The following is a 60,948-nucleotide window of genomic DNA, read 5'->3' on the forward strand; positions in this document are numbered from 1 at the left end:
CAGCTATGAAAATGTCCAGGAAACTGATTCCTTTTTCAAACTGCTTGAAGTTCATTGAAACCATTACAATAGAATATGTATAGCTGACAATCTAAAAATCTAAAAACATCTTGAATTTATATTCTCAGAACAATACTAAATACCGTCGATATAGATCTTGTGAGTGAAGGTTTTCTCATAAGATGGAACCTTTATGTTGACAGTTGTTCAACATCTATTGCTTCAGGTCTCTGTCATCCTAATACGGAAGAATCAACTTACTTTTCTTAACTCTGACTTTTATAACATTTTCTTGTATTTCCCCTGATTTAGAATATATTCATCATATAACTTACACACAAACACCGTTTTACCACCATACCTTTGACATTCACTTGACTCCCTATTGCCCCTAATACTGTATGACTCTTTTCATAAAGAGGAAGTTTGTTCAAATGATTACAGCAGTGAAATGGAAGTAATGTTCAAGATATGTCACTGATACACTCTTTCCAAAGTTCTCTACAGAGAGCCAGCATTTACTTTCAGGTGCTGTGAGTGTGGAAACAGCCACAGGGGCGGTGGGGTAGCCTAGTGGTTAAAGCATTCGCTAGTCACGCTGATTACCTGGGTTTGATACCCCACATGGGCACAATGTGTGAAGCCCATTTCTGGTGTCCCCCACCATGATATTGCTGGAATGTTGTTAAAAGTAGCATAAAACCATACTCACTCACTCACTCACTCATTCACTGAAACCACCACAATGATAGGATGGCAATCATATGAAGCTTTGTTGCAAGTTCTAGTCTACACTTATACTGTTTGAATCATATTTTTATAAAGTGTAAGTTAGTTCAAATCATTACAATGATAAAATCTATGTCATGATCAAGATCTGTCATGGATAAGCTCTTCCCTTACAGAGAGTCATTTTTACTTTCAGGTGCCATGACTGTTAAATATCACAATGATATGATGCCAATTATATCAAGCTTTGTTACAAATCTATAACTTTCACATCAAGTAACGGCCCCTGAAGATATAACACTTCCTTTTCTCTGCATGATGTACAACCCTGTCCACACTTCGTCATTCATGGTGTGGCACAGACACTATCACTTTCTGTCATTCGTTTCATCTGGATACCCTTGATGGTCAAAGACCCTTCTTTGTTGGTGCCACTCAAGACTGTTGGCTCACTGATCATTATTCGGACATAATTTGAAAATAATTTCATTGAAAGAGGTGTCGTAAATCAAGTTATTTACACTAGACGTAAATGCTGATGTGTTGCCATTGATGACCACTTTGGTTATGTGGATTTACAGCCCTTTGCTTCAGCAACACAGAGCCTGCTGCCATCTTTATGACTAATATGAACTTTTTGAGGCCACTCTTAAAAGCAGAGGTTTGGACACCAAAATGTACAGCCACAAATCAGTCGCCTGATCATGACTTGTTTTATGCAAGGCACACATTTTGATCATGGTTTTGCAGTTCTGATTCCATATATCAATTTGACCATATTTCTTTAGCATCCATAAACCATCCATGTCTGATCTGACTTGAATCAAAGACCTTCTTCAGATGTCAGTGAACAGTCTATCTTGACTCTAGTGAGTGAGGGATTGAGTTATGCCACATTCCAGCTATATCTTCCTTGGTCCCTTCACACAAAGCTATCTTAGCAGTAAGCTCCCATGCTCTAACATAGGCCTCAGACCGTAGAGGCACTAAGATGCGCCTGCTCAATGATGTTTTACCGTATATGACCGTCTATAAGCCGAATTTTGAGGACCAAAAAAAGCAGTCTGTAGAAGGGGGTCGTCTTATCCATGGGTTACGCTTCCGTCAAACTTTTTTCCAGGGGTAAGAAAACAACATCGTATCACTTCGCGTGAACAAACAACAGAAGATGACTTTGTCAGTAGAGACGTAATTTTATGTTGGAGCATGCAAGTTATGATCGTTGCAGTGCAAAGATCACTTTGTGCAAGTGGACCTTGTCCAGACTTCCATTGTGATTACCCAACCCATTTGGGAATGGAATGATCATCGAGAACTCGTCCTTAATGAAAATATTCATGAATAAAATAATAATCATAGGCATATGATGCACTTCCAAACTTGGTTCAAACAACATTTCTGACCATAATACATTTGGGGATGGTCAAGTGACACATTTTAGAATGGATTCCTTGTGTAATAGATATTTAGAATGCCTTTTTGAATTTTGCAGTCAATAGAATCACCAAAATACATCATAACCACCAAACTAATTACATTATTTCAAGTTCTGAAAAAGCTATATTTCCTGTGATTTTTACGTATGTAGCAGTAACCCGATGCACTTCAACACCAATGTGGAAAACCCTCACAGTGTGATATACTGGAGTGAACAGTCATCATGAAAACTGGGAAAATGGACAAAGGTTCAAAAACAAGTCCACATGCATATAATGAAACTGGCAAAATGGAAAATATTTTACCTATTTCTGGTGATTCATCTGGTAAATTCTGATGCAAAAATGTGAAAAAGACTGTTTTGACTCCTTGTTGTCTGGAGATATGAAAGATAAAATGTATATATTGTCAACAAAGATGGACTCTTGCTGTTTGGGTTTAATGCCAGAAACAACTATCCACTGTTGATTGCAGTAACCTGCCAAAAATAAAATCCTGCCAAATGATAACAGAAATACTTTGAAATAACTGAAACATGATCCAAGAAAGTCAAATCAAATTCACCTGCATCATTATATTCCATTCATGCATTTAGTCTGAATATGTGCCCACAGTCATGTCACCTAGTGTTGTTGAATAGCTCAATATATACCACTCAGCCTCTCCCACTCTCTAAACTGTCACTACAGACTCTGAAAGAGAAAATATTCCTTATTTCATGCACACGAATAGAATTCATCCATCATTATTGTAGTGATTGTATTTAACACAGAGTTCAAGAAGCAACAAAGCTGTCATACATTATCACATGTTCTACCCAATATCAGCAGGTCGAATTTGGCAAATTTATTGCTACTTAGCCTTAATTGAAAGGGTACTGTTTATCACCGAGACCAAAAAGATTTACTGCTTTGGACTGAAGTGTTGTTATTTTGAATGCTGCTTGAGTTTTCACACTTTGTTCCCTTGTCTTTGACTTGGATACCCTTAGAACGTGTTCACTCTTCACTTTTAAAACTGGTCATGGCTATGCTTTGTACCCTGGCCCTTGTTAGTGTTTAGTGGTAATATATCTTCTTCCTCCTCCTCCTCCTCTTCTTCTTTTTCTTCTTCTATCCCAACTATTAGCCCTGGTATTGAGAATGGTTAGTGTACTCACTTGGGAGTTTCTTGGACTCAAGTTTCACATTCTGCTGGCTGAGACAAAAGAAAGTTTATGGTTTGATTGTAGTCTTGGTTTGATTTGTTGACATTTCTCTTGACCATGAACATGTCTTGCTTATTTTGATCTCCAGACTTTGTGTTTGGTGTTGGTTTAGAAATCGTAGAGCCTGTGTGCCTCTTTACTGATGTTCCCCATCTGTCAGATTAGAAGCAGACTTGCTGGTGGGGCAGGTTTCAGTCTTTGTGTAATGTGTTTTATTATTTTATTATTCGGCCAGTTCACTTTGGTTTATTGTTTCACAGATTTTCTTGACCATATGCCAAAACCAAGGAGGTGTGATGGAAAGTAATACAATCTTTTGTCAGGGTTAATTTGGGGTTAATTTCCCAAAAGATACTCTTGATATAAACCAGTGTAGGAAAGATAGCCCGTCCCAACGTCCGAGGCGGGTGAATTTTGTGGAGGACGGGTTAAAAAAATATCTAGTCCGTCCTCATGTCGGGTCAATTTTAGCAAACCAATGACATATATATAATGATTATAACCTTTTTAAATATTTATTGCCGAAGGTGTTTTATTTATATTTGGAGGACAGGCTAGATTTTGGCAGGACTGGTAAAAAATTTGACCTGCCAGTCCTGTGGACAGGCTAGATTTTCTACATCTTTCCTACACTGTATAAACACAGAAACATTAAGATGTCAAATAACAAATTCTTCAAATAATCACACATTTCTTATTTTTGTGTGCAAAATATAAAGTTGAATTTCAGAAAAGAAAATTAATTATGGGTAGTCAAATCTTATTGTATAGTTTTTGTTCACTGGATGAATATGATTATACTGGACCTAGCTGATTTCAATTCCCATCAACATGTGTGATAACAGTTAAACACTTTGACAAGATGCCATTTCTTTTGTTCACTGGATAGATATGATTATACAGGACCTGACTGATTGCAATTCCCATCAACATATATGATAACAGTTAAACACTTTGACAAGATGCCATTTCTTTTGTTCACTGAATAAATATGATTATACAGGACCTAGCTGATTTCAATTCTCATCAACATATATGATAACAGTTAAACACTTTGACTAGATCTAACTGAAATATTTTTTAAGAATACAAGAAACATTTCCTATCAAACTGATAAAAGTTTACTCTTAAGTTATGTTTTCTACAGAGTGAACCCCCAGCAGCAGCATTAAAATAAAAAGAAATACAATTTGTTCTCAGGCACTAACATTATAAAACACAGTTGTGAGCAGGTGTACGTTTCTAAAAAGTGTGAAATAGTTTTTCAGTTTCACAGTGTAAAAGTCTCACTTTCTTGTGTTGAGAAGTCTTGCTGGTGTTGTGGTGGCAGAAGCTGAAGAATATTTCTGTCAGCACTATACTAAGCAAAGTTTCAATCATTAATAATCCTGACTTTCGACAGTTTTTACTCAAAAATAATATCGTCAAACAAAGTTACAAATCAGTTTTGTTTACAAAAAACACCAGACGATTTATCTAATAAAACGCCATTGTTTGTTAGTCTGGTGCAAGATACCAAGATCGCAATTAGCACTATAGCACCATCTCATCTTTCTGATCACCTCCAGGTACTAAAATACAAGATCTAATTTTATTTGGAGCCTTGAATTTCATCCAACAAATCCACAGGTTTCTATCTTGCATGACACCAAGATCCAATTGTATTTACAAGCCTGCAGTCATCACCAACACATCTGGATCCCACAGCTTTCTCACCAAGTGATGGGCACCATCTTGCCTCTAATAGACATATTTTATCTCATAAAGTGTTCCTCTGACAGACATGTCCTCAATTACAACTGTCACTTAAGAAGGAGAATGTGTCAAAATCAGAGCTGAAAAGTCTTCATTAGGCTTCAAGCAATAAGATTTGTCACATTCAATTTGGATCAGAAACAAAAACTGCAGAGTGAGTATTTGTTAAGATGTTTGAAAAAGTGGTGTGTTTTTTTAATATCCACTTTGGAAATTTAAAAATATTTGAAAGTGGGTTTAAAGATTTTTTTACATTTTTTTATACCAACCCAGATGCCAATGGAGAATCAGGTTGTATCATGTCATAACTGAATGTAAGATACTTATGGAAATAAGAGAAAAAACATGGCATTTCTGTCCTGTATCTTAGTGAGAAAGATCCATATCAAAATGATGCTATTTAGTACTAATTATGTTTGTTCGTATCATGTTCTGCTGGACCAATATAAATATTTGTTAGAATTTCATAATTCCAATATGTAGGAGGCAAAAAAGAAATGATTTCAAATGTTTTCAAGGTTGATTTTAGGTTATTCTCTCAAAAAACCCATTCCAAAACTATGCTCGTATATAGAACAGTCTAATGTGGAAAGCAAGAAACAGAATAATCTAGCCAAATTAGTTTAATTTATCAGTGTTAATGATACCATTTCATAATGGTAGCATATTATCAAAGGTCAACATCACATAACAACTAGTATTGAGTGTCTGCTGAATAAGTTTGTATAATGTGTAAGGCAAACTAGCAGCGAAAATGATGTCTTTCGGTGACTGAAACTCAGTGATGGCTCAAGATATTCAAAAAATGGTAAGTAAGTATATCCTTCCCTACTGGTAGCACCTGTAACTCACACAATCTGAAAAAACACACGGTAATTGTCAGTTGCCTGAAGGCATAGGGTAGTACCATATATTGGTAGCCTGTAAACTATCAAGTCTTTACCAAACAATAAAAGAACATGATGTGCACATATTTATTTATGGAAACTAAAAGTGATGTTAAGTTTGATTTACATCTGCTGTGTACAAGTGCAGAGATTCTGCCACTTATAAAGTAAAGAGAAAGATTTAAGAAACATTATCACTTTGCAATGTAGTTTCCAAAAAGATTCTGCAAAAAGCAGATTCCATTCTGCAGCTCATTATGATCATGTGTTTTTAATCACTCTCAACTAGTGATTATACCAGGTGTCATTTGGTAATTGTTTTTTTTAGTTTCTGTATATCCAAATGAGTTTGTCACTATGTACTATGAACGTCAGAACACTAGTACAGATACAGGACATGGTGTATAATATGATAAAGACTGTAAGTGGTGCTTCACTTTTTTCCAGGTGTATAGATGATCTATAGGTTATGTTATTCAGCATACTATGCATTAGTGGTGGTCAGATTAATGGAAATAATCGAAGATTGGTCGCAGTGACTAAACGACCAAGCAATCCATCATGTTTTCTCATAATAGAACACAAACAATTCTGGAACACTTGTTTTCATAAGGTTGGTTTTGTCTGTTACATTTCATAAGCACTACAAGCTCGTTCCAAGTCTAGTTCATATGAATAAACTCGTATTCCAGCCAATGCCTACATCGAGCACACCTTGGTATAGTGCTAAGTCGTCTAGTTATATGCTGGACTAGTTCCAAGTCATGATTGAATATATCTTAAAGACTCTAAGAAATTTATGTTCCTTACATACTTTAAAGAAATGAAATTTTGCACACAAAAACAAAAAGAACTACATGGTTGTGTTCCTTATTTGAGCATTAACAAAAATAACCAGGAACATTTCATAAATGACAATAACCAATTTTTTCGATGATTGATTGGTTGTAATGAACCAATCATCAATTATGAGATTTTAACCAATTCCCAACACTACTATGCATTCCATTTTGTCTGCATTCGATCCTATGAGTCCTGTTTAACACATATGTCTGATGAGGTCTGGTGAATGTCAATATCATGATATATTGCAAACCGTCTATCATCTTCAACCCTCAAGGCAAGATAAGTCTCTCTTGTCAATTTCAATAAATATCCGTAGCTGAATATATGAAATGATTAAAAATTGATTTCAGTGAGAAAAGTTGTAGTTCTGGTAAACAAATACTGGTAAAAGAAAATACCATGTCTTAGTACAGGGTTGTAATAGGAGGTCACAGGTCTAGATTACAAGAGCGTCAATATCAGCTGACACACTGCCTCATAAACCATATGCAACCCTCAGGCTGTGCGAATCAGATATGTCAATTTCAATTTCCTTTGATAGACTTGACCCACAAATCTATGACAACTGAAGACAATACTGGTTGCATCATCCACTTGTTATCAATTAATTCGCAAGAGTAAATTTCAATCATTTGAAATAGAAAATTGTCTGATATAGATTTGACAAATCATTTCCTTTCACACATTTTCATCATCGATATGCTATGGGTGTAGACTAACATTAGAAATATGATTCATATTCGAAAAATATAAATCTGCAAAATACCAAATAAAATCTGTATGTAGACCAGAACATTCCTGAGCAGGGGTCGGTGGGGTAGCCTAGTGGTTAAAGCATTTGCTTGTCACACCAAAGGCCAGGGTTCAATTCCGTACATGTGTACAAAGTGTGAAACCCATTTCTGGTGTCCATCGGCATGATATTGCTGGAATATTGCTAACTAAAGTGGCATAAAACTAAACTCACTCACTCACTCAATGTGAGTATGTGTTTGAACTGTGTTTGCCACAACTTTTAACAGTATTCCTTTTCAAATAATATATGAAATGTTGTTATTACTGATTTGATTTTGTCTGGTAACTTCTTCGAAGAAAAGTTGAAACAAAGGTATTGGTGTTCAAAATACCTTTTCAACATACACAACATTTTAAATTTTAAAAAGTTATTGCAGTGTCAATAAAACAGAACAAATTTGTCAGTCCTTTATAAGAAATATGAATATACAAATTAGTCTAAAGACTTTAACTTCTTTTGTTGCAGGACTGAATACTATGGCTTTTGAGATTTATTTGACTCTTGATGATTCTGTTTTAATTTAACACTGTATCTTTTTGTTTGATCTTATTACTCATGGAAGCATCTATTACTGTGTTGCATGTTTTTAGTAGACTGCATTTGTCTTTCTTAATAAGGCTGCAGACTCACCTTTGCAAAAACAGTTGCTTGGCAATCTGTTATCCATACAAAATGTGAACGTTGATGACCACAAAGTAATATTTGACTGAACAAAGACTGTCAAGCATATATGGCTTAATTGCTATTGAATAGGATGAAGTTTAAAAATATTTGTTATCAGTAGATTTCTTTTCCTTCTTTGACTCCCACTCTAGGTACTAACTGGAAAGTCAGTTTTATCACCAGTAGAAGAAAATGATATGAATGATATACAACTCATGGTTGATAGTTTTTTGCTTCATGCTCCAATGATAAAAAAATACCAGCATTTGGTGCCAGGATTGTTCTTGAGATTTCTTTGTGGCCAATTTAGTAGCTGACATTTCCAACTGTTTTTTGGGGCTGGATGACATTCTTGAACATAACTTCTTGTTAAGTCAGTATTTCAACTTTAAAGAATTTGTTGCCTGTGGTTTACGACATACGTTTCCAGTTCTCTTTATTGTAGGCTGAGCTGCTGAAGTCTTGGAATGCTGTTTGTTGATAGTCTTATGTGCTGATTGTGTAATTGTATGTGTTAATGTGTGCGGAATGTGTACATGTTCAGTGTGGTGTGAAGATGATATAGCTGTTTGTTTTTTGGGGGGCAAGACATTCACTTGTCTGATTGTTGGCTGTTTTTCATGCAGCCAAAAAGAAGCAAAATGGATTTTGGTATATAGGCTGCACTGTGCTGGGTTTTTTTGAATGAGGAAATGCAAATGAAAGCGACATGTGCTTTAGGAACACAATGAGGAATTGTGTCCCTTTGCTGTTTTAGGTTCTCCTGTTCAATGGTTTAAATTCCAGAGTTGCCCTGGTTATGATTCTCGGTCTCAGTACTATACTCTGTTCAGCTGTCTTGAAATACCTTTTAATATCATAAACATTTCACTTGACTCATTCATAACAAACCCCTCCGTTTTGGCATGTTTGGTCAACAACAGAATCCACTTAAAATAATTTCCAAGTTTAATCAAATTGAAATTTTGCTATGATATTCAAAGAGATAAATCTAATGGAATGAGAGAATCTGTCTTCATCAAAATTTCATCTTATGATTGAAATTTCAAAGTTTGCACATGAAAGTTCATCCTAACACCTGACAACATGGAAACCTGTCTTAAGCCATATCCGGCCCAGAGGACTATGTATTTCTAATGACAAATCCGATTTTTTCAATACTGAGCAATAAATTGTGTGAATGTGGCTTAAGGGTATTCCAAATTAAAGATAAAACCCTATTTACGTAAGGACAGCATAAAACAGTTTATCTCTGCACCACAATACATTATGAGCCTTCAAGCTCCTTACTTGACAAATCTAGCCAATAAATTTTATAATGTGGAACATTTCAGTGTTTTCTTGCCGTGGGCATATGATGGATTTGTGGGGATGGAGTTGTTTCATTCTGGCAGCCAGTAAATGAGTTTGACTCCACTGGGTAACCGAGGGTGACACAAAACCCACGGGGTAATCATGGAATGTGAAATTGACTTGTAAAGAACGTCATCTTATTATTTGATGAGCTGCAAAGTGTGATTACAGAGTGTACATGTTTTACTTGTTGGTAATTTGAAATAATAAATTTCTTATATATAATGTTTCAAGTTGGACACACCTTTCAACAAACACTGGTGATTGTGGTCAAACATTTTTTCTTATAGTAATTGTATTTGTTTATTGTATATGTAGTTTAGGATATTGGATTGTCATCGTATAGAGGTAAATCAACCATTACACATAAGCATTACATTACAATATTGTCATTAGTGGTAAGTATACAACTAGCTATTGTAACTTGGGGATCATTGTACAATACAATATTGTCACTGTGGGACAACTGTACAACACAATATTGTCATGGTGGGAAAACTGTACAACACAATATTGTCATGTTGGGATAACTGTACAACAAATTAATGTGACTGTGGGATAATGGCACTTCACATTATTGCCAAAATAGGATAATTGTACAACACGATATTGTGACTGTGGGATAACTGCACTTCACACTATTGCCACAATAGGATCACTGCACAACACAATATTGTGACTGTGGGATAACTGCACTTCACACAATTGCCACAATAGGATAACTGTACAACACAATATTGTGACTGTGGGATAGTGGCACTTCACACAATTGCCACAATAGGATAATTGTACAACACAATATTGTGACTGTGGGATAACTGCACTTCACACTATTGCCACAATAGGATAACTGTACAACACAATATTGTGACTGTGGGATAACTGCACTTCACACTATTGCCACAATAGGATAACTGTACAACACCAAATGTCATTGCAGGATAATTGTATAATGCAATACTGTCTTTGTAGGATAACGGTGCCACACAATATTTATGCTTATTAACTTTATTTACTATAAAGCAATAAATAATTCTCAGCATATTATGTTCCTTCAGCATAAGCATGTCATGAGCATAACAGTAAGTTATGAACGTACACTGGGCCTATGTTACCAAGTGGCTAACACATGCCTCTCTATGCAGACTTGCCTCCCTTACCCAAACCAGGATTTGTTGATCGTTGGTTTGAATCTCTGAGTTATTCCTAAGTCTGACAGCATAATACACCTGTTCATGAATTTCACCGAAGTCTGCACTTCACATGTGCAGTCGAAGCTCATTATGCTGACATGCATGATGTAATTGAAATACTTTAAAAATGGCATTAAACCAAACCAATCCATTTTATTTATATCCCCTTTGACACGGTCTAGTAACTGGTGAAGACGATGAGGGAGTTCATCAGGGACATATATTATATGTTTTGGTTGTCGGAGCCAACACGAGCTTGAAGATATAATGTCACCAAGGTGCCAGGTTCACCAGCTTCCTTCACTTAAATCATGTCACCAGCATCCAAATCTGATGTTTCAAAAACGGATTAAGATGTGGAAGCTCATCTTAGTACATCCTGTCCATGTGTATAAGGAATAAATATGATATGAACCTGCATTAACGTCTCCCCCGCAGGCTGCAGATCCTTGTCCCCGGAGACAGGAAGTCATCATGGTCATCGCAGGAAGTAGTTTTTCGCAAAATGTATCTCTTAATAAAGGATAAGATCATCTGCTGTCTGGCCAGGAATGATTGTCTGGTTGCTGGGTGTCACAGTGTATCTTTATGCTATGAGTTCACTTAGACGACATAAGTACGCTTCCACTGTGTACAGCTCCATGGGAGTGGGTATTGCTTCCATGTACCAAAATAGTTCCAGATTTCCCTGCTCCGATATTTGAATGAAATAAGGCCACATGGTGATGACTTAATATGAATGATGATAATAATTACCACTGTTGTCAGCGAATATTGTCACTTGATGCATAATTTGTGACGTGTGTACGTTCTTGTGCTGACGTCCCATAGTGAATCAGAATATAAGATGACAATATTGTCTGGATTTTGACACAAATTGGTTACACGATTGTAAAATTGTTACACGTTAAAGAAAACTATGACAATATAAAATGTCAGCACCAGGGAGTAACCAGTCTGGGTTTCAGACTGTCCGTTGTCTCTACTGAAAAGTTTATGAATGAATCGCAGAAAATCATGACCACAAGGCGTTTGCTGAAGAGTAAGCATGACCTGGTCTACCAATAGCATCCGCCCCTTACACTATCTGCATAAAGAAGTCATTCTTGTTGCCAGATCCAGACAGTTACATCTTATATGTAGATTTAAAACGTCTTACATGTAGACATTTGGTATGGAAATGGACATATTTTTTACAATCCACTTTGTATCTGGTTTACAGAATGATATTTTCAGAACTAGCACATGGCCCAATACTACACAGAGGAGATTTGAGTAATGGCAGTTATAGAACTGGTTCATGTCATCATTTCAGCAATGGATTTGATAGGGAGAATTATCTTATAAAACATGATCAAAACCTATGGATAGTCTAAAGAAGTTGGGTTGGTGTGGTAGCCTAGTGGTTAAACCATTCGCTCATCATGCTGAAGACCCAGGTTTGATTCCCCACATGGATACAATGTGTGAAGCCCATTTCTGGTGTCCCCCGCCGTGATATTGCTGGAGTATTGCTAAAAGCGATGTAAAACCCAATTCACTCACTCATTCACTCACCCACACACCCAAGAAACCCACCCACTCTCTCTCACTCACTCACTCACTCACTCACTCACTCACTCACTCACAAATATAGTGTTGCACAATATCAAATGTTGAGGAAATAGGAAGAGTCAAAATCTATTCTTACTAAAGATATGAACAATGAACAGAAACTCAGAAACATTTGTACTCAGTTTGGACAAAGCAATTCGTTTGCATGTACCTCTGTATAATGACATTTATTCCTTGAAAAAAGCGTATCTTTGTAAAAAATATAAAACAATATTACTATGTACAAAACAAATCCAAATGGAGCTGAGAACAAACCTTAGTCCTACTTTGAATTGAGGAAATCTAGACTTGCCATCATTCTAGACTTGAGTAGGACTCCTATTCCAGTGTCTTGGATACAGACAGGTACTTCTGTAATGAGACAGACGTTGAGTATGGTTGCAAACACGTCTATTCTCTCAGTTGATGTTAATTGTCTACATTGGCAATGTATCACATATGAAGCTGGAAATATAGCACTGGGATGATCATGACGGATTTGATTTAACATTGTCTGACCCTGTTGCCTCGTTTCCTCATCACACAGATGACAGATCATTAAACAGTATGTAGAGCTCCTGACTTTCTGATGACCACTTAAATATCAGTGGTTTCTTGGATAGTCTGCCTACAGAGCTTAGGATTGATGGTTCGATTCTCTTGCCATGTCATACAAAAGACATTAAAAGATGGTACTTATTGTTACCCTGACTTCTTGGCTTCTTGGATAAGTGAGTGAGTGAGTATGGTTTTACGCCGCTTTTTTATCAATATTCCAGCAATATCACGGCGGGGGACACCAGAAATGGGCTTCACACATTGTACCCATGTGGGGAATCGAACCCGGGTCTTCGGCGTGACGAGCGAGCGCTTTAACCACTAGGCTACCCCACCGCCCCCTTCTTGGATAAGGGGGAAGTGGGTAGTTTAGTTGTTAAAGTGTCTACTTGTCATGCCAAAGATTGGGTTCATTCTCTCCTGACGTGATATCTCAGGAATATTGCTCACTCACTCACTCTCTTACCCACCCACTCACTCACTCACCCACTCACCCACCTGCACACTCACACACTCACTCTCCCACCCACCCACCCACTCACTCACTCACCCACTCACCCACCTGCACACTCACACACTCACTCTCCCACCACCCACCCACCCACTCACTCACTCACTCACCCACTCACCCTCTCACCCACCAACCCACTCACTAGCAGTATGGTTTCCAATATATGTCAACTTATGAAGATGACAAATGATGATATTAAATTAACCCTATGCTATCTGTCATGCTGCCATGATAAGAAGGTCACATGACATCTATGGATGGATTGCAGTAATCAGACGTCAGACAGTCACGATGATGAGAAACATATCAATCACAAATACCCAATCAGTTGTTTCCTGGTTTGATTTAACACCTCGCCAGCTGCCTTAATTATTTACTTTGGATTGTAGTGGATTAATAACAAATTAGGCCTGATGAAGAAAAGCAAAATATATTGAGAATAGGATTGAAAATAGATTTTATGAAATGGTATTATTGATATATACAAATATAGAGAATGTCAAACAGGAATAAACTACTACTACTACTACTACTACTACTACTACTACTACTGCTGCAACTACTGCTGCAACTACTTCTGCTACTACTACTACTACTGCTACTACTGCTGCTACTACTACTGCTACTGCTGCTACTGCTACTACTGCTGCTACTGCTACTACTGCTACTACTGCTACTACTACTACTGCTACTTCTACTACTACTACTACTGCTGCTGCTGCTGCTACTACTACTGCTACTGCTGCTGCTACTGCTGCTACTGCTACTGCTACTGCTGCTACTACTGCTGCTGCTGCTACTGCTACTACTGTTACTGCTACTACTACTGCTGCTGCTACTGCTGCTACTACTACTACTGCTACTGCTACTGCTACTACTACTACTGCTACTACTGCTGCTGCTTACTACTGCTACTGCTACTGCTACTGCTGCTGCTGCTACTACTACTACTACTACTGCTGCTGCTGCTGCTACTACTACTGCTGCTACTGCTGCTACTGCTGCTGCTGCTACTGCTGCTGCTGCTGCTGCTACTGCTACTACTACTGCTACTACTGCTACTACTGCTGCTGCTGCTACTGCTACTGCTACTGCTGCTGCTGCTGCTGCTGCTGCTACTGCTGCTGCTACTGCTGCTGCTGCTGCTGCTGCTACTACTGCTACTGCTACTGCTACTGCTACTACTGCTACTGCTACTGCTGCTACTGCTACTGCTACTGCTGCTGCTACTGCTGCTACTACTGCTACTGCTACTACTACTGCTGCTGCTACTGCTGCTACTACTACTACTGCTGCTACTGCTGCTACTGCTGCTACTACTACTGCTACTACTACTACTACTACTACTACTACTACTACTACTACTACTGCTACTGCTACTACTGCTACTGCTGCTGCTGCTGCTGCTACTACTACTGCTACTACTACTACTGCTACTACTACTGCTTCTGCTACTACTACTACTACTGCTACTACTACTACTGCTACTGTAGCAGTATATACTTGTCACAATTGTCCCGAATAATGGGATGGGAGGTCACACATGCCCGCTTGGTTGACAAATGTCATCAAATCCCATCTATATACATCGTAACTTTGTTGTTTACTCTTTTGTCTGGTTCATCTACTGACCACAGTCATATGGCTGGAATATTGCTGATTGCTGAGGTTACTGCATTTAGGAACAAATAAACAAAAAAAACTTCTACTAGTGCTACTACTACAGGTGCCACAGCTACAACTACAACAACAACTACAACTACAACTACAGCTGCTGCTACTGCTACTGCTACTACTGATGGTACTACCACTATTAATCGCATAAGCAAAAATGCCTTTTCTACAACTTGTACCATTTCACTATTACTATTACTATAACATCATCAGCATCATCATCATCATCATCATCATCATCATCATCATCATCATCATCACCATCACTACTACCACCACCACTTCCAGTTGAACTTTATTTCCTTTCTGCCATGCCTACACCTTCCTCACCAACCATGCACTTCATATAATGAACAACATCAGGATTTTTATATCATAAGCAGAATATAGAAAGGCTTTTAAGTGATTTTTCAGCCAACTTTCTTATCTGACAACCTTTAGTGATGAAACCGTTAACACTATTTCCTTGCCCAAAGGGAAGAGTTAAAAGCTGCACTAAAATCATTTTAAAGATCATGTGACCAAATAGACATCAACCCTGTGCTTTCAGACATGCTAGCCCGGGTTAAGATGGTAAAACGTCAATTTGGACACACTGATTGAATACAAGCAGGTTATAATGGCTTCCAGGAAGCGGGCACTGATTTTCTCGGTGACACTATGGAATTTGGTGGGACTGAGAAATCGCAGATATACAATATTGATTTCGTTCCTGAAGAGCCAAGAAGCACTGACGTTGTCACCGTCTTCGTATTCTGACATAAAACATTGCTATCAACGATGCTGGCTAAAGTACTTTGCTGTTGAAAAAATCATTCACAGATGATTAGTGAAGATTTTTGGCCAAGGCAATTTTTATCAGGCGAAACGTTTGGTCTCAGGTGGACTTTGAAATTATTGCAAAGGTTTTGCATTGCTTTCATCAAGAACAGCTTTATGGGTAAACTGTGCCAGTTTTTGCCAGTTTTTCAGGTACAAAAGAGGATTTGTTCTCATGAAAAAGGTTCTGATGATAAGAGTGTGAAAGCCTAATTCCTCTGATCGCATTTTTCTTGATGGCTGCAGAGACGGAGTGAAATGAGATTAACATTTGTTTTGCAAATAGGTCTCAAGACAATATTTATCAATCACTTCAGTCTCGTTAAAAAAAGCCAAATCCCATTTTCAAAGTATTCCTGATAGCTGACTAAGTGGCATGAATACTTGGGCAATTACTGTTTTAAATAAGAAGGCATCTCATCAATAGCATCATCATTATCACATATAGGCTGTTACTGTAGTATTCACATCTTCATCTGTATCGTCATTAGCATCAGCCTCATTTTCATCTTCATCACAGCCTCCATCACACCCCGGGGGCGGTGGGGTAGCCTCGTGATTAAAACATTCGATCAGCATGCCAAAGGCCCAGGTTCGATTTCCCACATGGGTACAATGCCATGATATTGGTGGAATATTGCTAAAAGCGGCATAAAACCCAACTCACTCACTCACTCCTTTAGACCCTGATTAGAATCGATGTTCAGCAACCCAAGCTTGTCATTAAAGGCAACAACTGAGCGGATCCATTGGTCAGCCTCACTTACTTCAGTAGTGCATGTTATCATATACGGTTTGAAGAAACCAATGCTGATGATGTCAGTTACTTGACAGACCCAGGTTTGATTCCCTGTTTTTGTGTGATCTCTCTTTTGGTGTCCTTGTATTGCTGAAATGTTGTTAAAGGGACATAAAATCTAACTCACTCATGAGAACAATGTCTGAAGTCTGTCACTTCTGTTACCTTAGTGTTGCAAAAATATTGCTAAAACTCACTTCACAACGTGTCACACCCACTTCTGTTGGTCTCAGTGGGTGAGTGAGTGAGTGTAGTATTACTCCGCACTCAGTAAATCTCCAGCTGTATGGCGGCAGTCTGTAAATAATCAAGTCTGGACCAGACAATCCAGTGATCAACAGCATGTTCATTGATCTACGCAATTGGGATATGATGACATGTGTCAACCAAGTCAGCAAGTCTGACCACCCGATCACGTCCTCAGTGGGATATTGCTGGATGTAAGACCCAACTCACTCACTTGTATATAAGAGTCATCTCTCACTGTGAAATCCTGTTTGATGTGCTGTCTGAATAATGCATATCAAGATATTCTGATCAAGTGAAAACAATCCATGCCACAGTTTCACAAGTCCATGAAATTTCATTGAGAAATCTTTTTAGAACAACAAGAATTTGAAAGATATCGTAACCATGGGAACAAAGCTTACGAGAAACCAAACCTGACAATCATCATGAAAAGATTTATATGAAGATGTAACAGAACATAAAAGTACATCATGTCAAACACAATCATCTCTGTACATAAATCTGAGGAACAAGATGATCCACCACACAATTCCCTTAGTTCTTCATTGTCTTCCTGACAGTACAGACAATCTACCTACAAGATGGCTTGAAACATACAATGCGCATTTGACCTTCAAGCTGAGTTACTTAGTAATTTGAGTTTTTTAATCATACTGTGCCACATATCCCGTATCAATTTCATGATTACAAAATAATGATTATATATGATCACGAGCTCACATTTTTTCTGTTTTTCACATGAGACCGTTCAAAGAGCTATTCAAGTTAATTATACTACCCATAGTACATCAGCTGGAATTTTCAATGATTAACTTTCAGTACTTTTATATTTACCTTCATCCAACCTGAATCAACTTTAATCTTATTTCTTTTTGCCTTGTACATCTTGGAATTGTGGCGAGGATTTGTTTTAAATTAGTCCATGACTGTGATAAAGTATCATGAATTACAATTATTTGGAAATTGTTTAAACATTATCATAATTATACTCAATTCTCATGGGGTAACTTGGTATGAGTGAGTGAGAGAGTTTAGTTTTATGCTACTTTTAGCAATAGTTCAGCAATATCATGGCGGGGACCACAGAATTGAGCTTCACACATTGTGCACACGTGGGGAATGAACCAGGGTCTTCGGCATGATGAGCGAATGCTTTAACCACAAGGCTACCCCACTGCCCCTAGCATGGTATTAGATAATGAGATCAGACAAATGCTAAATGCATCATGACCATCCATGACATCCTGTACAGTCACAAATACCAACAGCCATGACATGGCGCTGATGGTGCCAATATGTCCTGGAGGGTTCATCAACTAGTACAGTGTAAAGTATTGGTTAACAGTTTGGTTTCTTTGAATAAATACCAACTCACTCACTCTGATGAAGGTCTGTTGCAAGCTCTGACATTTCATACAGCTACAACAGATTACAACACAAATAAGACAAGGCAACAGATGCATTTGAACGTCTTCCAGAAACCATGTATTTGACAAGTTAAGACTTAGTGGCATATGTCACATCTCAAGACTGCTGCCAACTACAAAATACACCCAAAACATCCAACATTAAAACTATCAAGGCTAGATGAACGTTGTTGTACAAATTTTAATATTTGGTCAGTATGTCAAATATATATAACCTGGATTTATTTGAGTTGTTTTCCCAAATCAAAATGTTCAATGTTCGACACAAATCATAAATAGATGCTTAAAACATTTCAGTCCTACAATTTTCAATACCAAAAGGGACAAAGGTCAGTTTTAATCATCATTAGATGAATCCATTGTACACAACATCAACTCAACATTTACAATGACAGTACTGAGGTTACTACTGTACTTGTCAGTAAATAGGAAAAGAAATTCTCCTCACCCAACAAACAAGTTGATTAATCATAACTATCTGTTGCCAAACATTTTGCAATGTGTGATATGGGAGGAATTTTGCTAGAAACAGTATTGGGAAACAAAACAAACATATTTTGGGGCAGCTTGGTGATGGATGCTTCCGGTAGGTCAGATCACTAGTATTTGTCACAGATATATTCATATAATGTTTATCTATTTTGTCTTTTATGCCTAAAGGAATCCATTTCAGCATATAATCAAGACTAATTACTCTCTGTTGCTTAGTTTTTATGCTTATATATACTACAAAATCAAATCCCAAAACCAACAAACAAGTAATCAACAGTAGGAGGTATAGTGATTCATGATTGGAATCTTCAAACAAACAAACAAACAACAATGACATGTCCTAAAATGAACAGCTATAAAACCGTTTCCAACCGTTCTGCTGGTATCACCTATAGTTCCCAATATAGCTCCAGCTTTGCAACTGCCAACCCCGGTCACCTAACAAATGCCACTGGCCAGTACAATAGTGGTCATTTCAATATCTAGCACCAGTCCTTCGCATCCGAGATGCAGCAGTTCCAACACCAACTATACTACAAGACGACAAAACGGAATCGACAGCTTGTACACAAGACGTGGTAGAATGGGTTCGGCCATTATGCAGGTACATGGAAGCTAATGTATTTCTCTACTCTGTCGTACCGTAATTAATTGAGATGATTGACTTACTGTACCGAGGGTTACTTACAACCAATCGTATCGACTGTGGTTGGTTAGATCTCGTCTAGTAAATGTAGCGTGTTCGCTTTGCTTTGTGATGTTTCAGAGTGAGTCCCGGTAGTGATTTACCATAAACTGACAGCAAGACTATAAAATATAAAGACACAGGCGATCGTTAAGAATACAGTGATCGGGAAATGGATTGAATGTTTGATGAAATAAAGCTCCAATTCATCGGAACTTTTTAAATATGTATCAGTTATGGCTAATACTTTTATATTTTAATTTTATTTTTGTTTTGTAAATGAGGCAAATCATTCTTATTATTTTTGTAAATACTAAAGTAACTTAGCAATGTCCTTTGTCTTGAGACTGAAAGAAGAAATCCAACACTAATGATGCCACATGAACAACTGTGGTTGTTAATTACGAAAAAAGACAATCGATTCCTCATTGCCGATTCCTTTAATTTGACATCTTGATTTATCCGACTGTGATCATATTGAAATTATCGTTTTTTGTACCAAAATGGCATAAAGATTGAAGTGACAGCCACCTAAAATGTCAAAATGGAGATGCTTTCATAAGACACACTTGTCGAGTTTACCACGCGTTATTTCCACTTGAAACACTTCATCGACAAAATGGAAAAGCTTTAATTAGATCTAATCTGGTTGTTCTGTGACATTCATAGACGAGTCACCTTCTTCATCAGACATCCTAATTCTGTTTAGTCAATATCCGCCATTGATTTGTCTGTATTACAATACATATGGTGGATGATTAGCCAAACCCCTGCTTTGGGGTCTATTTCTAATCGGAAATCCGTCTCACGAGTTCCGGACTTTATTATAGAGTTTTGCCATCAAATTTTCAAATAAAAGACCACATCGCATGAAATGCTCACATTTGGGTTCTAATTGCTGTGTGTAGCATAAAAAATGACTATGATTACACGCAATGAAAGGCCGTGCTCACGAAGACACATTTGCGATGTTTCTTGATGAATATTTTTGTGACAAGCAATAAAATTTAACCTGTAAACAGGTACATGCTTTAGCAAACTTGTCATGTTGCTAAGCAACCATTGACTTAATATTGTAATTTGCTTTGATGTAAGTCATTAGGGGTCTATTTTGTGTGGTAATTGGGTTATAAACTCATCGCTATGTTCTGAGTATGGCATTACCAGAATCAAACGATGATTGAAGCAGGACATCGCATGTATGTTCCGTTATGGACGGAATCTGGGGGGAGTTTAAGGTCTTTGTGATAAACAGTTGAACTGATTACCAGTTCTTAGGTTACATGTAGGAGGAAGCCAGAGGAGGTTGGGATGGTTTTTGTAACAATTATTGGAATTGACGCACTTCAACTAATCCTGGAAGAATTTTATGCATCACTGCCTATACTAGTTTAGTACCTCTTTGGGAAATAACCAATTTTGATCTTTGCAAACAACCATTATGTGAAGAGATTATGTATAAACTACAATTAAGAGAATATGCAGCAAGGCACTCTAAATAAGTGGATGTTTTAGATTAGTTATATCTATTAGGAATACCAAACAATTTCCTCGTGGCTTCATGGGACATGGTTAATTTCTAAATCTTTTGCCAAATAGCTTAAGTAAATGGAAAAGTATATGCAGTTGGTTTATACATGCATGTCGTGTTGACGCTATGGATAGAGAAGGAGGTTGAGAGGATATTCTAATAATTATTGATTGCTTCAATGAAAACCCATTGGGAAATCTGAATTACGTGTAAAACTTGTATAATGCCCACTATACTCCATAGAATCAATCTATGTACCTAGTACCATAACAATACATTACAATCCTTATCATTTGTGACACATCTTATATTTTTATGATGCCATGTGTACTTTGACAAGCAATATGAATGTCATGAGTTAGTGAGTTTAGTTTCTCCAGCTATATGACGGCTGTCTTGACCCGACAATCCAGTGATCAACAGCATGAGCATCATGCATCAATTTATGCAATTGGGATATGATGACATGTGTCAACCAAGTCAGCGAGCCTGACCACCCGATCCCGTTGGTCGCCTCTTACGACAAGCATGGGTTACTGAAGATCAATTCTAACCAGGATCCTCATGGGTCAATATGAATGGACCTCGTTGTCTCTAAAAAACCCAAAACGTTCCACATGTTATTCTAAGCACACATGTTATTAAACTGTAATCATTCTGTGAAGGCCCAAGGATTGATAAGATGAAATGTAAAATTGACCAGAACGAACATCAAGCACAGCCAGCCGTCTACAGCACCCAGGTCTACTGTTCCAGCTGACTGAAGACAATGGTCAGGTTCTTGTATGTGGCTCTTGCATGTCATCATGACATGGATTGGTGCTCATGATATTAGTCACAAGTTTGTCTGGTCCAGACTTTCTCATTTACAGGCTGCTGTGATACAGTTGCAATGTTGCTGTCAAACATCTGCTAATGTGATCTTCTTTGGCTTCGTTGCTTGTTTTAATTTCTGCTTTGAACCCTGTTGATTGGATATTGTTGAATGCTGCATTAAACCACATGCCCCCCTCCACCTCGCCCTGCCCCCCTATCCCACAATGCCCCACCATGACCCATCCTGCCCCATCACACCATGCCACGCCATGCCACACCATGCCGCACCACACCATGCCACACTGCACCACAGAGATAAATCTATTTAAACCAGGGACCTTCTTTTGGCACACACATTTTGGAACTAAAATTGGACAGTAAGAGTAATAATTCTGTGAAACCAAACCTTTAGGAAGTAGAGTTGACCAAATTGTTGTCAGTAACATTTTATGTTTTTATTGTCTGTTTAAGCATAAAGGATGAAATGTTGACTTCCCCGTTAAGTATCAGCTTCAACATCCTGACATTTATCTCAAGGCAATTTCTTTGTGTTTTGTCTATTCTCAGAACATCAGCTCCAAGTTGCAATACATGAATCACAGAATATGATAGGGCACATATTATTTCCTGTGTAAATTGAAAGCATTAGTACTCTTCTCCAACTATTAATGATTGGATTTGATAAAGCTGTACAGATAAACACTGTTTTAAAAAAAAATTAAATTAATTTAATTTTTTAACCCCCGATATCACACACACATATCTCAGTTGTTGTGTTCTAAAACCAAGGTTTTGTACATTGATAGCATCTTTACATTACTCCTTCTAATAAATGTTTAGAATATACAAACTGTAGATGTAACCTTGTTACCACTCTGAACATCGCTGCTGTGTTATATCTGGCTACATAGTATGTAGCAAAAGTCTTTTCACATATTTTGCATATTTTCAGAGTGAGTGAGTGAGTAAGTTTAGTTTTATGCTGCTTTTAGCAATATTACAGCACTATCACGGCAGGGGACACCAGAAATGGGCTTTACACAATGTACCCATGTGGGGAATCAAACCCGGGTCTTCAGCATGACTAGCAAACACTGTAACCACTAGGCTACCCCACTGCTCCGAATATTTTCAGGACAATATCTCCTGTTAGAGTGTGAAGCCCATTTCTGGTGTTCCCCCGCCGTGATGTAGCTGGAATATTGCTAAAAGCGGCGTAAAACGAAACTCGGTCAGTCAGTCCTGTTAGAGACTTGAATCAGATATCTGAATCTGCCATTGACAAACCTTTTCATGAGCTGTTCAATTAATTGAAAACATCTGCAATCATCACTATTTGATAGCGATTTATAAATACATGCTCTTGATTTTGTCATACATCAACTTTGCAACAGAAATGTTCTATGAATAAAGAAAGAATTTGGTTGCTCTTATTGAAATTCCATATATAACTCCACTGCAATTTTCTCCATACTTGACTGGATATATCCCTTAGATAATGTTGGAATAATGTTCAAATACAGAATCCATTGACATGTTTTGAAGCTGTGATTCCTTTCTAAATGTTACAAACAATAATTGTATTTAAATGGCATTAGATATAGTGCATTATCCATGCATCATTAATCTACTTGTATGTGGAAGGAAATGCCACAGTATCATTTGGTCTGTAGTGACTCAGTATCTCTGGATATATCAAACATTTAAGCTTTATACAAGTGCTGTCAGTGGATGAGGAGATATAAATACTCCCAGGAAGACTACTCATATGATAATTCTGCTGCTGCTTCTTATTATTATCAATATGGTACCGTTTTCTATTTATTATTGAAAATAACAGAATATTGGACAATTCTGGCTGTAATTGATGATGATGATGATGATGATGATGATGATGATGATGATGATGATGATGATGATGATGATGATGATGGTGGTGGTGACGATGATGATGAATGCCATCATGTTATAAGTTTTCTTGAGAGTAGTATCTGGTTATCAGGGATTACAATGATCCTCCCCTTCAGTCTGCTATTGATCTCTCTCAAAAAGGCATTTAGTTTTCTGCAAATAACTTTTGTATTGTCTACAACAGTTTCTGAGAAAGGTTTATCTTTGAATACCTTGGCATAGAAAAACAAAACAACTAGTTGTAGCCTTTCACCTACTTGACTGGATTGTGTAACCGACTCAGGTTTCACTTCCACTATTCACCCACTACCCATTAACTTACCTGATTGCCCTCTACCATATTACCTTCGCTAACCCATCTTCACGTGACGATGGACGTCAGATAAACTCTTGACTTGGAACCAATATTTGTTGATGGACCACCTGTACAGATGAAAGCATTATCTTCCTGACTATGATCTGGTACAATAGGTTAACCCTCTGTGTGCTAGGACTGGTATTATGCACTTAGTGAGAAGGATATAAATATAAATGATGTTAAGATTGATGACTAAGCTTCAATACTAACATTATCAAGTATGTTATTATGTTCCAGCACCTTCAATTATTTGATGAAATATATCTTAGCAACAATATTTAATCTCTGAATACACAAGAGAAACTTATCTCTACAAAGATAGTGACTGTAAGACACATTATCAGGCCATTCACCCAGCAGAAAATGGGTACCCGGTGGGATGTGACATGTGACTATTGACTTCTAGCATCTCACAGGCATATTGGATTATCCAGGGTAATAATAATCTGATTGTGAGTAGGTAATGAAGGCTGGAAAGATGTGTTATAGATATTCAGAATTATTATTATTTACATGTAAATGATGTTATCCATGCAGAAAGATACAGTACATGCAATGACCACACATTTTTATTCCACATAAATATTCATACAATTCACACAATAAAGAAAACTTCAACCTAAATCCACATAACAAATCCCCTCAAAGCTCCGTCTGTTACCCACAAAGATACAGAACATACATTGACCACACATTCATATTCTACGTAAATGTTCATGCAATTCCAGCAATCAAAACAACTTCAACCTAACGCCACATGACGAATCTCTTCAAAGCACCATCTGGCACATGCAATACAATACATACAATGACCATATATTTATACTCCACGCCAATGTTCATACACTTCATACAATTCCTACCATTGAACAAAACTTCAGCCTAACTCCTCAGGACAAATCTCTTGAACTACCCTCATACCATCATCCTGACTTCTACAATCAATCCAAACAGTTAAAGAATGATAAAAATGTAATCAGTGTTTCAATCAGTGTATTGTGGCGAGTTTAATACCTCCCCAAACATAATACAGTAATGCTGGGTAAGATCTGAACAAAGCAGATCATTCTCTCGCAAACACCCATCTGCCACTGTTAATCCCGACCCTTCATAGTAACATCCTGTCCTTTCACACTTGTACCTGAATGCGTTAACATAACTACCGGGGTTAACTAGGGGAGATTTCTATTGTCATTTGTACACTTGTAGGTAAGCCAGGGAAGCTGGAGGCGGCGAAGGATTCACCCAGCATCAATGAAGAGCTGCGGCTGCTGGCTACGAGGTCTCGCTTACAGCACTGTGACAGTGTATGGAGTTTGGTTGTGATAGAGGATGACCTACCCAGTTCCCACAGTCAAGGTAAGATACTGGATCTACTTTAATGTTTATTATTGATGAGGAAAACCTGTGTTATTATTAGTTCCTCTTGTTTAGACGATGTTGGAGCATCTGATAATGGAGATTGAGAAGTTGTGATATGTGAATCTAATTTGTTTAATGGGTCTCAAGCAATGACCTGATCATGGTCAGGCTTATAGAGTCATGGTTATTATTGGGGTGAAGGGGTAGCCCAGTGGCCCAGTGGTTAAAGTATTTGCTCATCATGCCGAAGACCTGGGTTCGATTCCCCACATTGGTACAATGTGCAAAGATAGTTCACTGGTTCCCCTCAACTGCCATGTTGCCGTAATATTTCTAAAAGTGACGTAAAACTAAATGCACACTCGTGGTTATGACAGATTTAAATGTAAAAATAGTATTTTCCTCAGTATACAGGAAATAGAATAATAGGAAAACCATATATTTTTATTAAATCTCCATTAAAATAAATCATCACAGGAAAGCTAGGTTGGCAGTGCATCAGCTGATGTTGCACTATCAAGTTCAGGATGTCTATAGTAGTGTTAGCATGGGACGGTGACCTTTAGTTTAAACAAGCTGACGACATGGTAACATTGTGACAGAAGGTTACACTACATGATGTTAAGTCATTGCATTGTCACAGACATCATTTGGGATCAAACTGGTTTTCAGTTTGTCTAAAGAGATGACATACGGATCGGGTGGTCAGACGCTCTGACTTGATTGATATATGTCTTCTTTGGGAGCAGGACAATTGCCACCCGGACAACTGCCACCTAGGACAATTGCCACCCGGACAACTGCCACCTAGGACAATTACCACCTGGACAATTGCCACCAAGTATTTTATGTAATTTTTTTTGAGAAAATGAATGCAGGTTGTCAATAAACACAAATTTAGACGATGGAAAGTCAATGTTTTGGGGTATATAAATAATCTGACTTTGATCAACTTTTAACATTGTCCGGGTGGCAATTGTCCTAGACCCGTCTTCTTTGAGTGGCATTTTAGAAGTTGGGAAGTACAATATAGAACAAAATTTATGGATAACAACTTCTTTTGTTTTGTGAGTGCGATGTTTCAATACAGATGCTTGTACCTTTGTCAAGAAGGTAAGAGAATTTGTATCAAAACATTGTTGTTATCTATAAATTTTGTTCTATATTGATGCGTGTCGTTGCATCCCAACTGTGGAGATTGATGCTCATTATTTCAATCATTGGATTTTTATGTCACTGCCACTGTCATATAACTGGAATGTTTTGTAATCATTGTGCAGGGTGCAGTGTAAAACATATTTTATGTAGGATATCCATGACAACGAGCTGCATCAGAAAATATCATCACAGGTTCGTTTAATTATTGACTTGTGTTGTGACTGAGGATGTTTTACTTCCACTTCAGTAATCTTCAGTCAGTGTTTAGGAAACCAATGGGCTTGACACATTGTCTGTAATAAGTGAACACAACCAAGATTTTTACAATTGAAAGAACCCTTGAACTTGATTAACGGACACTTGGATGTTGCAAGCAAGAAATTTCTAAATCAGTCAGCTAACAATTTGTAAATCAGTCCTCGCAATTACTAAATCAGTTAGCCCACAATTTCTAAATCAGTTACAAATAGAGATACAAATTAAAATTAAATGATAAAATTATTATCTACTTAAGACTTTTAACAGTGACTTTGCTTCCTAAATGATTACTGAATAGTACTCAGCTTCAATAGGATGACATCATGTATCCATTTTTAGGTTTTTGTGTTTAATGAAACAACATGCCAAGGAAGCAAAGAGAAGATTCATGAAAGATGTGGTACCTGGCATTTCTGTGTTATTGTTTTCACTTATTACCTAAGTGAAAACACAAGACTGTTTACATTTGACTGTACATCTGATTTCTTCAGTTTTGTAAGATTCCTATCTTTATGCTAAACAGAGAAGCTTGGCAACACAGCTGACGTTTAAAGGTCTGACATTTCTTTCGGAAGTGTTCAAACATTGATGAGATCTAAATATTTCTTTCCTGAGGGAAAGTTTAGATAAAAGATAGAATAACTTTGTTTTTGGTAACTGCCCTTTCTGTAAAGAAACATTTTACAAAATTGGTCAACATTCTGCAATGAGATCTGGTTAAATGGCGTTATCACAAAGTTTTAATGGACTCTGAACTGTTGAAACAACTAACAGTAATTTCTGACATTAACGGTGTCGCTTTAACCGAACTTTAAGCCATTAGCCAGAATGAAAACACGGCAGAGTATGTTTTCCTAACAATTAGTAAGTGTACACTGCACTAAGGCATTCCATTCCTTTAAGGTGCTGATTTCAGGAAAACTGATCTTAGTGAAATTCTCACTGCAGTGTAATGGGTTCAGTCATGACAGAAACTGTTTGTCATCAAGGTGAAAGGTATTTGGTACAAGATGGTGTTTACTTATATGTGTTGGAAAACATAATGTCAAGACACTGACAATCTTTTGGAAGCACGTGCTTAGTGAAATCTAACTGACTGAAATAGAAGCTGGTAATTTGTCAAGTTTGCTTTAGGGATATTGAACAGTAAGGTTTCAGCTGTCAACGGTTTTACCCATGATTGAAAACATAAAATCATGTTAGGAGTTTTTCTTGAGCTCTTAGTTGATCTATTTTCCAATTTGAGTAACCATTTACTGTCAGGGTGGGCTGTGAGATTGTCACATGAAGTTGGTTTTAAACCTGACTTTGTTAAATGGGATTAGTCAAAGGGTAAACAGCATTTACAGCATTGTTGATCATGTTAGTTTGAAGCTGAGTGGACTTGATTGAATTGACATGTGTAACCAGGAGCTTGTGACATATGCCAGATCAAGTTTTTCTTGTTTGTAAGACACCTAAGACTTTTTGAAACTAATTTCACACACATTAAGATTCCAAAAACAATTACATTTTGCTTGCTGTCACATATTTCTTGTTAGAAATGTTACAATCCATAAATATCCTGTTGACAAATCATGTGAATAAAGTTAAGTGAAGATGTATTTAGTTTTATATTCTTCATTAAAACTGTTAGTGGTAGAGGTCCAGGTGGCTCAGTTGTCTAGGGTGTTGATCATGGGTTTGTGTCTGATTCCTAGTTTGTGTCTAGGTTTGTCTGCACCATATTGTGTTAGTTGGTTCCAAAGTGGTGAACATCTAAAAGCCTATTACATAATTACACTTGTATGATGACAAACATTTAGGTCAAGGACTATATAAATCATATATTTAGAAGACCCATGATATCTAGTGAGTGAGTTTAGTTTTATGATGCTTTTAGCAATATTCCAGCGATATCATGGCAGGGGACACCAGAAATGGACTTCACACATTGTACCCATGTGGAGAATTGAACCAGGATCTTCAATGTGATGAGCGAACACTCAAACCCCTAGGCTACCCCACTGCAGTACATAGAACTTCTGTTAGAATAGATAAGACAAGTGAAGTGGGGACTCAATATTTGAAATTTGTTTGAAAATCTGAAAAAAGGAAATACTGTTAAAATATACATTAAACCAACTTACTATTTGATAACAGTACTATAAGTAATTATCAGTTACATATTTTATCCCAATTGGATGGATTTCTATATGACATGAAATATGGAAATCTAATAAAACCTTTAAGAGTACTATTGATTTGTAGTCATTAGTAAATATTCAGAAAATGCAGAAACACTGTTTTGTCGCATTACTGTACCCAACATGTAAAACCAGTTTCTCATATCTTTAGGATCCCATGTCTTCTTGTTTTCATGAAGTGATCGTTAGAATTACTTAAAAAATACAACAGCCTTTTTTTCCATTTTGTCAGATCATTTTCTCTTAATCAAATGCTATTCAAACAAACAATGACTTTTATGGTAACAAAAGTAAGATACTTTACAGATGCCAAAGAAATTTGATAACAGAGAGAGCTAAATGCCACTTCTAGAAGTATCAAAGTATAGTACTTAAAAGAAGTAAGACAAGCCCTGATAGCCATGACAGATTAACTATAGTCATGTTTTTTTATTCCTTTTGAGGAGCATATAAATATGATTTGATATAACTTACATTCTGTCCAACCAGACAAAATAAGGTTAATGAGGCAACTCTTGCACGGTGAATTATGACCCGTGAAAAAGTAATGTTGTAAAGTCTGGGAAACAACAGCCATCTTTACAAAATACGTTGTTTTAGAATGATGTCATATTGTGACTATATATTGTATACACTTACTGATGAATAAAACAAAATGACAAATACTTAGTAAAATAAATCACATAAATATAAAACCTTGACATTCTCTTATTTTTACTGTCGACCATTAACAAGCAATATTTTATGATGGTCCTTAGTACATCTTTAGTACATCTTGAATACTGCTTGTTCAGCAGTTTTATCAAGATATTTGTATTTGGATGTCATTTTGGACTTCTAAATCCCAACTATATTTCCTCTTTATTATTGCCAACACTTCTCTAATTGTCACTTAAAGATGTTGATACAATGATGCTTATCAAAGCGTTACATGTATGAACAGTCCAAAGAACGGTAAGCGCTGATGAAATCAGTTTCTTATGACATTGAGGTGTAATAATTGATATACACAACAACAGAATACAATGAAAACACTCTTAAAGTCACAAAATGTTATTACATGCATGTTGACACAACAATTTGTCACCATCAAGCAAACACAAACCTTCAATTTCTCCCATTCAAACAACTGAATTGTTCAAAAGGAATCTTGTCGCTACACTGATGTCAGTTCACTCAAGTCCAATTAATGAGTATTCCTTTCACCTCACTTAATCACTAAAGGGCCAATGTAGCTTTTTTGTACCCAATCTCGATGGGGACTAGTTGACGACCCTGTCATCTTAACAATGTAGCGATCTATACAAATTTAATCCCTTAGTCCAGTACCATAGAAATTGCGAGTGGACTTGTGTCGCTATTAGAGCCTAGGTGTCATGTTTCATTGCTTGTTTGTGTTAGGTGAATAGACACAAGGCAGGGTGTTTTCGTAATGACACAAGTCCATGTTAAATGGTCTATTTCACTTGACTGGGAGGAATCAATTAAAGCGTGCTTCCATTGACAAATGTTTTGACACGCGTCATTGAATTCTCTTTTGTCTTGTCAGCTAGTGACACTGATTTAGTTGTATATAAGATGAGTGTGGCCTTGAAACAGATTTTCAGTATCTTTAACATGCTAATGAGTAAATGTAATGAACTGGTTTTGAACTGGATTTTGAACTGTTTGTCACATTAATTACAGGTAAGTACAATTAAGTGATGGTGTATATATCATGTTGGTTTCTACAAATGTGAAACTGAATGTAATTGTACATGCTAATGGGTGAACGTAGGGAACTGGTTTTGAATCAGCTTTTGAACTGTTTGTGATGTTAATTACAGGTAGGTACAACTGAGTGACAGGTGTATATATCAGGTTGGTTTCTAACTACATGAAATTGAGTGCATTCTAAGATGACTGTTATTATAATGTGGAACCTTAAGTGTTATGTGGAAACCTTATTAATCCAAACCATTTTATTGACTAGATACTCCACACAAATAAGTCAAGAATGACTTCTTTGAGTTGCATTTAGAAGCTGGTCTGATGAACAAGGGAGATACCTCTTTATTACCTGCTTGATAACAGTGTTTGCATCTACACTGAAATATCGCATATGCGTCTATTGAACTAATGCCCCTATTCAAGTCCAGACTGACATTTGTCGTTTCCCAAAGAACAATTACAGTGTATTTTTCAGTATTTTTACAGTGTGTCATCATCGTTTGAGAGTGATGCATAAACACCTGTTCATGAAATAGTCAGATAATAGACTCTGAGCGTTGAATTGTATCTGTAAAGACATGCTAATATTTGTACTATCGTATGATATTGTAGTGAATATGCATTAATATTGGCTTTGAAAGTTGAAGACCTTTGTCGTTCATTCTCATAATTATTGGAAAATATTTCATCTTTTTAATTTTATCAGCATTACTAAATTTGTTTAAATATCAGAGGGAAACATTTCTCTTTTTTTCTGTTGATCTCTATGTCATTAACATGGAACAGTTGTTAGGATGGCAGTATCTCCTTTGCGGTTGTGTTAATTGTGAGATGATACTCTGTTTAGATTTCTGTTGTTATGTACAGAGGCGGGATACATCATGGAAAATAGTATCAGAATAATACTTCATTTTAATTTGCAAAGTCTCGGATGTCCACGCCTACATCTGCACCATAACCATCATGTTTCAGAAGTAATTATTTCCACTGTTATCTCAGTGGAATTATTACTCTTGAAAGTGAAATTATATATCTCAAAAGTGAACTGGAAACAACTCATTAATTTATCATTTGAACTTTTCTCCCAAACCTGTCAACTACGATCACACTGAGTGCATAAATCTGATGAATATTATTCCCCTGACAACTGAAGAAACCTAACACTGCCACCAGTACCTGGCCACTAATCATTACATCTTCATCATATTCATTCACATGCCATCAAATGGGAATTTGATCATCTCAAAATGATTATTCTGTATGCACAAGTCATTGAATTCAATCCAATTTTCAAGGTCAAACTACAAACATCACAAATATAAATGTTACGTTATTTGGTTATCTAAGCCTCTTTATTACATATTTGACAGTTAAGGGATGAAGATTCTATATTTCTTTGATCATGGATTCAATGAATTATTAACTAAAGGTTATCTACTGTTAAACCCTGAATGTTTCTCGCTTGCACTCTGTAGGGGAAATATAGTATATCTTTGTTCTCTAGATTAACGGCATTGCTTGAGACACTTTAGATTTATCTGGTAGGGACAACTAGTCTATTAACACTGTAGTCTAAGGGTATAACAGTGTACTGGATAGCATTGTTTACAGGGTTATATCCTGTTGTTGTTGGGTGTAGATAACCACCTTTGTGCAATGTTCTTGAATTAATTTTGTTGTGGCGATCTTGAATGAAAACTCTTTGTTTGGCACTGTGCAGTGATAATATTTGTAAACAATTTTAATTCATCAAAAGGAAACATATTTGTTTCAGTTTTCGGTCACAGAGCATCTTTAACCCTTTGTGATAAAAATACCATGTTTCTTTCATCAGCAATTAAGGCATCTGTTTAAGCCTGATAAACCTTTTAGGCAGAAGCTTGTATATATGATGTGGCCTAACGTCTTTTAGTATAGAGCCACAGACTGAATGGAGTCGGTACAAACAGCTGACTCAGCAATAAACATGAATCAATCACGCTTAAATACAACACATAAATTGTCTCATTCCCTTCACTGTTAACAATGTATGAGACAAATTCGCCCAACAAACCAAATTCTCCAATCCAATTGAACTAAAGCCAAACAGAAGAAAACCCCGCGGTTTGTGGTAACTCAATTATATCGCCCTTGTTGCATTAAGTCCATTGTTTATAACCATGTGTTTGCAATTCCTAATTCTTGAAAAGATAAAGAGGAGTATAGGCAAGGCGTATATTAGGGCCCAGCATCACTGGATCCCAAGGGACAGAAGCTTGTTACGGCCCCCATGGGATCAGGATAACCTAGGGCTCAGCCTTGTACTGGCAGGTGAGATGGGAATTTTGAAATTGATTACTGCCCCAGGGTATACTTGTCTCTTTCTAGAGTGACGTATTGACAGCTATATGTATGTGATTTATGTTCTTTATTTTTTTATTTATTTGAAACATGAGACCCCGGGTTTATTTCTCATTGCATTATTTGTTTTATTATGGTAGCAAGTGTATAAATCTTTAAAATTTAATCGAATGTTTGAATTACAATATTGATCATTTGATAGCTGAAATATTTAAGAGATTGGTTCTATAGTGTCAATTTCAGCAAGGTACCACATGTAGAGGAGCAGTATTTACACAGCTGGAAAACTCCATCCATCTTGTGTGACACTGGGACAGTTTTATTCTCTGATGAAACATTAAAATTACTATCAAATTGCTGACTTTATTGATGCAAGGACTTCAGCAAATGAAATATTCAGTTTGATGTGTTTATTGTTTTGGTAATATGACTATACTTAACAGGGAAAGATGAATAGAATATAGTCTCGCTTCATGTGTTATATTTTAATATTAACTGGAGACATGTAACAGAATCTATGTGGTACATCATAAGTGCCCCTATAACTTATGCATGTCATATTGTTGATGTAAATATATAAGGGTTGGAGGGGAAGGGGCAGTTGGTTATTTATTAATTAACTTTAACTTTGTGTGAGTTCATTGTATGGAACTTCATGTATTGACATGACTCTATGTGTATTTGAGCTTGAAACATCAAGGAAAATGCTGAAGATGTTTACATGACATTGCTTCCTAATGTGCTTGGAAACTGCGAGGGGTTACCCGAGGAATATGGAACTGTTCTGTGTTTATGTCATTTATAAAATACAGTTTCTAATTTGCAAATTAAAATCAGTTTTGCTGTTGAGTGACCAACATTTCTGAAAACGTGTGTTATTTGGAGTTTACACAGCTTTTAGTACTTTAATCAGCAATATCATGGTGGGAACACCAGAAATGGGCTTCACACATTGTATCCATGCGAGGATTCGAACTCAGGCCTTCGGCATGATGAGCAAATGTTTTAACTACTAGGCTACCCCACTGTCCTCTCTGAAAATGGGGGGCGGTGGGGTATCCTAATGGTTAAAGCGTTGGCTCGTCACGCTGAAGATCCGGATTCGATTCCTGACATGGGCACAATGTGTGAAGCCTATTTCTGGTGTCCCCCGCCGTGATGTTGCTGGAATATTGCTAAAAGCGGCGTAAAAACAAACTCAGTCAGTCAGTCAGTCTCTGAAAATGGATACAGCTGTATCTTGGGTACAAATTATACTGATTTCTGCTGATCTTTAGATCAAGTAACATGTTTCTACTGATCATATCTGATGAGATGATTTAGAGACTGAAATGCTTGTTGATAGGCCTACATCACTTTAGGGTTTCCTTATACTTTTAGCTGACACACTATGATATAAGTGAAATACTGTTCAAAGCATCATTAAACACTCACTCACTCACTCACTTTGTAATTTGAAATTGTATCCATTTAAAACTGGATAAATAATAATATGGTAACCCTTCTTTTGACAAACAGCCACTTTATTCTAACCTTTTGCACTTGATACATGAGTAACCATGAAAATGGTTTTCATGGCACCAATCAACCGTTTTGCAAATCATGGAATGAGTCATTGACAAGTACCCAACACCTGTCAATAGCAGGTATGGGATCCACAAGATGCAGTGACATACTGAAACCTAGGATCCATGCTTACAATAAGCTTAGATATTTAAACCAACTTAGACCCCACAACATAGTTTTCTGTTGAGTTAATGATTTGATCCTTAGCAAAGTGTGAATAGTATAGTTCTAAAACATTTTGGACAACCCACTACCATGTCCCATCTCATTCAAGTACCTTAATTCACTTATTCAGTGACTATGATGTTTATCCAACCTTGTTCAATGATGCTGAATAGCATTTTTGCCAAATGGCCATTAAGTTATTCCCATAGCTACTTCCAGCTAACACCAGCTAATGTATATGTATTATTTACATTGAATGTATGTATCATAAGAGACATGACTGGGTTTGTATCGGTGAACTTTATGCTTGAACAAATCCTTTTTACATAGCTGTCATGCATTTGAATATTTAATGAGAAACAAACATTTGTTGATCCATCTTATCAATTGGGTCAAGTGTCAGTGTTGACTTGTCATTCTCATATCTCTTTGACTAGTGATATTTGGCCTGGGGTTGTATCTGGACCAGGTAAACCATGGCTGATTATGAGAACTGAGCTCATAAATTGAACTGCTTGGTACGACTGACTGACTGAGTTTGGTTTTACGCCGCTTTTAGCAATATTCCAGCAACATCACGGCGGGGGACACCTGAAATGGGCTTCACACATTGTACCCATGTGGGGATTCGAACCCGGGTCTTCGGCGTGACGAGCCAACGCTTTAACCACTAGGCTACCCCACCGCCCCTGCTTGGTACGATTGACGAGTGAGTGATGTCCACTAAACCCTTGCTAATCCAGAACCTGTCCCTTGCAGATCATTAGGGCACATTTATGGGCACAAGTAGCCTAGTCATTGAAAGTATTACCATACACAATACAGAGTTGCCTCCCTTAGACATGCCAGAACCCTATGATTGTAGGTTTGAATCCAAGATTTCCCATGGTCATGTTTCTAGGTTTTCCTGAACTATGCCTTTGTTAATGGATCTCACCAAGCTGCAAGACATCCGAGACCTGTATCGCTATGGACTAAGGACACAGTTCGCTCTCATGCCCTAATATCACTGAAATGCTGTCAAAGGAATTAAACCAAACTCATTCTCTCATTCCAGATGTGCCTATATACATAAAGGGATATTTCTCTATAAATGTAATTTGCTAGTTCTGAAATAGGACAGTGACAATACCCTGGTAAGGAGACAGGGAAAGTGAACAATAAGAGGTACACTTGTACTGTACCCATTTCAAGTAGAGCCTTCAACCAATGAGCAAGCCGAACACATCTTTCTTCCTTATTACTATCCCTCAGTGACATCAAACTTGTCATTTCCTTGAAAAGTGTCTCCACATATTGTTCATTTGCAAACAGGGGCGGTGGGGTAGCCTAGTGGTTAAAGTGTTGGCTCGTCATGCCGAAGACCCGGGTTCCATTCCCCACATGGGCAGAATGTGTTAAGCCCATTTCTGGTGTCCCCCGCTGTGATATTGCTGGAATATTGCTAAAAGCGGCGTAAAACTAAACTCAGTCAGTCAGTCAGTCATTTGCAAACAATCGACAAAGTAAGTACTTCATCCTCAGTTCATCTCTCTTTCCCCAGCGTAGTTAAAAATAATCATTTAAGGCTTTTAACTGAATCTTTGCCAAACCAACTCATCGACTTCTATGATTGATGACAATTTTGCTGAGAAATGAGTGACAAGTACTCTCCAAGGACTTCTAAATGACTCTTGAAGAATACACGCAGACATTAAAAGGTTACGCACTGACATAAACAATCCGTGACATTTAACTTTGGCACTAAATTTTGTCGAAAATATTCATGCAAAACTAATGTCTCATTTTAGTTGTAAGTGTTTTCTCAAAACTCTGTGTTTATTATTATGAAATTGTCATTTTATGCCGACAAGCTAAAATCAGCCAGTTCACATCTTAGTTCAGCTTTAACAGTTCTATGTTAGACTGATTTGTAGATAGTTAATTCTTTCATGAATCATATAGACTCAATTTAGTGTTGTAACCTTACTGTGCATTCCATTAGTCTACAATAAAATCACTTTTTAATTTCAAGTGTTAAAGATAAAGAGTGAGTGAGTGAGTGAGTTTAGTTTTACTCGCACTCAGCAATATTCCAGCTATATGGCGGCGGTCTGTAAATAATCGAGTCTGGACCAGACAATCCAGTGGTCAACAGCATGAGCATCGATCTGCGCAATTGGGATACGATGACATAAAGATAAAGAAATTCACCAGGTATGTTCTGTATTATGTTTCTTTATGAAATGTCCCATCATGCAAGAAGTTCTACCAGACATGCATGTTTGATGTGAATCATTAACCCCCTGGATGCCACAGGGACATATATGTCCTTCCCCTTCAACCCTCAATGTGAAGTCGAATAAAAATCAAAATATCCCACGCACACAAATACACTTCACAGTTTCGAATTCTGCGGGAAATTTCCTGTTTCTTGATACCATCCACTATTATTTTAGACAAAGCTCAAGTGCTGAAAATGACCTTTCAAAATAGTCTTCATCGAAAATGGTGACATTTTTGACACAGTATGAAATCGCGATTAACAGCGTTATTTGCTGTATGTTTTGAAATGTGAAAATCGGATAATTACTGTGAGTATTGAATTTCAAAAATAAAATATTTATGATCACTGATATCAGTTTTACATGATTTCGCTTAATTATAATTCTGAAACGTTGCCGATGAATCTAGAATCGGTTGGGATGTTTTTCGAAAATGCACTTACACGAACACCGTGAGCTTTCCGCCATATTGGATAGTGTTTACAAAATCACGCTTCGCGAAGGCCGGTATTGAGACGCCTATTACATCACGTATATTTCATATTCAGCTTCAAAAAATGCATCACTGAATTCCCCATACATTTTAGAATCAATTTGAAACTGGTCTGTGTCACCAATAATAACTGTCTAGATAAAATGAGGACGAAACATATTGGTGTGAAAACGAACGCTGTGCTTGGCAGACTGGCGTCGTTTGTGTGAAATGTAAACAAAGTCAAATTCGATTTTTACACCGGCGCGTAGCATTTTCTGAAATTTTCAACATTCATCCGTCTATTCATTGCTTGCAATGGCTCAGTACCTTTAGAATATACATGGAAAGTGTATCGTAGCAAGAAATAGGAAATTATAAATAGATACAATGCAATGATTTGATAATTCATAAGAAATTGTCAAAGTTTCCGTTTAGCGTGACGCCATGACTGACGTAAATCGCAGAGGCGACAACGGTAATTATCTGCATTTCTGTCCTTTTCTCTTGCATTATAGTGAAAACGATAAAACATATAACAATACACAGATAGTCAGAATCATTCTGATTACTTACATCTCATATTTATGTACAAACGATCCCTGAATCAGTGGAAGGGTCCTCGCGAAAAATCCTGTGTACCCTTGTCAGCAAAGCCGCCATTTTGTAAGAAATCGGTCAGCGGTAGTGATGTCATACGTCAACATTGTTCTACATATTAGACAATTTCTTTGAGGTGAAGGTCGGTTGAACAAGAGTAAACACAATCGCCATATCCTTCCGATTACACTGTCAGTATTATGATGTATATTTTGCGGATAGTTCGGATACTTTTTCATGAAATTGACTTCAGTATCTACATTTAGCCTTGTTCAATATCATATCATACGTGCATATAGGGTTTATGGTGTTTTATTCTTTGAAAGGTTTTGATTGTTTGAATCATATTTACATAAGAAATTGACATATTTATTGCAATACACCATATTCTAAACCTTTACACAAGTGTTAGAAGATCAAGCGTATAGCCATAACTGCAACTACTTTAGTTCCTATGATGTACAATATTCAATTTATTTGGACTAATATTGCAATTTCATATGAACAAGTTAATGAACGGTGATATAATTCAACCTTATATGCAAAACTGATAATATTAATGACAATGATTTATATATGGTATGAAATGTATATGCACACATATTTAAAGGAATTGTCTTGTTCATTGCATAATTTTGTGTCGTTTTATAGACAAAAGAATGATGCATATAGATCGACAAGGTGGCGTTTTGTTTGGAAACGTTTTATGATTCTCTATCATTGTTTTCGATAATATATTCAATTCATATTCGATTAAATAATATTGTGATGACAGGATATCAAACTCTTATAACTACTTATAGGAAAATTGTTGAAAAATATATATACCATCTCACGTGTTAATTCGGACAAATCTTATATCCATATTCTAATATATAGTTCCATATATAAAAAGCTATCTTTTTTGCATCTTTCATTGCATACGTATGAAGAGAAATAGCTTCATAATCATAAACAAACAAAATTCTTATCCCAAACAAAATATTCGGGTGTTGTGAAATATTATTTTTATTTACTTTAAATTGAAGCCAAACAGGTGTGCGTGTTGTTCACAATAAGATACGCTGTCAAACTGTCTAATTGTTGATATATTCTGGACACTATTTAAATGGAAAAATCAGTCATTTTATGTTTTGTCTAAAGAGTGTTAAATTCTGACATAGAAGTCTAGACCTTTTATACAATTAATGGAAATTAAGTGAGATATACACTAATCAGCATACCAATGTCGTCACTTTCCGACGTCGCAAAATGCATAAAACAAGCAATGACGTCAACTAAAATGTTGTATTATTTTCAGCAATTTCAATACATTTGAAGATATGGCTAGTATTCTGGTAATAACGATGCAAAATTAGTCAAAATACATCTACACAAACAGGAGAATATGGGAATCTAAGAACTAACTTATATATCGGATAGGGCCATCCAAATCGCCATTACGTGCTTTCACATGTGTAATGCGTTGTCATCTTTTCTTATAAATTGTGAAACTACCAAAGCGTATCCGCTCATATTGGGGAACTTTGAATTGGAATAGTTTGGTTCACCGTGAACAAAAAATAACGAAAGTATAGCATCCGTATCCACAACAAATACTCTCCATGTGATCTGAGTTACATTGACCTAGTGTTAAGCATAACGGAGTTATGCCCCCTTATCATTATATCGTGTATGACCTCTCTGTCGTCGTTTGGCGTCGTAGAAGAAAATCCATTTTTGACATTTATTGCGAGTCATTTTTAATGTTGAGCGTTTAAGCTTCTCAAAAGATGTTAAAGACAGCCAGGTATTGTGAGTGAGTGATTTTAGTTTTATGCCACTTTTAGCAATATTCCAGCAATATCACAGCAGGGGACACCAGAAATGGGCTTCACACAATGTACCCATGTGGGCAATCGAACCCGGGTCTTTGGTGTGACGAGCGAACGCTTTACCCACTACCCCACAATGAGATCTAACATGGCAGAGATTAACTATAGTATCATGAAAGAATCATTGCTCCTTAACATATTTTGAGTGGGACAAGTTCACACTTAATGTAGAGAAATTCCTTTCAGAGTTGTGTAGCAGTGTGAGACACTATCAGACATATAAGGGGCGGTGGGGTAGCCTAGTGGTTGCGCCGATGACCAGGGTTGATTCCCCACATGGGCACAATGTGTTAAGCTCATTTCTGATGTCCCCCACCGTGATATTGCTGGAATATTGATAAAAGTGGCGTAAAACTAAACTCAGTCAGTCAGTCAGTCAGACATATATATACATGAGTTGGTTTTGCTGCATGAAATTGTTTCACAAGCATTTGTAAGTATGACACATTCTCATCATATGGAGTGGTCAGAGAATTCCAATTTTATATCCAAATGGTCACAAATGAAATATGTTTACAGAAGAAAAATCTTCAAAATTTTAGAATTTCCACATGGATTTAAAGTGGGTGTATTCTGTAATATATATTTTTGTCAAACATCTCAGATATTGAAAAAATGTTTTGTATCTACTGATCGAGGGTAATTTTACAAATCTTCAGACAGACACACTGACTCTCCGAAAGGTCATATAAATATGCACAAGATATATTTCTTATAATTATGGGCTTAGAACTAAAGTCAAACATCTTTGAAAAATGAAAAAAAACGATGGAAGAATTTTACAAGACTGATGCAATGCAAGAATAAAACCTTTTGATGTATAATGTGTCTAATCCCAGTGAAGTTTTTATGTAAGTTGACTATGTGACCTGTAAGTGAGAGATGAGTTATCTGATTCTCTTATCCACACTGATGCAGCAGCTAATGTCAAACTAATTTAAACACAGTATCCACCTCCACAGTTAAAACAAAAAACACCCCTACGATTATGACATATAAAGGGTGAAAGTTATGGATTTCAACTTCTGTAATATGGGAGACATTAGTTTTAGGAGTATATTCTTATTTCTTCATCATCTATATACTTCAAAATGTCGTGTCTCATCAGGTGATGAAGAGTAAGAATACACTATAAAATGTCATGTCCCTCATATTACAGAAGTTGACGTCCATAAAGTTTCACCCTTTTGTGTGTGTCACTTGTAAATGTCATTCAAGAACCGGTAATTAAAGTGTACAGTATCCACCTCTACAATTGAGGTACTGTACTTCCACAATTAAAACTCAATGTGCACTTCCACAATTAAAACACAATATGCACTTCCACAATTAAAACCCAATATCTCCAGCACCACACACCCTCAAGTATGGACACACACACACACACCCCACCCCTCCACGCACTCTCACATGCCACAAACTTGTAAGTTCACCTCAGGTCCCTGACCCCCTTATCATTTTCCATCTCCTACACACATATCCTCCACCTCAGTACCACCATCCCCTCCTCACACAAACACACATGCATGTATGCACGCACACACACACACACACACACACACACACACACACACACACACACACACACACTCTCTCTCTCTCTCTCTCTCACTCTTTCTCTCTCACTCACCTCAAGTACACATCATACTTCTGACCCCAACACACATCCACCCTCATGCCTGTTCCACCTCACACACACACATCCACTCTCATGCTTGTAAACCCCACCACCACCACACACCCACATTCACGTTCATCCCTGTACCCACCCACACCCACACCCACACTGACTCTCATCCCTGTACCTCCTACACACACACACCACCTCACTCACTGACCTGCCCCACAACGTGACTGCGAGTCCCTTATGACATATGTTCTAATTACACCACCTTTCTGTGAGGTTTTCACTCCGTATAAACAGTGTGTTCATTACAATGGGCTTTTCTGCAAGAGTGTATTGACAATCAATATTGTATGTGTCTCGGTGCATTGTACACACATTTTGAGTGACAGGTTATTTTTCACTTCATGTAAATCTCAGCAGGCCCTTTGTGAATGAAACAGACAGGTCTCGTTGGAAAATGCCTCTTGGACACACACTGACGCATTTAAAAACATTGTGATGCTGGAGTCGAGAGTATCACTTCCTACGCTACACCACTGGGAGCTTTGAGTTAAACACAGTCTTGTGTGGCTCATACACATTAACTGTGACTCCCCAAGAACAACAACTGTTTTTCCTTCTAAATTTGCCCTTTGGAAGCTTGGAGCCGATTGGGATTTCAGAAGCGTCTTTTGATCTGAAACAAAATGTGATGGGATCTGTCAAGTTCTTTTTTGACGTGTCTTGATTGATTTACAGATAGTCCTAAAGGGGACAGTCACACCAGAAACAAAAGGGGTGATTAGGGGAGACTCAAGGGACACACTGCCCCTAAATGTAGTGTTATACCAAACAGTGAAATAGCCCGAGGGGTTGAAGACAGTTGGCTGGCCAATCAGCCATGACATCACAGAACAGCTGACCATTGTCCAATAAGAAGACAGTCATACATGTGACAGGATCTGAATAGAATCCACATCAAAGGATATGGACACAGGTAGAAATTAGCCATTTATATATTTAGCTAACTGATGGCTGTCTAAGGAGTTTGTGGAGAAGTGATTGTGTGCAATTATTGGAGCTTTTGTAGATGGATCACTATTCACTTTTCTAAGGAGATTTCTTTAAGGAGACACTTGTGGTAAAGGTAAGACTAGTTCACTTTCTTTCAAATTCAGATCAAACAGATGTTTGGAAGGTGTGAAAATAAGATCAGAATTGAATCTCAACTTTAACAAAATGCTGCTAATTAACACAATACAAACAGCAGATCTTGATCCTTGTTGAAAATAATGACATTGAGCCTTACCATCAGTGATCAAAGACTGAAGTAGATCTCCTGAGTGGATGGAGAAACTCAGAGATGATGCAGTTGTTTGGATGTTGACAGGAGAAAGAAGCAATATTTTTGGAAGCTATCTGGCTTGTGTTGAAACACAGATATGTTGGTGAGCACTGGGGGACTTGTGTTTAATTCGTACAAGAGTACTGGAATGTTTGAGCTAATAGCTAGAGGAACACATTTGCAAGGTATGTGTTACATGTTAGTAATAATTCCCTGCCAAATTGTGTACAGAACCTTCTGGAATCTTGACAAGAACTCACAAAGGTTGGAAAAATGTGATAATTGTTATATGTTAGGGCCTGACTTCTTTTACATACTCGGAGAACCCTAAGAGTGTTTTGTACTATCTAAATGAGATTTTCACAGCAAGCTTGACGAATTGAGTAGACTTTGTAGAGAAAGGGAACATTTTTGTAATAGAGCTGTCAGTCCTCAGCATTTTAGGTTATATATTTTTTGGCGCATTTTCACAATGTGAAACTGAACATAGTGTACTTGTGTTATAACAAATGATATTCAGAGAGTCTTCAGTATAATTAGGATTCACCTCTTGTTTTTTAATTCTGAACCTGACCTTTTTGACTAGACTAGCACGAGCCTCTAAGGTAATAATTAATAGTTTAAATGATAATTTCTAAAAAATATAAGTAACAGACTGGTCCTCTTATCTAGACTTGCTTCTTTTAAGGATAGAATTACTATGCATCCATGGGCTGAGCATTCAGTACAGCCCTCAAGCAAGGTTTCCTTTTTGACAAGCAAACACTCTAACTACTGTGCTGTAAGTATTCTTTGGCATTATCATCAAAATCAATAACATTATTTTAAACATATTGTTAGACCAGTGATCTTTGTTAGAATTGATCTTCAGTAACCCATACTTGTCGTAAGATGTGACTAACGGGATAGGGTGGTCAGGCTTGCTGACTTGGTTGACATGTCATCGTATCCCAATTGTGTAGATTGATGCTCATGCTGTTGATCACTGGTTTGTCTGGTCCAGAATTGATTGTTTACAGACTGCCGCCATAAAGCTGGAATATTGCTGAGTGCAGCGTAAAACTAAACTCACTACCTCAATTTAACATATTTTTGTGGCCAATAAAAAACTTTGGGGGGGGGGGTAATAAAACTCTGGAACAGAAGATCAACAAGGTTCTTATATTTTAAGGGAATAAATGAAATAAAACAAAATCCTCCAGAAACTCCTTTCAAAGGAGTGGAGTTTGTGCACTTTGACACTGACCATTAAGGGACAGGAGATGTCCTGCTGGCCTGACCAGTCTGTCATTAGCCAGTGACCATATGGACATCGGTCAGATGTCCCACGCTGATAGTAACACTCAGTGACATCTTTAACTGCTGGAGACAATGGCTATTTAAGAACATTATATCTGATGGAGAAATTCAAAGGTGTTGATGATACTGATAGGAGCTGTATCACCAAGGTCAGGACATTTTTGATGGCAGGGATGCTTGGCAAGATTATTTCCACATAAAGAATGACATTTTCAAATGTTTCTTAATCTTTTTCCAATGTTATGGGTTCTTATAGTCCAAAGCTTCTGGGTGGTTTGGTGTCAATGGGATTTATCTATATAGTAAGATATTTCTGTGTATTTTGTTGATAATTCCTTTGGGTCGCAATTCGTGTGGAGGGTATTTGTTATCTTAAGTCCCCTGTATTTTCTGTTGGTGTTTCCTGTTGGTCAAGATTTATGGAGAGTATTTGTTGGATCTAGCATCCTTAAGTGGATATCCTCCCACCATGACTTATTAATATGCATGATGCAGACCAATTGGGCTGCAGCTTGGTAAAGTATTGTGTGTGAAAACTTGGGAATAAGATTTTGAAAGCACCTAAGTGGTAGGAAATAAATGTAGCCCAGAGAACACTGTGGATATATGATATATGGCTTTGTCAGATTAAAGTTCATATATAAATTGGATTGTCTCCCTTTACAACAGATCTGTGGATGGAAAAACATTTCATCTTAAACTCCTTTTGACATAAGAAGATGAGATAGTGTAACAATTTAGAACTGTAAAGGATTTATGAGGGCTGGAGAAGCCTTTTAGTGTAATTCTCAAATAAAAAGGAAAGATGAAAAAAAAGAATGGTCATTGATAAATCAGTATATCTTTTATGACTTATTTGGGATATCCCTTTTTCCCTTTATTGGCAAAATTGATGTGTCATAAATCTACTAGGTTTCCTTTGGCGGGGATAAGTTGATACAGAAGACAAAAGATACACCAAGAGTCTCTTATAGACGAGGATGCAATAGTCCCTGTGGTAAAGTAAAATGGGTCCCTCTCAATTTCACATCACTTTTATTTTGTCGCCTTTCAAGACACATTTGGTAAGTATGTTTTATCGATAATCATGTCATATTCCCTTGACTTGTAGTCTAGACTTGAAGCAAATTCTAATATAATAATAGGCATAGCATTTATACAAAGGTCATTTGAAAGAAGTGCACACCTATTGAAATGTGTAATTAGTTTTGGTCATCCGAAGCTCCTTGTTGGTAGTGTTGTCGAGACGAGTGTAATTCCATTAATGTCTCCCTGATTTGGCCTTTACCTGTGACATCTCGATCACCTTAACGACTGTCCTCATGGCAATTGAGACATTTTCAGTGCTTGTGATGATGTTCATGATGGCAGCATCGTTTGGAGACTCATCTACCTGAATATAGGTTCACCTGGTGGAGGATTTCGTCTGTCTTTTGTTGAGCTTAATGGATCTTATCAGTAGGAGGTTGGGCTCAAGGACAGTGTCGATTGGATGGAACCATGCTCATTCCACACCTCTAGAAAGGCATGTCTTTTTCTGTGAGCAGTTTTGCAAGAGGATGTTAAGGTCCAGATCTAATCAGGTATAGATTGTTCTGAGTATTTAAGGGTTTCAGTATGTTTGTTTCAATGTCTTATTGGATTTGGGGCAGTGGGGTAGCCTAGTGGTTAAAGCGTTTGGTCTTCACACCGAAGACATGGGTTCGATTCCCCACATGTGCTGTAAAACCAAACTCACTCACTCTTATTGGATTTGTATTGTGGAGTATTGTGATTGGACTGAGCTCAGTGAGTGGGTTTTACACCATATGTCAGAATGAAACAGGCGGTGGTTCGGTACCCTACTGGTAAGAGTGTTTTCTCATCACATAAAAAAAAAACAGGTTTGATTCCCCCGTTACTGAAGTACATAAAAATGACCTTCACATACTGGTTTTATATGGCACTTTTCTCAAATAACTAAACATATATTTTATAATTATATGAAATCATGGGGGATATTCCCATTTTTCAGGTTCTACAGAATGAATGTTATCTTTCACTAGATTAAACTATCTTTCATCTCAAGCTTCAGGGCTGCAGTCTCCTTGGTACCTACATATTCCTGCTAAATGAGCAAGCCCATTAAAATGCTACGGATCTGTACTCATTTGATGGTCAGGATGACTCACGGTTCAATACTAACAATGTAATACTGAATATTCATGAGGTGCATTTTTAAAAATTTAGATTTAAGTTTAATTCAAAGAACTAAATTAAATTGTCATTGAAGATACATTTGTAAATCCATTACATAAATTCATAAGGTAATCGGGTACATGTTGGCTCTATGAACTGCACCGAGTGTCATTGAGTTCTCTTTCACCTAAATGAACTGGATCAACTGAACTGTTCACTTATTCATTACCCAAATTGCAAGTATCATAGGCGATACGCTGTTATTTGAATTACATACATACAGATCCATTTTGGTCAATCATTTTGACCAAAGCTCATGAGATTCAGAATGGACTATTGTCATAAAACCACCATTACATATTAATGTTTTCATCTCAAATGGCAAATAGAGTATACAAAGCTCCTAACAGCAATACTAGTTCTGAACTCTCCATGTTATTGCTATAGTCTACTAATGCTGCTCAAAACTCCTGACCACACATGCTACATCCAGCATGAACCTCATTCTCTGACTTTTGCTGTTTAAAACTTTAAAAGATCAAAAATTCTTTTCCAATATGTAAAAAACTAAATGACTAAACACATGACTTAAACAAGGAATCAACTTCAACTTCAACTAAAATCTCAAAACAGGGTCATTAAGCAAACTCAAAATTATAAAAACTTAAATGAAATTGAGTTTTTAAGTTTGTTCATACTTCTGCAAGTTTTATAAATGTAGTTGAGCTTAGCACTGATTGACAAATGAGCCATATGAACTTTCCTGATGGTTGTTCAGACAGTGGTTTGAGAGATATTTCATCTTGATGCCATGAACCAACAAAAGGTGTGTCTGAATGGGTTCCTGAATGGCAGTTTCTATGCATATATAAGAATAATTCATACGTTTCTATAAAAAGATGGTAAGTAACACTCAGCACTGACATTTTTACACACGTAATATTCTTTAAACCCCAGTAATCGCAGTGCAGAAAAAGTAAATTAAATATATAAAGCCAGAGGATATTCATATTCTCATGCCTGTCACAAGAAAATTAACACTCAAACTTAACCATTTTCCGACACTGTTGGTGCTCTCAAAACAGGTCACATTGCCATAGCAACTCTGTGACTAATATGGTATTATGTCTTTTCTGGACTCTTATTCGTCTCAGGCCTTAGACTTCTGTTACACATGAATACACAAAATACACCCTTAGATCAAATTTCCTTACTGAATCGATACACGGTATGGCAAAAGTAGTCACCCTTTGATAACTTTAGAAGTACTCAGACCACCTCCAAGGAATCAGTCGTAATTTGTGGTTAGTGTAGCCAATATTGAATTAATATTGAATATGTTTGATTTAGGTCCCTCTGTATGTAATATCAGATTTTACCCTCACTGAAATTAATTTGTGTTGTTATGTGCATGTGTAACGAAATCAATAAAAATTGAATTAGGCATTGATTTCTACTTATGATTCTGTAATTATGAAATTGGGGTTGAAGAAAAATAACTTGTTTTATATGCGAAGGATTGATCGGTTATCCCATTTATGAAGTCAATTTTTCGTGGCAGACAAATGATGACAAATAACACTTTTAACCAGAATTAGGCCACTATACATGTACTTAAACAGTGCCAGATCCAGTGAGTGAGTGAGTGAGTGAGTGAGTATGGTTTTATGGTGCTTTTAGCAATATTCCAACAATATCACAGCGGGGGACACTAGAAATAGGCTTCACACAGGCTTCGGCATGACGAGCGAACACTTTAACCACTAGGCCACCCCCTTATCCTGATGACTGAAACAAAATGTGTATTGCGGTTTGCTGTTGGCATGCTCATTTCTTTCTATTTTTATGAATAGTTACAATATAGAATGTTGTGATGATAGAGTAATGTTCCATTTATAGCAATATGATTCAAGCAACAGATGGCTGATAAGACATCCATTGATCTGAAGTCTAAAAACATGATATAGGCATCAGTGTGCCCTTCATCCATTCTCATCCTCTTCTACAATTGTGACATTGCTTCAGTATAGACTTTTCGGCTACATCTTTTAATTGAGAAAGGAAAACTGAAAGTGATGCCCCATTTAAGTGTTGCTCGATCACATGCAACACTCTTGGTGCCAGCTTCTTTATTAATTCTCTTTTTATTTTCCAGCGCTGTCCTCTCTACAATTGTTCTTTTTTCCTTCCTTCTTTTGTCTTTCTATTTACTGATATGTCTTTCCCGTGCCACCTTGTTTCACGGGATAATCGAGAGTGGTTATTCTGGGATGTTGATGTTTTATATTTCTTCAACCTTCAAAGAGGTTGAAAACACAATTCATTCATGTTCTTCTTCCCACTTGTCCATATCCTCATTTCAGAGAGACAATGAGATATGTTCATCACTATGATCACACACAAAGTGAAGGAGTACCTACGCCTTAAGAACATTTTAAGTGGTACAATAATAATGGCGGCACATACTATTGTCAGGGATAACTTCTACATCTGTATACAGAACATCAAAGATGTTCTTCAGTTGTTCCCTAAGGCTCACCTCCTTCCTTCTCCCTACTGCCGGGTTTCCACATCTGTACATCCATGTTCTGTTTTTACAAGTTGCTTTTTCATTTTCTTAATTCCACCACTTAATTCCAGCTTGTCTTTTCTGTCTTTTCTGCTGGTTGCTCATCTGTCCATCCTTGTTCTTGTGTATATTTTTTCATTTTGTCAACTCAACTGTCACTTTCTCCCAGTTTCTATTAGTTCCCATGCACGTTAGATCTTGTTAAATCTGTCTCTCTGGTCAATATTGGTGTGAAGAGTTACCTCCCTTAGCCATGACAGAATCTGTTTCCAAGATCTGCCCAGAATATACACCTAGGTTTGTCACCTAATATGCTCCATGCCCGTGAAGATCTGGGTTAGAATTGGTCTTCAGTAACCCATGTTTGTGGTAAGAGGCGACTAATGGGATCAGGTGGTCAGGCTCGCGAACTTGGTTGAACATGTCATCGTATCCCAATTGTGTATATTCCATATAGCTGGAATATTGCTGAATGTGGCATAAAACTAAACTCACTCACTCACTTTAATATGCTCCTACATTTAACCCACCTCATCAACTGTCATCACTTTGAGCATGATTCTCATACAAGCTGACATGATACAACACAGACCCTGTTCCAAGCAATGTCACAAAGCAGGAAACACAAAATGATAATCCCAAGGATATATTCACTAACTGTGGTGTAATACATTCCTGGCTTCTCAATGCTATCTTTTCTCCATGGCTGGTCTGAATGGTAAGTTAATGGATGTATAGAAATTCTATTCTTATAATATGCAAGTCTAAAGAAGTGGACAGTGTATGTAAAGTCTTTCATATGGACAACTTGTTCTTAATCTTTATACCACCTTGAAAGTCTAATTTGAATGAGTAATTATTCCCAGAGGACAGGCAACACTGCTTACCAGTTACTAGAAACAGGTGACACCAGTCATAAGTCATAAGATATAGGCAACACTGGTCACCAGGCACTAGAAACAGGTAACACCAGTCATAAGTCATAAGGCATAAGATATAGGCAACAATGGTCACCAGTCACTGGCTACAAGTGACATTGGTCACCAGTCATAAGATATAGGCAACACTGGTCACCAGTCACTGGCTACAAGTGACATTGGTCACCAGTCATAAGATATAGGTAACATTTGTCACCAGTCACTGGCTACAAGTGACATTGGTCACCAGTCATAAGATATAGGCAACACTGGTCACCAGTCACTGGCTACAAGTGACATTGGTCACCAGTCATAAGATATAGGCAACACTGGTCACCAGTCACTAGCTACAAGTGACATTGGTCACCGGTCACTAGATATATTCATACCACCTAGAAATTATTATTTAAATTAACAAATATTGCCAAGGGACTTGTATCTTTCTCCATGCCTGTCACATCCTCTATTAGGCCCCTTCATGTTTAAATTATTATATCTCCATGGCTTTTTACTGGTTTTCATCTCTTCTCGTTACTCCATCAATCCTCTTCGTTCATCCCTTATATTTCTTCACTTTTCTTCTTTTCCCTTTTCCTTTTATCTCCTCTTCCCTGTCTCCACTTCACCTCTCTCATCTTACTTTCATCCCTGCTCGTGTCAATGTTTTTCCCTCCTCTACTTTCCCTGTTTTCCTTCCTCCGTGTTTTGTGTAAAAATCATACGTGATCTTTCAACTGGAAGCCATTAGCTTACATTCTAAACCCCCATCCTTCGTGTGCAACATGACACTACAATGTTTCGTGCAGGAAGCTGAGATTAGAGTTAGAGGTCTACATGGTACAGCCATGTTATGGCACACTGCATTTATTATCTAATTGGTAATTTGATCATAAGCTTTGCAAGGTGTGTGGATTAACAAAAACATATTTCACATTACCAGCATACACGGAATAGGTTTGCCCTTTACCCAATACACATTTGGGCTGTTAATTCTGGTCGTACTGTAATTTTGAGGTTTAAATTAGCTGTGAAAGTGCATTAAATGTGCTCTGAATAATTAATATTATTTTCCTTGTTACGTGGAAGCAATACAGTGTAACCATTTTAAAACCTTATCTATTGACATGGACAACATGTAATAGAGCAACAAATGTGGGAAATTGTGAAATTAAAGAATATTTTTCAAAGCTTAGTCTTATTTTAAAGTTTGTGGACTACATTAAACTACATTTATAACTGATGGATATAATGGTCACTTGGTGTATATTTTAGTTGAAATGTGTGGAACAAACTATGATTAAAACAAACTGAAATCAGTGGTTCCTTTCACTTCATAGCTTACTGCTTTTGAATGTCTTGGGTTTGAAAACATAATTTGAAAGAAAAAGAACATCCACCAGATTATATTTAACTGCATGGTTATAAAATGACAAAATTTAGCATGTAAGACATCTCCATCATGTTGATATAAGACAATATTAATGAGTTTTGGAATATCGGTTTCAGCCTCCTTCTTACTAACAGAATTTGACAGGTACTAAAAGCAGAAAATGGAAATATTATACGCAGAACCATTTTATGGAGATACAATATGTTGCAATGCTATAAAGTTGAGAATAAATGGTTCAGTTGTCATGTAGATGATTCCTACTTTATTTCTCAGCATAAATATTTCAGTAGAGAAAAGATGATTCATGTATATTTTGGGTTGGTAATACTGCAATTCAAATATTTTAGGTATTTTACTACATTTCTACAGGACAGGACATCTCTTGATAAAATAGTTATGACTTGTAGTTAAAGTTCATTTGGTAGAAGGATTACAAATTTGGTAATAGATATTATAAATATTTAAAAAAGAAATTAAATATGTTTAAATCCATTTTATTCTATTCTTACTTTTAACCTTTCCGATATTGTGAAATCACTAAAACTACACTTCAACATCTTTATCTATGCTATAGGTCCATTTGACAAATAAATATTTTATAACCATTTGTGGGTTAGACATGCAAGACCATTAAATTTGTAACAGAATTAGCTTTAACAAACACCTCATGTGGATTTTAAGCCAGTGCTCAGTGGGATGTCTGATCGAGTACATGACAAACCACATTGTACGTTGTCATTTTACAACTCCCAACAGGTCCAGTGTAATAAAGTGGCTCCCGCACTTCCAGTCCCGTAACAACTTCAATTACGATGCCGTCCATTGGCCTACCTGTATTCTGTCGTTATAGCATAATACTCCTCACGATTAAATCATAGCCGGCGGTCACCTAACTATTAAGTCATAGGCCGGAGAGGTTTGATGCAATTTAATGTTCAACGTCAAACAAATTGAAATCGGCCGAAGCGTGTTTTATTGATGATTATGTGACAAGTCTCTACGATACAAGGTCATAAACTAGTGGGGTTGTCGGACAAAGTGGTTTGTGATTCTGCTGTGGGTTTCCTTCTTGGGTGATGCAAATTTGATAGTTTTGTCATCTTTGGCCGATTTGGAATAGGAATTTGTTTATGCGATCACATTGAGACAGTTTGAGGGGTGGTTGAACGTGTTTTATGTTTCTTGACAAGGACGTAATGCTATATCAATACATTGAATTATGACACTGAACTCACATGGCATTGAGGGTAATGGTTTGATAGTTAATCTCAGCTTGGTATAATCTATCAAAGTTATCTAATGTATTTATTGCATATTCCATTAACATGGACACCAAATGCGTTTCAGACATTTTCCCAAGTAGCACTGAGATAAATGCAGTTCATGATATTAACATGTCAGAAAATCCATCAGTCTTCTTCGAAAGTGTTAAGAATGTTTCGGAAATGTTTTATTAGAGTTTATTTTTGTTAGTACAGGATAAACTTTGGATGTAGATTGACTTTTAGTCTTTGTTTTTAGGTCCTGTCTAATGATGAGTGATGTTGATCTCTGTACAGCTGCACAATTGATCATTGGCATTAATATTTTATTTTCCGGAACAAACAGTAATTTTTCTCGTGTACCAGAACAGCATTGTCACATGACCAGTTGCAGTCACAGTGGTTTCTTTTACCGTAAATTGTAACTTTTTACTGCCAGTAATCAGATGTCAATAAATTACTTGTTACACTGATCACTGGCTACATGTGACATTGGTCACCAGTGATTAGATGCATTTAGCACCACATATAGTTGCCTCTCAGTGGGGTAGCCTAGTGGTTAAAGCATTTGTTTGTCATTTCCCACATGGGTACAATATGTGAAACCCATTTCTAGTGTCCTCCGTCGTGATATTGGTGGAATATTGCTAAAAGCGGTGTAAAACCATACTCACTCACTCTAGTCACCAGTCACTAGATACCGGGAATATTGGTCACCGGCTTTTTTATACAGGTGACTCTTGTCACCACTCACTAGATACAATTGACATTAGTCAAGTGACAGAAGAGCGTCAACGTCTGTTGTTATATATCATGATGAAACCTATTTCCCTAGCCACTGCCTCACAATTAACCTACAGATACACATCCAAGCTACAGAGCCTATCACACTCAATGACCTTTTAATCTTTTCTTAGATAGTCAGCTTCTAGTTTTTTAGTTTAAACAATAATTAGATTCTCTGAAAGTGTTGGATGCAAAGAAAAGGTTCCAAAATGTCATATTTCATGTAAGCCAACTGTTAATAGAAACACGGTTTCGAGTCTAATGAAATCATTTACTTATTAATTGTCACAAAACCTATTCACACTAAAATGTCATAAATAATAGCATGTTAAAGGCTTAATGGAGACTTAACACAACAATAACATTGTTAGACAAAAAGTCCCTATCATATTAGCAGGTTATTCCATCCTTTCAAAGGAGCTCATGAATAAAGAATACTGCCAGAGTCCTTAGGGAATCCCTATCTGCAACATCTGCACCTAAACTTGACAGTACGCCTTTAAAAAGTCTCCAGTGTATTACATAAACCTCCATGTCGTCTACGTCAGAGAGAAGAGGGGCACCTGGTTTGTCAATAGTTAGGAAAGCTACGTTTGTTTTATGGAAGCTCTTTCTGTTTTGACATTTACTAATTGAATATCTGTTGTGGAGTCTCGGCTTGTGTTTGCTTTCAAATGGCTGGTTATTTATTTATATTTTAGCAGTTTGATGTGCTAGTTAAACATGGGTAATGGGAAAATGTACGTTTCTTTTGTATGTATTTTGCAAATGATCTCAGTAAACAGCCCTGTGTGGCTCACCTGTCATGAACTGTTACCATCCACTCTCAGAAGGTGTTGGTGAGCGTATTGCCAATGATTCACGTCATCATGAATAGGGCTCCATTCTAGACAAACACATAGTCTCTGAGTGAGTATGGTATTACGCCACTTTTAGCAATATTCCTGCAATATCATGGTGGAGAGCACCAGAAATGGGCTCCACACAATGCACCCATGTAGGGAATAGAACCTGTGTCTTCAGCATCACAAACCAATGCTTTAACCACAAGGCTACCCCTCCACCTCCTTAGTCTCTGAATATATATAGCTTTGACAGAAACAAATAATTCTTTTTATATTGTAAAGGAACCCAGTGGAATGGGAGATTAAGAACCTGAACCTGAGGAAATCTAGACCTGCTTTATTTAGGGCTTTAGAATTGCAAAAAGAGCTGGGCAGAAGGGACAATAATGTGGTTCAGGGGCTGTGAGACAGACTTGGCTCCATTCCACAAGGTGATCTCAAACTTTCATTCATCCAAAGTCTGTGTTAAATGATGGAGTTGAGATAGTGGTGGTGATGAAATTACTCTGTTTCATCTCAGTGTTGGGTTCAGCGTATCATCAATATTTCCTTCAACCATGAATAGGGGTCCACTCGCCAAAGTTATCTCAGGGATACATTCATTCAAAGTCTATATTAATGTGTGTGAGTTACAATGATGGATTACTGTATTATGGCATCTATTTACCAAGTGTGAAGCCTGTATGCTTAGGCACATCACCATTATCCTTTTGTGCCTTCAGAAATTTAAAATTTTCTTAAAAGCAAAATCTATTGAACAAAATATCTTCTTGTGCAATCAATAGATGTAGTGTTCTATGTGTAAAACAACTTATTTCTTCAAGTGGTAGAATATTGCGTTTTTAACTTTTCAGTCAAAGTCTGTTGTTGAAACTAGCAGGAGTGCATTTTAACTTCAAGACAAAATTGGTTGAACAAATGTTATTTGTTTAGGGAAAAGTTTTGGATGTTCATGTACTCAAACTTGTTGATGTCAAGTGCCAACTCTGAGATAAAAGTACAAGATTGATGAGGTACCAGCCTAATGTGGGAGGAAAACCTGATGCGGGTCTTGGACATTTATGGGGCGGTGGGATAGCATAATGGTTAAAGCATTCTCTCGTCACGCTGAACACCCGGGTTCCATTTCCCACATGGGTACAATGTCTGAGGCCCATTTCTAGTGTCCCCCACTGTAAATTGCAATGTCTAAGATGAATGGACCATGCATGTCTGAAAGAGAAAAGGAACGGAACGTCTGGAAATCATTTCTCCTATGGGGCAAGCTCAGAAACATAATCAAGGCAAAATTGGGTTCAAACCTTCATAGGATTCTGACATGCCCAGCGGACAACTATTCAGAGCAACTTGTGGTGCCTCAAATGACTGGGCCAGCTGGGCCCCACTTTCTGTCGCGATATAACTGAGATATTGTTGTAAGTAACAGAACTCTTAATTCACTTAGCACTTTCTTCATGTGTGAAATTTTATAGTATAATAGGTGAAGATGGAAGTAAATTACCCTGACGGTTACAAGCCGATGAAGTGGACACATGTAAGAGGGATTTGGTACTGGGTTCAAATCCCAGGAGATCAGTTCCCATAATTGGCCATGACACGTAATAAAGATTTTGCCTTTGGGCATGAGAGAATGAGACTACATGTTGTGGCATATGTCTCACCTGAACTGGGAACGAGAGATTGATCAAGGCATATATGTCATCTTCATTGGACATGAGAGACTGAGACTATATGTCATGGCATGTAGCTCACCTGAATTGGCCTTGAGAGACGGAGACTATATGTCGTGGCATGTAGCTCACCTGAATTGGCCTTGAGAGACTGAGACTATATATCATGGCATGTAGCTCACCTGAATTGGTCTTGAGAGACTGAGACTGCATGTCATGACATATAGCTCACCTGAATACAATTTCTAACATAGTTGGAAATGTTTGTGAGTTATAGAAGGTGACATGTAGACAGTCCAGTTTGACATCATTCATGCATTTGTGAGCTATTGCAGATTGAAAGCTCACCTATCAATAGCTGAATGAAGAAAACATGCTTGGATCAGTCATCCTTTGGATATTCTAGACAGCTAGGGCATGGATGGCCCAGTCATCCAAGATCTTTGATAACCTATGCAGAGTTGCCTCCCTTGATCATGCCAGAATCCTGTGGGTTTGAATCCCAGTTATGTTCTAGGTTTGACAGCCATACTCATAGGTTTCACCAAAGTGGTAAATGTCTTGAGAACTTCACCATGTCCACCTTGTCCTCTGGAACTGAAATACTGTTCAAAGTTCAGTCACTCCAGATCAGAATAAGTCTATGGTATCCTTGCTTGTGAGAAGAGCTAACAGACGTTGTGATTGGCTGGCTTTTCAGTGTGTGACCTGGCTCATAGAAAGTCATTGTGACACAGTGACGTAGGTCATTCCTCATGCTATCAACCACAGGTTTGGCTAGCCTGACTATTTACAGACCGACATGACTAGAGTTTTAACGATTACAACATTCACTGACCCAGTCCAGAGAAACATTTCCCATTAAAATATTGTCTGAAAGTAGTAAGTTTTTCCCTTTCAAATAACAACGTATGTAAACGAAAATAAAATTCCTTTTTTACACAAAATGTGCATCACTAACTTCATTGGTTGCATGGCAGCACCGAATACACTAATGTATCTCATCTGTGTAAAGCTTGATTCATATTTCACTAGGGCAGCAGGAATGGATGTTAACTATTCTGTTTGAATTTGATCTGTTAATCCTCTCAATCCTCCCTATGGAAACAGTAGTGATTTGCAATGCTCTGTTCACAAGCAAAGGACAGCACTGAACATGTAGACAAAATGTTTTCCTTCAACTACTTTCATCATCACATGTATACATTTGTGACCAATTCCTGCCCAGAGATGTTAGTTTACAGGATGTTATTTTCCCGTGAAGTAGTTATAGATCAGGTTGTCATGAATACCCTCATGACTGAAACATCAAAATAACACACATAAAAACAAGGTTACATCTTCCTACCGACTAATCGTATGTCTCATAAGTATTTCCAGGTAGAATTATTAAATGGATTGTCCTTCCCCAGCATGACCGTACAGTAATGGCTGATGAATATTAGTCACAGGAGAACGGTTTTTGCTTGATGGTGTTCACTGGCCTGAACAGATAATGTTTAAATATTCTTCGAATCATCTACGCCTCGCTACCTGGATAACACTGGACATTCATCCAGTTTCACACCTTGTGAATAGGCTGGGAGCGTATTTGTTCTTGTTACACATATATTTGATCAACGTATGCATAAACAATCCCCATAGATTTTGTTGAATAACATGTAATGAAAATAAGTGATGTTGAGTGTGGCTTTATTGGAAGTAAAGGAGGCAGTGTATTCTTGCATCAAGACTGGTAATACCTGTGAAGGTCTGGGTTAGAATATTGATCTTAAGTAACCCATGTTGTGTAAGAGGCGACTAACGGGATTGGGTGGTCAGGCTCACTGACTAGGTACATGTCATTGGTTCCCAACTGCATAGATCGATGCTCATGCTGTTGATCACTGGATTGTCTGGTCCAGACTCAATTGTTTGCAGACCACCGCCATATGCATGGAATATTGCTGAGTGCAGCATAAACTAAACTCACTCACTCACACACTCATGACTGGTAAATATACTGAACATAAATAGTTAAGGATCATGATTATTTTAGTGTATATCTTTTTATAGTGAAGACTGAACACAATTTCGTAAAGATATCCCTCACTTTTTTAATGTGTTGTATGAAACCAAAACAAAGTCTAAAAGAAGCAAATCAAGCTCACACTCTATTTCAAAACAAATCAACATTAGCTAGAACTGAGGAGAAGACAAGTTTGTTTTGTTATCTGTATGTTTGGCCTATCTCAGACATGTATGTAGATGCTTTGTTACTTATAGAATATTAGTCCATTTTGACTCTGTTTCTTGACTTTTTGTGGTTTTAATCTCCACTGATTCCCTGATGTTACACTTTCATTTCTATTATCATATAAGTTTTATTATTAAATTCATTTGTTGACAGTTGTTGTTTAGATGGATGGATTAATGAATGTAGGATTGGTTGTCATGACATATGGATTGTTGGATGATGGACAGATAAATGGATGGATAGATAGATATTGACAAATGCAATTGAGGATGGATGGATTGGGAGTACAAGGGTGTTGGGTATAGAATGAATTGACAAAATACATTGTAGGATGGATAGGTTGATTTGTGGACTGACAAATAATGGTTTGTTGGGTGAGTGGCTGATCAAATGGATAAATGTACAGATGGTTGGATAGATGAATAGATAAATGATAATCTATTCTATACTTATGAATAGATAATGGACTGGAAAGAGGAATAACCTTGAATGTTGAGAGATGAGACAATTAAACATTTTTATCTAAACACAATATCTAGATCACTGTTCACATTATTGACAGAATCCAGATATACATAGATGGTCATATAACATTATCACTTTTGTTTCGATGGCTTATCTCTCATTTAATTTTCATGATAAATACATACTCAAAATATGTTATTCAAATTCAAGGTATTCTACACCATCAAAATCTCACAAACTCTTGTTTTGATGATCATAAACTTTGTACAAAGACATTTAATTCTTATCTACAAGCAGTCAAATCTATTTAACTGAAAACCAAAACATAATGATGAGAAACCTGATAGTTTTCATTGTCCATCTGTTGAATTAGTTATACTATACAGGCTTACTGTAATCATTCAAATTGGAATTCATCTTATCATTACATCGACCTTAAGATAACAGTTGTGATTGTTTTTGTGATATAACATTAACATTTGTTTGGAAATCCTTAAAAGATCTTTATGGTAAACACAGAAAGAGAAATTATCATTTTATCTTAAGAGTGTTTTGAAACAATTCACATACAAAACTATGTATACTGGACAAAAAAATTCAAATAATGAACACATTATAGAAAAAAATTAAGATCACAATTTTAAGTGTCTGATACTCATGCATCATTCAACGAACACGGATATGAAAAAAAAAATGAAATATGTTCTCTTTAATATTTCATACAATTAGAAAGTTTCTTTGAAAATGACAACACAGTCAGACCATGAAGTAGTTAATTGGAAGTCACTTAGGAGTTCTGGAAAATATTCATATATTTCTTGTAAAAAGTATCAATAGCGAAATTGACGAGTTGATATTTGTAATCTGTTTGTCAATAATCAGTGAGAAACAGCTTGAGATTCTATTGTTATGAAGTCAATAAGGGTATAAACGAAAGGATTCTTGAGACTTGTATGAAATCGGTACTCCCAGAGCAAGTCATCCATGATTTATATGCTCTGCATTCAGCACATTGTTGAAAGTCATTACAATACAGTTATTATTTCACAGGAAACTAATTACCATGTTGTTTTTTCTTGTTGATTTCTAACCAGCCCATATTGATTCTGTCAGCTTTGAAATATGGAGGAATGTATGAAAATATGTTTCATTTATTCCCTCATATTTTGAGCATAATAGCAGTTTTATGCGTCAATAAATCCGGACAGAAATCTAAAGACATTGAAGCGTCAGTTGTGATAGTAATTATGTGTATTTAACAATGTAGTGAAAAATATACCCATAAAGGAAGAATAATATTTGAGTGACTGTGGGTGTTTATTATAGTTTCAGTTCACTGGGCTAAATAATGATGATTTGTGTTTGTATACGGTTATATTTAGCGTATCCAGTTTACGTTAACAGATATTTTGGGAATATAAAATCAGGTTTTATGTTTGTTTCTGAAATTGAATACAGGCTGTGTTATCGTCTTCCAGTGCAATGATTTAGTTCAAATTGTAAATGTTCTATCAACTTTTCTTTCACACAAATGGAGAAAATACACAAACTTATATACTACTTTCCAGGAGTGATATATTTTTTATTATACATGCAGTCAGATTTCTTTCTGATTTATTCGAGTTTCATCTTTATGAGCACATAAACACAAATGAATTGTCTTCACACTGTCATTTTCAATATTTATGGTACATTTAATCCAAATCAATTTGCAGTTACACCATCAACACATTGAGAAGCTTTAACAGATAACAGTGTTAACTGAGAATGCAAGAAAACTGTATGATTCTTTGGCTGTTTAAGGTCGTGGGCTTATTACATGGCTATTCACGCTACGTTATTCACGGAATGACCAGCCCTCAAGCCCGTTATCCCTTTGCGAAACTCTAAACGTCAATTTCCGAACTGAGACAGAAGCCAAGGGCTAACAGGGTATCTCGTATATATCTCAGTTCCAGATTTTTTCACCTGACCAAACGGAATGGACAGACTGAGACTAAACTGACACATTAATTCTCTACCTTGTCGACCTAGCTTAACAAATTCCTTCATTGAATTTCTATACTAGCCCCAGGAAGTGTCTGCCTAATGTTGGCATTTGTGTCACGTGTGGACCCCCGATAGATATTAGCCCGA

At 37.0% G+C, this 60,948-nt stretch overlaps 1 long non-coding RNA gene across 2 annotated transcripts; it reads left to right on the forward strand.

Annotated features, from left to right (window-relative positions):
* The first annotated feature begins 34,900 nt into the window (after positions 1-34,900).
* LOC124276513 lies at positions 34,901-60,745 on the forward strand. 2 transcript variants are annotated; one of them, XR_006898572.1, is made up of 3 exons: positions 34,901-35,094; positions 47,834-47,839; positions 60,735-60,745. It is a non-coding gene; the product is annotated as an uncharacterized LOC124276513 (long non-coding RNA). The 2 variants fall into 2 exon arrangements; XR_006898561.1 differs by lacking the exons at positions 47,834-47,839; positions 60,735-60,745 and adding exons at positions 42,169-42,171; positions 42,941-42,951.
* Positions 60,746-60,948: the final 203 nt, after the last annotated feature.

Source organism: Haliotis rubra, unplaced genomic scaffold, assembly GCF_003918875.1.
Source record: "Haliotis rubra isolate DU_JTF1 unplaced genomic scaffold, ASM391887v1 Scf1, whole genome shotgun sequence".
Lineage (NCBI taxonomy): Eukaryota > Metazoa > Mollusca > Gastropoda > Lepetellida > Haliotidae > Haliotis > Haliotis rubra.